This window comes from Sturnira hondurensis, unplaced genomic scaffold (assembly GCF_014824575.4).
Source record: "Sturnira hondurensis isolate 20B ecotype Veracruz unplaced genomic scaffold, ASM1482457v3 Scaffold0020903, whole genome shotgun sequence".
NCBI lineage: Eukaryota > Metazoa > Chordata > Mammalia > Chiroptera > Phyllostomidae > Sturnira > Sturnira hondurensis.
The window spans coordinates 3,038,898-3,099,246 of record NW_028093534.1 but is presented as its reverse complement, the minus strand read 5'-3'; the positions used below and the strand labels follow the sequence as shown (position 1 = coordinate 3,099,246).

The window sequence follows — 60,349 nt, the reverse complement described above, 5'->3', positions numbered from 1 at the left end:
ACTCTAATCCTCAGAGGGGTACAAAGAATGTATTTGTTATAAATACCCTATCAGGGGTGTCCCACCCATGGGCTGCATGCGGCCCAGGACGGCTATGAATGCAGCCCAACAGAAAATTGTAAATTTACTTAAAATCTTGTTTTGTTTTGTTTTTCTCATCAGTTTTTGTGTTTGTGTATTTAATGTGTGGCCCAAGACAACTCTTCTTCCATTGTGGCCCAGAGATGCCAAAAGGTTGGACACCTCAAAACTAGCCAGAGGTAGTTCCATTACAGAAAATCCTGGAACCAGAATCTGCAATCAAATATAGTAATATCGAAAAGGAGTATTAAAACTACTATAGGGAGCAACGTAAAGAACCATTGAGAATAAGGATGCAACAAGAATTCTGTTGTTAGAGGCTCTTCTGAAGGTCTTAGTTTTTAAAAAAAAGATCCTCTTGCTAAGCATAAAACAAACAAAACATTGCTATTTAGAACCACTTTATTCTAAGTCAGGAGGGACCAGGTATTATTGAGGGGTCAAGATGTTAGCAAATTTTGTGTTGTGTAGCAAAGTAGATGACCGTTTTTTAATCCACTGAACACTTTGTTAGCTGTTAAATAGGTTAAAGTGAACCTGAGTGAGGGTGTTTGTAAATAGAAGTTGGGAAAGATGAATTCTGAAGGACATAAAATTTGGAGCTTTGGGGGCTAGTTCTAGAAATTGTGTGTGTGTGCGCACGTGAGAGAGAGTGAGCAGTGGGTCGGGGAGAGGGAGAGAGAATAAATGAATGCCAGACTCTTGGCTCTTTCTGTAGTCATCCTCATGCCAGTATGACAACTCCATCCTTCCAGCTGGTCAGGCCAAACTCTGGGAGTCATCCTTGACTTCTTTTTCTTCTAACCATATAACAGATCCTACTGGCTCCAACTTCAAGATACATGTATATAACCTCTTCAGCACTCCCAACCTGGTCCAAGACACTCTTAACCTCTCTCCTTAATTATTGTGAGCCTCTTTAACCTTGACTCCTACAATCTACTTTCAACACAAGCCCAAATGAACATTTTAAAACCTAAGCTAGAGCAAGCATGTCACTTCTCTGCACAAAACTTTAAAATGGTGCCCTATTTCAGTCTTGATAATGGTTTACAAAGCCCTACAGTATCTCTAGCCTGTTCTTTCTCCTGTCACTGCATATCCTACTCCTCCCCAATAATTTATTTCCATACTAGCTACACTGGCCTTCTTGCTATGGTTACCTCACAACCTTTGTACTTGTTTCCTGAAATGATCTTAACCCAACTATTCCCATGGCCTGCTTTCTCAGCTCTTTCAGTTCTTTGCTGAAATTTCATGAGGCCTTCCTTCCTATCCATCTTATTCCCAATTTCAACAACTGCTTACCTGCACCACAACCCTATCCCATCTCCCATGCTTTACATTCTCCAAAGTACTTATTACCTAACAGTTTTACTTATTACCTAACAGTTTTACTCCCTATAACTAGAATGTAGGTTCTATGACAGGATGCTTGTTTTGTTTACTGACATTCTCATCAGTAATCAGTATAGTACTTAGTAGTTACTATTTTCTTGTGAAGAAATAAATGGAAGGCATCGGATGCCTGAAAATACTTTTCAGAAAAGATGTATCTAGTATAGCAGGCCCTCAATTGACTTATTTGCATTCAACATCGTTTCATTGTAATGCTGAAAGGAAAAAAAAGATCACTCCCCCACAGGGACCACTGTGTGTGGCATTTGCATGTTCTCCCAGTCTGCGTGGGTTTTCTCCAGGTAGTCAGTTTCTTCCAACAGCCCAAAGATGTGGTCAGTCTTATCTAAATTGGCCCATCCTGGCACTGGCTGGGTAGCTCAGTTGGTTAGAGCATCATCCTAATACACCAAGATTGTGGGTTCATTTCCCATGAGAGTATATACACGAATCAACTAATGAATGCATAAGTGGAACAACAAACCGGTGTTTCTCTCTCCCTAAAAATCAATACTTTTTAAAAATTTGATTTATTTTTAGAGAGCAAGGGAGGGAAAAAGAGAGGGAGAGGAACATGTGCCTCCCACTGGGGACCCAGCCTGCAACCCAGGTATGTGCCCTAGACTGGGAATCGAATCAGCGACCCTTTGATTCGAAGGCTGGCACTCAATGTACTGAGCCACACCAGCCAGGGCAAAATTATAAATCATGTTGACAGTGCTCACTAGATAAGCAGAACATATTGCTAGCATCTGTCTGAGCTATGTATTTTTTGTGTGCATGTGGCAGTTACTCTTCCATGTAGTCAGTCACACAATATTAAATTAGGGTTTTTTCCCCACTCTGACCACATGGTATCTTTATACTTTCAGGTTCACTGTAGTACTAAATCTTAAGTCTTTCCAATGGACTCAATTCCAACAGGGTCTTGTGCTATAAGAAGGTACATATTATCAAAACTAAAACAAAGCTATAATCATATCAATAAAATGACAGTTAAAGACTAATCTGATGACTCAGTAAGCAAAAACAGTAATAATCAGATTAAGTTTTGTAATGAACATTTATTGATGGGGTGGATAAATACAGATTGAGAAACATACTTGACAGCAATATATCAAACTGATAGCCAGACTATAAAATGTATACAACATTCTTTTTTTAATTTAAAAAATTTTTTTAAAATTTTTTACAAAGAGCCCTTACTGTTAATGGTCACTTACATCCTACCATTCACATAACAGCAGTAGAGATACCAGGGGTAGCATTCAGAACTGAGATGCCCCAAGGAGGACAGAGGCCACAGCAGAGTACTGTGCTGAGAAAAGACTCAAGAGCAATACAAAGAAAACAGACAAAAATATCACCACAAAATTGTACCTGAGTGACAGATTGGTAAAGTGTTTTGCTTTTTTTCTTTTCCTTCTTTTGCTCTTTGGTCTTATAAGAAACAGACAATTTTAGGCGTGTGGAGTAAGGTGGGGAAAATGTCAGTTTCAAATCCAGAAACCTAGGTTAACATTAAGTTAAGCTGCTGCATTCTTTTCTTTGGGTGCTTAACCCAGCCAGCACCTCCACCTTGTGCTCAACCACTAATCAGATCCTCGGCTTTCCTGTGAACACTTCCTGATCATCTGATGGATACACACTTGCTCTGGCTTCAATTAGCATGCTGTCAAGCATCCCTCTCCACACTCAACACGACAACAGAAAACCCAAGAGTCTTTCTCTTTTCATTCAACCATGAATACACACTCATAAAGGGAAAGAGTAGACACTGCTTTATAGTAAACATTCTTTTTCTTTTCCTCCCTTTTCCAATGCCGAGTTCATATTAAAATCTTTAGAAACATTAAAATGGAAGGGTCTCCCACTAAAAAATAATTCTCATTCTAGACCATTCTATCAGGTTAAGATTACAGTACCATGTTTGTTTCAAACTCACATCCAGAGGGATAAGATAAAATAAAACTTGACAGAGTGATACCACATGAACATTTAACCCATCAGAAGCAAATACTCCATTAAAAGCTAGGTGTTAACAAGCAGCAAGACGAGAAATTTGGGGAGGTATCAAAGTCACTGAAGGCCTAATGGGATTGCAGAGGGCTTATTTCTCACCCTGTAAAGGGTTGCATAGACTGCTTCAATTCTCCCAAACCCAAGAATATCTTGAAGTTGTATTCCAACTTCAAGGTTGGAGTTGTATTCCAACTTCAAGGTATTCTCAAATCTCCCTTTTCCTAATATTAATACTAGAAAATTTCCCTAGTATTAGTTATCAAAATAACTCATCAACAAAAGAACTGTTCTAAAAAAAGTAATAATTTCCCAAGTTCCCACAGTTCTTGTGTTTCTATGGGAACACAGATATGTTTAAACTCCCACTATACTGGGATAAGATCCCCTCTAATTGCCTTTCCCCAAGAAGCAACCTGTGAGGGGAATTTAGGTAGCAGAGGCTTAAAGAAATCCAGCATTAATGTTACCATGATTTTATCTCTGTATCCTAATCCATTGCAGTTTCCAACTGGAGAATTTAAAATTTTCTATCAGCACAGGTGAAGCCAATACTACAGAACTAAAAAAAAAGAATATATTAAATCAAAAACACTAAAATCATTAAAAAGAAAAAAAAGAAGCTGAGGGCCTCAGATATGGAAACACAATGATTCATAAGTGAAAAGACTAAACTAATTCCTATGTATTTTCTAAACCCCCAAAGCAAAACTGATACTTCAGAAGACCAATTCAGCTTTAGATTAATGCTTCATTAGAGTTCAGCTAAGAGCAACACAGGTATTGATTAAAAGCCCTAAGGACAGTCCACAGGTATGTTTCTGCCAACATGAGATTCAAACACAGTTTACAATCAGATTTCCAGAACTTGAGGCTTCAGGCCCACTTATCACTACTTATCCTCAATAGTTCAGGTTAAAAAGAAGAGGGGAAAAAACCAAGTTTACTAGGCTAACTTTGGATTTATAAACCCCATTTCTCACCCTTTGAAGGTATGAGGATAGAGAAGACACAGTTTAGAAACTGCACAGCCCTTCAACTAAATTTGTGCGAATTTGGACAATATACATGCTAGCTGACAGGCACACTGCTCCCCAGTGACAATGCAACAGCTTCATGCAGAGCCCATACGGTAGTTCAGAACATATACACAGATCTAAAAGCAGACATGGTAGGTATCTTAAGACAGTATCAGGAGGCATTAATATAGAAAAGTCTCAACTGCTCTATACCAGCAGTGATCTAGTAGTGTGCACAGGCCAAACTACACAGCATAAAGCAGCTCTTAGGCTCTAGGCTCTAGTAAGCACATTTTTCTAGTCCACTCCTGACAAAGTTCTAAGGAACTAACTACACTGCCATAGAGCACTGCTAATGAAGCCAAGCAGACACAAACGTCTCTGTGGTGAGGGAGTGCATGTAACTAGAAAATACGTGATGCTTGATGAGAAAAATCAAAAGCTGAAAAGACATTTTCATAATCAAATCAGTGATCAATTCCACAAAAATACAGATGCAAACTAAATAACCTTCTGGGAAGGTCAGGAAGGAAGGCAAACTCCACCAAACAAAATCTAAACAAATAGGAAGCCCGTATTTAGTAAAAATATCACACATCTACTGATCAGCACAAGACAGACTATCAGGGAGAAAGAAGAAAACGTCATCTATAAAAGTGAAAGTGACATTCCAAGTAAAAATTATACTAGTTTATAGGTTGGCAGAGATTCATTTTACTCAGCAATGGCAGGCACTCAAGACAGTTCAAATATGCAAAGATGATGGACACTAATTCACCTCTGATTAGGTTTACTATACAAATTCCTTCCTGTGTGAGGCCAGTGCATCATTAATTCCAACTGCTTCAGTGATCTCCCCAAACTGTTCCTGACAAGCAGCAGAGCACGTACAACTCCCATTTCCCTATGACTTCCAAAAAAAAATTCAATTTGTCCAGAAAGAGTATTTGGTGTAAAGTGAACAGCATTAAAAAGATACATTCAAACTGTATCATATTTCCACAGCAAAAATTGCCATGAAGACCAAAGAATATCATATCTAATGTTCTGTGGCTAGGTGGCATTCTCAGTTAAAATGGTTTGTTAGAATTCTTCTAGCCCCTTAAAAGATTTCTGTTCTCAACAAAAACGTTCACTCCTAAAATCTGGGATAATCAAGCACCCATAAGAAAAGACACCCAATCCACTTTTTTAAAGGATTCTTAGAAATTTGAAGAACCTCTGCCTATCATCTATGGCCACCAAAAATGGACAATCCAACATAATAGTATATGTGGGCTAGGACTGCTCACTCTCATGGCATCAGTACTATTAAATTCACAAGCTCTAATCTCTGAAGACATGTAGGCTGCAAAAACTGAGGACGCAGCTGTTTCTCTTCAGCTATACAGATAAAAAAACAAGTCTCACATTTATAATATAAAATACACTGTCCCAAAAATTCCAAGTCACAATTTCATTGTTTTCAGGATCCTCTAGCTCCATGGCTTCTCCCAGAACTATTCCCACACATGGTCTGGGCTTTCACAATTATGATGTGTAGCACATACCTCTTCCCATCAGAGACCCTGAGACTGCTCTCACTTGAACACTTCCCCAAGGCCCAACTTGAAAAAAGACCCCCCAATTCTGTACGGCAGAAACTAGCCTTGCTCTACAAACCTTCCTCACCCCACCTCTATTCTGAACCAAAAGAAACAGAGGATAAAAAGGAAGTTTCTATCGGAGTCCAAAATCAGGCCATTGGCTACATTTGCCCAAACTAGAATTTAGAAGGCTACCACTCAATTGCAACATAAAGGGGAAAATATCAAGATGAATACATGCTTCTTCCTTCATGTTCTAAAGGCCACACCGTATTCTCACTAGTAGACTGCTGGGGAAGCAGAAATGATGAGGGACAGGGAGGGAAAGAAAAAAACATGATATTTAAACACACACACTGAAAAACACACATACCCATACTTACATACACTTAAAGGTCTCAACACATCAAGTGGCCAGGGACTATCTCAGAACTCATGGCCAAAAGCCTACCCTCCCATCCCCCCTACGCACCCTCTGCCCTCCAATCCCACCCCTAGGACTCATTGCTGTGTATCCCACACACACAACAAAATCCTTATCCCTTCCCCAATTATATAAAAAACTAAACAGATAACTTACTTTCTTTAAATTATTTTTTAAAGTCTCTTAAAAGATGTTGATGTTTAAATACTTCCTCTCTTCTGACATACTGAACACCAAAAGGATCCACAACTGTTTGACATAACAAACCCTCCATGTTTTAGTCCTGGCAAGAAGAGGGAGGATATCAACTCTAAACAAACTAAGCAGGAGGTGGAGAGGCCAAGAATAGAGAAAGTATTCTTAATCTTTCACAGCTTCAACATTCCCAGCTCTCTAATACCATAAAATAGTTAAATTTCAGAGGCAGCAGGTACAATAACCAAGGCCCTCTACCATCCTCCCACCTATGTCTCACTATCAATTTATTCCCTAGTCCAAGAAGGGAGACATATTTCATTAGGGAAGTAATTTTCTTAGTCCAGAATCAGTAGTTTAAAAAAAAAAGTATGTTTTTAAAGAAGTTTCTTTTCTCCTCTTCTTTTTCTTTTTTACTTAGGAAGGGGTGGAAGTGGTGGAGGAGGTTCTGAAGGTAGAGGTGGTGGTCGGGGTTTGTCTGTATTGCCAGATCTGGAGGACATTCCTCCACTAGCCCGTGGATTCAGGTATTCACCGTAAGAATGAACAAATTCAAATGGAGGGGGTGGAGTGGGCTGAACACCCTGGGCAATGAGGAGGGAGTGAAGCATATTCACAGTATCTTGATGGTCTATTGTCTGGGTTGTGTTGTGACCATTAGCCCCAGTGGGGCCTTTATCCAGTTTCATATGAGGAACTCGAGTTTTACAGCTAGGCTGTGAATAATGAAGGCCACTTGTGTCTGAGCTATGCCCTGGCAACTGGGCCATTGTAGGAAGAGGAGGGAAGGAGAAATTTATGGAAGAGGATTTAGTACTTTTGGCAATCTTGGCTGGATGATCAAACACTGCCCCTCCAGTCTCTTCAGGGGGAGCCCTTTTACGAGCAGAACTGGAAGAGGAGAAAGAACTAGACAAGCCATAGGTTTTGTGTGCTAAGGAGCCTGTCTGGCTACTATGTTTTGGATCACCTGGCCGTTTGTTCCCAGTACCAGCTGGAAGCTGTGAGTGAGAGTGCTTGTGTGAGTGGTGATTATGATGATGATGATGATTAGATGGGTGAGTCTTGTGCTTTTCTTTGTGCTCTCGGCTCTTTGTGATACTGTCATCCACAGAATTGTGCTTGTCAGTTGCAGCATGGACCTTAATGCGCATTTTTATCTCCTCTGGTTTTGAAGAGGCAGCTTTATCCCCACTTGCCACTGGAATTCTCATTTTGAGAGCTGTCTTGTCAGACTTTTCCAGAAAAGGCCGCTCAGAATTTTCTGAGCCCTCTATGGGCATTTTCAGAATGACTGAAGAATGGCTATCATGTTGAGACAGGAGATTCTGGGCAGCATATGCATACTGTGACTTCACATTGGCCTCCATGTTCTCCAGTTGCCTCTTCTGGGCAGCCAACTCTTCGGCATGCTTTGCACGGTATTCTTTCAGTGATACTTTAGCTGACGGCGTACTCTTACTATTCTGCTTCTGGGAAATAAATGCATTTGAACCATCCAAGGAATGATCAACTCCTATAAGTGCTACATTCTCACTAGTCCGATGACCCTGGGCAGACTCTAGTTTAAAAGGAGGTTGGGAGGACAGCCAACGCTTGCCCTGCAACATCTCTGCACTGCTTATGTTGCTGGATGACTCTTCAGTGGCTGGAACGGAAGGCACTGCACTTGTGGTAGAAGTTGTTGACATGCTCATTAAGCCTGCAATAGTTTTGTCTGAAGAGCTTTGGGAAATCATATTGAGGATTGTCTGCTCCGATGTGTTTGCATCTGCTCCTCGGTCATCTGCTTTTGTTTTCCTGGCAGCTTCACATGCCTAGAATGAAACAAATGATATCTTTACTTCAGGCAACTTATCATACGGAAAAAACACTGAAATGAGTAGACTGTGCTTGTTGTGACACTGCAAGTTTTCCACAGTACATAAGCAGGAGGCTACTCTAACATAACATTGATAATTATTACCATCAGGAGGCATAAGATTTTAAAAACCTTCAATCAACAGAACCTCAAAGAACTACCTCCATCCCCATGTTCATTGCAGCAGTATTCACAATAACCAAGATATAAAAGCAACCCAGGTGTCCATCTATGGATGAACGGATAAAGAAAATGTGGTGTGTGTGTATCTGTGCATACACACAATAAACTACTATTTAGCATTAAAAAAGAGAAGAAAGATTCTAGGAAGATGGCAGAGTAGGAAGCTCTAGGAATCTGTCTCCCCACCTAAAAAACTACACTGGCAGAATCTGTCTGATGCTAACTCTAGAGTATGCTGAAGGCTTGCAACTTCCGGGGCAAACCTTGAACAGAAAAATGGGGTTAATTTCATTTCTCAGCATAGTAGAAACTATCCATCACCCACTGCCAGCCATACAGCAAGCTGCTGTGCACCTATTTCTGGAATAGCTTGTACACAACCTTGGGAAGGCAGGGTGAGCAAAAATTACTTTTTCCTCTAAATATTGGGAATTTGTGCTATGATCACTGATTGCTGCTTCTGATCACAGAGCACACACCCAATCACACACCAAAGGCAGGCAGCCATCCTTGTTGCAAGCCCCTCCCCCTCTTGCTGAAGCAATTGCCAGGGGATTTAAAAGACCAACACCCTTCCTCCCCATCACTTTTTTGTTTTTTCCCCTGTGGGGAGCCACACATTAAAGAGAAGCACATTCAAAAACAAACTCCATATACAGGAAAAATTAGGAAATGACTGTACATGTTCTAGAAAAGGCTCAGAAAAGACCTTAAATTATACTCCAGACTGAAAAAACACCCTACAAAATCAAGCCCTCCACCCCAATGAGTGAACAAAACAGTAAGGGAAACAGCAAATCATGGGGGAGAACAATCTGACTTCCAGAGTTACATCATTAAATTCAACTGTCCAGTGTTCAACAAAAAGAAAAATCACAAAAATTATTAAAAAATAGGAAAGTATGGCTCATTCAAATGAAAAATTTAATCGACAGAAACTGTCTCTGAAAAACACCTTATGGCAAATCTACTAGACAAAGACTTTAAAATAATTTGCTTAAGGATACTCAAGGATCTATAAAGGAAGATGAGGAGAAAGCCAACAAAATAGCTTGTAAACAAAATGTAAATATCACTTATCAATAAAGAGACAGAAAACAAAGGGGCACAGACAGTATTTGAAGAAAAAATAGTTGAAAACTTCCCAAATTTGACGAAATACATGAACACAAATATTCAAGAAACTTAATAGACTCCAACTAAAAAATTAGAGACTCACATCAAAACACATTAAAATGAAACTTTCAAGCCCTGGCTGGTGTAGCTCAGTGGATTGAGCACAGGCCTGCGAATCAGACAATCGCGGTTTGATTCCCAGTCAGGGCACATGCCTGGGTTGCAGGCCAGTTCCCGGCAGGGGCCATTTCCCAGCAGGGGATGCACGAGAAACAACCATACATTGATGTTTCTTTTCCTCTCTCCTTCCCTTCCCCTCTAAAAATAAATAAATAAATAAATATTTTTAAAAAAGAAACTTTCAAAACCCAAACACAATGAATCCTGAAAGCAGCAAGAGAAGCAAATCATCCCATACAGAATCACAAGCTCAGAGCACATGTTTTCTCATCCGATACTTTGGATGACGGAGAGAGAGGGCTAATACAGTCCAAGTGCTAAAAAGAAAAATACTGTAAAACAAGAACCTAGCAAAAATATCCTTCAGAAAAGTGAGGGAGAAATTAAGACATTTCCTGATAAACAAAGCTGAGGGAGTTTGTGGCAACTAAACAAGCCATATATGAAATGCTCACGGGAGTCCTCCAAGGTGAAATAAAAGAGACTAGACAGTAACTTGAAGCCACACAGGGGAATCTAAATAAAGATGAAAAAACATGGGCAAATATAAAAGCTAGTATTATTTTAATAATGGTTTGTAACTGCACCTTTTGTCTTCTATATGATTTAAGAGATTACCAAATTTTGCCCTGGCTATTGTAGCTCAGTGGATTGAGTATGGGCCTGTGAACCAAAGAGTGCCTAGTTCAATTCCCAGTCAGGGAACATGCCTGGGTTTCAGGCCAGGTCCCCAGTACAGGGCATGTGGAAGCCAACAACGCATTGATGTTTTTCTCCCTCTCTCCTTCCCTTCCCCTCGCTCTAAAAATAAATAAATAAAATAACATTAATTTTAAAAAGAGATCAACAAATTTTAAGTAAAAAATACAATTATTAGTATAAAGCCTAGTATTACTATAAATTAGGTTTATTATGACTTCAAATCTTATTTTCTATATACTATAAAAACCTAACAGATTTTAAAGAATTATCAGTTTATGTTTTGGGGTACACAATGTATAAAGATAAACTGTATTTTGCCATGTATAATGCACACTTTTTGCCCAAATTTTTGAGGGAAATACGAGTGCGCATTATACATCGGTAGTACTAAGTCCCCTGTATAATGCAAATTATATACAATAATTTTGTCACATCAAGCACTGAAAGGGAGCCCTGGCTGGTACAGCTCAGTGGATTGAGCGCGGGCCTGTGAACCAAACAACCACGGTGCAATTCCCAGTCAGGGCACATGCCTGGGTTGCAGGCCAGTTTCCAGCAGGGGATGCAAGAGAGGTAACCATATATCGATGTTTCTCTCCGTCTCTCTTTCCCTTCCCCTCGAGGCGGGTGGAGCATACAGTAGTTTGTATGTTGAAGTTAAACTGCTATGAATTCAAATTAAAGAGTTGTAACTTTAGGATGTTAAATGCCCATAATAACCACAAAAACAGAGCTGCAGAATACACAAAAAAGGAAATAAGACTATTTTAAATTTCACTATAAAAAAATCAACGAAACACAGGACAGTACTGCAGACAATGACGGACAAAAAAGCTAGAAGGCATACAAAAACCAAACAGCATAATGATGACAGAAGTCCCTCCTTATCTGTAATTACTTTAAGTGCAACTGGATTAAATTCTTAATGAAAAGAGACACATCAGTAGAATGAATAAAAACATATGATCCACCTATGATGTCCAAAAGCACCAAGACCCAAACACCCAAACAGGATGAAAGTAAAAGGATAAAACAGATATACCTGGCCTTCCGGTCAAGATGGCAACATAGATAAACAAGGCTCACTTACGCATGCAACCACATCAAAATTACAACCAAATCATAGAGCAACCATCACTCAGAACCATCCAAAATAGAGCTAAATGGAAGTCTGACAACTACAGAATTAAAGAAACTACATCCATCCAGACTGGTATGAGGGGTGGAGATGTACAACTGGCTGGTTCCACATTCACATGCAGTGGATGAAAATTTGGGAGGGATATCTTGGGAGTGAGGCATCCTAATTCCCATACCAGGCCCCCTAGAGAAGGGCTCCAGTGCCATATCTTCTGGCTGCAAAAACCAGCGGGGACTGAAATGGTGGAAGAAACTTTTGGAATCCCAAGCAGTTCCTCTTAAAGAACCCATACACGTACTTACTCAGACTCACTCCCTGTAAGCTCCACCACGAGGGTGGCAGCTTGAAAGGTGCCAGTGGCACACAGGGAGGAACTGAAGTATCTGGCATCAAGGTAAGAGCAGGGGAAGCTTTCTCCCACACCAAAAGGCAGGCACAGGCCATTGTCCCTTTTCTGAACCCTCTCTGAACAAAGCCACAGAGCCGGCAAATGGGTGCCATATCTGAGATTATGGACCTGGCTAACACTGTTTGCTCCATTCTGGAGATCCCTTGAGACTCTGCCCTACCCAACTTATGGACCCACCCAAGTTGTTCACAGAGACTTTTCCATATGAATGGCTGGTCTTGGCTCATGCTTCACGATCTCATAAATACTCTCAAATAAAACAACAGCTGACCTCAGTGAGCCCCCAGCCTCAGTTACCTCTTGCTAAGTGACCTCAGGCCCGGTACTAGGAGCAGCCAACCTAGATTCAAAGTTTGACTTTGCCTGGGAATCTCTAAGCCCAACACAAACAGCAGATATCTTACATTGCTTTCTAGCCAAGACAGGGTGGCTCTGGACAGAACATAGGCAGGCAGAACACAAGGGCTAAACTTGGTCTACACCACCCCAGAAACCCTAGAGCCTGCACACCCAGTGGATAGCTACAGACCACAATGGAACACCACCACCATACTCCTACATAGCTGATCATCCATGGACAGCGGAGGCTGGCGGTCAGTAGTCATGGCCAGTACTTGCAGCTGACTGGCCTGGGTAAATCCCTCCCACTGACCTACCAACAGCAATCAAGGCTCAACTACAAGAAGAGGGTGTACTCAGCCCAAATGGAGAGTGCACCTCAAGCACCCAGCTTGGGTGATAGGGAAGGCTGTACCAGTGAACCCTACAAGATACCTACTACCTTAGGCCATGCTACTGAGAGAGGGAGTCATAGCAGCTCTATTTAGTACACAGCAACAAATACCGGTAGGCTGCAAAATGAGGAGACAAAGAAACACAGCCTAAATGGAAGAACAGATCAAAACTCCAGAAAAAAGAACTAAACAAAAGGGAGATAAGCAATCTATCAGATGCAGAGTTCAAAATACTGGTTATAAGGATGCTCAAGGAACTTAGTAAGGACCTCAACACTATAAAAAAAAAGTCAGAAATGAAAGATACACTAATTGAACTAAAGAACAACTCACAGGGAAACAACAGCAGAGAGGAAGAAACTGAGAATCAAATCAATAATTTGGAACATAAGGAAGTAAAAAAATAACTAACCAGAACAACATGAAGAAAAAAATAATAATAATAAAAAAAGAGAATAGCCCTGGCTGGCGAGGCTCAGTGGATTGAGTGCAGCCTGTGAACCAAAAAGTCACCAGTTCAATTTCCAGTCAGGGTACATGCCTGGGTTGCGGGCCTAATCTCTGGTTGGAGGCATGTAAGAGGCAACTGATCAATGTCTCTTTCCCTCTTCTGTCTCCCTCCCTTTCCCTCTTTCTAAAAATAAATAAATGAAATCTTTAAAAGCAAACAAACAAACAAACAAAATAAAAAGGATACTGTAAGCAGCCTCTGGGACAACTTCGCATTCCAAAATGTGCATCAGAGCAGTGAAAAAAGGAGAAGGGAAAAAGCAAGAAACTGGAAATCTACTTGAAAAAATAATAAAAGAAAACTTCCCTAATTTGCTGAAGGAAATAGACCTGCACGTCCAAAAAGCAGAGTCCCAAACAAGATGGATGCAAAGAGACCCACTCCAAGACACATCATAATTAAAATGCCAAAGGTTAGGGATAAAGAGAGAATCTTAAAAGCAGTAAGAGAAAAGCAGTTATTTACCTACAATGGAGTTCCCATAACACCGTTTGCTGATTTTTCAAAAGAAACTTTACAGACTACAAGAAATTGTCAAGAAATATTCAAGGTCATGAACAGCAGGGACATACATCCAATACTGGTCTACCCAGCAAAGATATCAATCAGAATGGAAGGGTAGATAAAGGGCTTCCTGGACAAGAAAAAAATTAAAGTAGTTCAAAATTACCAAGCCATTATTACATGCAATATTAAAGGGACTTATTTAAGAAAAAAGAACAAAATAATAAACAATAAGAGCTTCTGGGAAGTTCCGGCCAAGGTAGGTAGATATACAGGTAGGTACACTGCCTCCTGGCACAACCAAAAGGACAACAAAAAATTTAAAAACAAAAAATAAACAGAACTGCCAGAAAATCAAACTGTATGGAAGTCTGACAGCCAAGGAGTTAAAGAAGAAACATTCACCCAAACCAGTAGAGGAGGCAGGGACAGTCAGCCAGGGCAGAGAGGACTCATGGCAAGGTGGCAGCTGGAGGAGCGGGTGGTCCCATATTTGTGTGCAAATAAACTGAGAGGAACAACTGGGGAGCGAGACAGACCACACAACCCAGGGCTCCAGCACCAGGAAATAAAAAGCCTCAAAACCTGACTGAAATTTTACTGGGGTTAAGGCAATAGGAGAAGCTCCCAGCCTCACAGAAGAGTTCGTTGGAGAGACTCACAGGGTCCTAGAACATACACAAAACCATCCCCCCGAGAATCAGCACCAGAAGGGCCCAATTTGCTTACGGATAGCAGAAGAAGCGATGACTGAAAGCCAACCGAGAACCAAGCTAGTAGCACTGTTCCATCTTGGACCCCTCCCCAACATACAGCACCATAATGCAGTGACATGGGTTGCCCAACCCTTGAAAACACCTAAGGCCCTGCTCTTTACTAAATAACAGGCATAGAGACAAAAAAAAAAAAAAAAAAAAAAAAGGNAAAAAAAAAAAAAAAAAAAAAAAAAAAGGCCCAAATGAAAGAAGAGATCAAAGCTCCAGAAAAAATACAACTAAGTAATGAAGAGATAGCCAACCTATCAGATGCAGAGTTCAAAACACTGGCAATTAGGATGCTCATAGAAAAAAAAAGTTGAGTGTGGTCACAAAATAGAGGAAAAGCTATGCAAAGTAAAATAACAGAAAATGTACAGGGAACCAATAATGAATGGAAAGAAACCGAGACTCAAATCAATGGTCTGGACCATAAGAAAGAAATAAACATTCAATTGGAATAGAATGAGGAAACTAGAGTTAAAAAAAATGAGGCGAGGCTTAGGAACCTCCAGAACAAATTTAAATGTTCCAACATCAGAATCACAGGGGTGTCAGAAGAAAAAGAAGAAGAGCAAAAAATGGAAAACTTATTTGAAAACATAATGAAGGAGAACTTCCCCATTCTGGCAAAGGACACAGACTTCCAGAAAGTCCAGGAAGCACAGAGAGTCCCCAAAAAATTTAACCCAAGGAAGCACACACCATAACACATCATAATTACATTATCCAAGATTAAAGAGGAGAGAATCTTAAAAGCAGCACGAGAAAAGGAGACAGTTATCTACAAAGGAGTTCCCATAAGACTATCAGCTGATTTTTCAAAAGAAACCTTACAGGCAAGAAGGGGCTGGAAAGAAATATTCAAAGTCATGAAAGGCAAGGACCCACATCCACAGTCACTCTATCCAGCAAAGCTATCCTTTAGAATGCAAGGGCAGATGAAGTGCTTCCAAGATAAGGTAAACTCAAAGGAGTTCATCATCACCAAGCCCTTATTATATGAAATGTTAAAGGGACTTATCTAAGAAAAAGAAGATAAGAGCCATGAACACTAACTCACAACTATCAACAACCAAACCTACAAAAACAAAAACAGAAACAAAAAAATGAACTAAGCAAACAAGTAAAAAAGGAACAGATACACAGAAATGGAGATCACATTGAGGGTTATCAGCAGGGAGAAGGAGGTGGGAGAATGGGTAACAAGGTACAGGGAATAAAAAGCATAAATGGTAGGTACCAAATAGACGGGGGAAGGTTAAGAATAATATGGGAAATGCAGAAGCCAAAGAACTTACATGTATGACCCATGGACATGAACTAAGGTGGGGGAATGATGGTGGGAGAGATGTAAAGGGCAGAGGGGAATAAAAGGGAGAAAAAAATGGGGCAACTGTAATAGCATAATCAGTAAAATATATTTTTAAAAAACTATGAACAATAAAATGGCAAAAATACATATCTATCAACAATGGAATCTAAAAAACTAAGCAAACAAGAACAGAGACAGAACAGAACCATGGATACAACTTTCATGGTTGCCAGAAATGAGGGGCATGTGGGGAAATGTGTGAAGAGATCAGGGAATTAAGACATACAAATAGGTAGTTACAGAATAGCCAGTGTTGGTGTTGATACGTATAGTATAGGAAACAGGGTAGGCACAGACATGAACAATGGTGTAGGGATTGCCTGAGGGGATGGGGGGTGTTTGGTGAAAGGGTCAAAGGAGGAAAACTTGGGACAACTGTAATAGCATAAGCAACAAAATATAATAAAAAACAACAATAACAACAAAAAAACAAGCTATACCATGCAAAACAATAACCAAATAGAGCAGGTGGCTATACTGCTATCAGACAAAATAGACTTTAAAAAGGTTTCAAGAGCCCTGGGTGGTTTGGCTCAGTGGATTGAGTGCCAGCCTGCAAACAAAAGGGTTGCCACTTCGATTCCCAGTCAGGGCACATGCCTGGGTTGCGGACCAGGTCCCTGATACAGGGGGCATGAGAGGCAACCACACATTTGTGTTTCTCTCCCTTTTTCTCTCTCCCTTGCCCTCTGTCTAAAAATAAATAAACAAATAAAATTTTTAAAAGGGTTTCAAAAGACAAAGAATGACATTCTATAGATTTTTAAAAGGCTCCATACAGCAATAAGCTGTAACAATTATAAATATTTACAAACCTAATGACAGGCCAGCAAAATACATAAAGCAAAACCTGACAAAATTGAAGGCAGAAATAGACGGTAATAGTTGGAGACTTCAACTCCCTACCCACAATGGCTAGAAAAACCAGACAGAAGATGGGGAATAGAGGATTCAACAACGAAACCACTTAGATCTAACAAATAGATACAAAACACTCTACCCTAAACAGTAGCATATACATACATTCTCCTCAAGTATATTTGGAAGGTTTTCTAGGATAGACTATGTTAAGCCACAGACAAAGTCACCACAGATTCTAAAACATTAATTTCATACAAAGTATCTTTTCTGATCCCAACAGGATAAAGTTAGAAATCGGTAACAGAAGGAAAATTGACAAAGTTTTAGAAATTAAATAGTATACTTTTAAACAACTAATATATCAAAGAAGAAATGAAAATAATAATTACAAAATACTTAGAAACAAATCCAAACAAAGACACATATCAAAACTTATGGGATACAGCAAAAGCAGTGATAAGGCAGAAATTTATAGTTAGAAACACTTTTAAAAAATACCAAAACCAGACACAGACAGTACAAAACATTAAAAAGTTACAGACCAATATCCCTGATGAACATAGATGTAAAAATTCTCAATAAAATATTAGCAAACTGAATTCAACAATACATTTAAAGAATCAGACACCATTAGCAAATGGGATTTACTTCAGGGATCCAAGCCATGGATCAATTATCTGCAAATCAATCAACATAATATATGTTACCAAAACAACAAATAAAAACTATATGATTGTAGCTCAGTGGATTGGGTACAGGCTGCAAACCAAAGGGTCGCTGATTCAATTACCAGTCAGGGCACATGCGTGGATTGCCGGCCAGGTCCGCACTGGGGGCCACATGAGAGGAAGCCACACATTAATATTTCTCTCCCTTTCTTTCTTCCACCCTTCCCCTCTCTCTAAAAATAAATAAAAATCTTTACCACTTCCACTTCACATCCTATAGCAAAAAATAAAATAACCGGTGTTGGTGAAGATGTAGAACAATTGCCCTGGCTGGTGTATCTCAGTGGATTGAGCAAGGGCCTACAAACCAACTTGACCAAAGGTCACTGGTTCAATTCCCAGTAAGGGCACATGCCTGGGTCGTGGGCCAGGTCCCCAGTAGGAGGCACGTAACAGGCAACCACACATTGATGTTTCCCTCTCTCCTTCCCTTCCTCTCTCTCTAAAAATGAATAAATAAAAATATTTTTTAAATTATATGGCCCTGGCTGGTGTAGCTCAGTGGATTGAGCACAGGCCTGCGAACCAGAGGATCACGGTTCGATTCCCAGTCAGGGCACATGCCTGGGTTGCAGGCTGGTTCCCTGCAGGCCAACTCCCAGCAGGGGATGCACAAAAGGCAACCATACATTGATGTTTCTCTCCCTCTCTCCTTCCCCTCTAAAGATACATAAATAAACAAAATCTTTTAAAAATTATATGATCATCTCAATAGATGCAGAAAGCATTTGACAACATATAACATCTTTATGATAAAAACTTTCAGCAAAGTGGGACTAAAGGGAACATATTTTAATATAATAAAGAGTATATATGACAACCCACAGCTAACATCATACTCAATGGTGAAAAGCTAAAAGCTCTTCCCCTAAGATCAGGAATAAGACATGGCTGCCCACTCTTATTCGACATAGTTTTGGAAGTCTTTGTTACAGTAATCAGACAAAAAAATGAGAATGCAACCAAACTGGAAAGAAGCAAAATTGTCACTGTTACAGATGACATGATACTATATATAAAAATACCCTAGAGAGTCTACCAAAAACAAACAAAAAACTATTAGACTAATGAATGAAAGTTACAGGATAAAAAATTAATACACAGAAACCAGTGGCATGTCTATACACTAATAACAAATTATCAGGAAAAAAGATTAAGAATACAATCCCATTTACAAAACCTGCTATACTCTGAAAACTCAAAGACATTAATAAAAGAAACTGAAGATAGCACAAATAAATAACAGTATATATACCATGCTCATGAACTAGAAGCATTAATGTTTTTTAGATTTCATACTTCCCTCATATTGCCCAAAGCAATCTACAGATTCAGTGCAATCCCTATCAAAATACCAATGGCATTCTTCATTGAATTAGAACAAATAACCCTAAAATTTAAACTCACAAAGACCCAGACAGAATTAGTCAAAGCAATCTTGAGAAAGAACAAAGTTGGATGTATTATGATCCCTGATTTCAAGGTATACTACAAAGTTATATAATCAAAACAGTATGATACTGGCACAAAAACAGACACACAGTTCAATGAAATAGCACAGGGAGTCCAGAAATTAACCCACTCATATGGTTAAGCAAGCTATGAAAAATGAGGCACGAATACACCACAGGGAAAAGATGGTCTCTTCGATAAATGGTGCTGGAGAAACTGGACAGATATGTGAAAAAAAATGAAACTAGATCACTTTCTTATAGCATATAAAAAATATTTAAATGGGCCTGGCTGAAGAGACATTTCTATAAAGGTATACACATGGCCAAAAGACATATGAAAAGATGCTCCATATCACTAAGTACCAGGGAAATGCAAATCAATACCATAAGGTACCACCTCACGCCTATCAGAATGGCTATAATCAAAAAGAAAACAAGTGTTGGCGAGGATGTGAGAAGAGGGAATCCTCCTGCACTGCTGGGGAAGTGTAAACTGGTGCAACCACTATGAAAAACAGTATAAGGGTTCCTCGAAAATTTTAAAATAGAACTACCATATGATCCATCACTTCTGGGTATATAACCAAAAGAATCAAAAGCAGGGTCTTAAAGAGAGATTTTTACAACCATGTTCATAACAGCATTTATTCACAATAACTAAAACTTAGAAGAAACCTAAGTGTCCTTTGATGGAAAAATGGATAAACAAAATGTGGTATATACACACATATTGCACAATGGGATATTACTCGGCTTTTAAAAGGAACAAAATTATACAATATGTTACAATGTGTATGAAACTTAAGGACCCTGTGCTAACCGATATAAGCCAGTCATTAAAACACAAATACTATATGACATTACTTATATGAGGTACTTAAAAGTAGTCAAAATCAGAAACACAGAAAGTGTAATAGTCATTACCAGGGCCCGGGGTCAGAGGAAATGGAGAGTTATTTGTTTAATGGAAACAAGAGTTTCAGCTTTTTTTTTTTTTTTAAAGATTTTATTTATTTATTTATCTTTAGAGGGGAAGGAGAGAAACATCAATGTATGGTTGCCTTTCGTGCGTCCCCTGCTGGGAGTTGGCCTGCAGGGAACCAGCCTGCAACCCAGGCATGTGCCCTGACTGGGAATCGAACCTCGATTCTCTGGTTCGCAGGAGTTTCAGCTTTAAAAGATGAAAAGAGTTATGAGGACAGATGGTAATGGCGGTTGCATAACAATACAAATGTATTTAATATCAATGACCTGTGTATTTAAAAACGGTTAAGATGGTAAATTTTATCTTACTTGTATTTTTCCACAGTAAAAAAAAAGGAAGGCCCTGGCTGGTGTAGCTCAGTGGATTGAGCATGAGCCTGCAAACCACACGATCGTGGTTCGATTCCCAGTCAGGGTACATGCCTGGATTGCAGGCCAGTTCCCAGCAGAGGCAACCATACATTGATATTTCTCTCCCTCTCTCTTTCCCTTCCCCTCTAAAAATAAATAAATACTTTTTTTAAAAAAAAAGAAGGAAATGCTGCCATTTGCAACAACATAGATGAACCTGCAGCCTTTGGCTAAGTGAAACAAGCCAGACACAGAAAGACAAATACTGTGTGATCTTACTTATCAAACAATCTAGAACAGTCAAACTCAGAGAGGCAGAGTAGAATAGTGGTTGCTAGGGTCTGGGGCAAAAGGGAAACAAGGATGTATTAGTTAAAGTGTATAAAATCTCAGTTATATAAGATGAGTAAATCCTAGATGTCTACACTACATACAGTATAATGTCTATAGTTAACAATACAGTAACGTATACTTAATCGCTTCTCGGTCTTTTGGGTAAGATTGAGTAGTACTGGACACTTAAAATTTACTTAGGTATTCTATCACCAAAAAAAGGTCACAGCAATCTACACCAATGCTACAAGGCAATTTAAAAAATGAAATGCATATCTAAAATTCATTCCTGAACATCTATGCCTTATGACTGCTTGTGATTGCATTTAGTCCAAAAGCAAATTCTAGAAATTTTAGTAAGGTTTTATAAGAAATTAAAAGATGACCTATGTGCTAAAGTCTCCACTCAACCTTAGGCAAACTGATTTTCTGCAACTCATTCAACTGAGAAAAAAAGTAAGCTTATCGGTCTGGATTTCTGAGAAATGCAGGAAATGTTTTTAAACAAACTTTCTGACATTGGGGAAAAAAGAGGAATGATTCCATTATTCATAAAAGACTTTGAAAAGTATCTGAAAACAATTTAGACCTCAATCTATATAAACAAAATTCTAAAATCCATTTCAAAAGTAGGTAATGTCAAACACAAAACTATGGCATCAGCTCTAACCTTGTAATTCTGTATCTTTCCTCCGCCAGAAGCCAACACTCTACGACTCAAAGAAGCCACATTTTTCCCCCAAGAGCCTCCACAGAACATACTCAACCAACATTGCTGACCAAACAACTATCATAAGAGTTGCAAAACACAAAACAAATTCTGCTATCACCTACAGCCACTCTCAGCCAGTACTCAAGACATGAAGTTGAAATCATGATTACTGTACAAGCACAAAAAGGGAAATTCCAAAGCTAGGGTACAGATCCAGTTCTGGCTTATTCACTAGTGCAATCGAAAAAGAAAATGGTTGTTCATAAGCTGACAACAATAATTCTTACCCTCCAATTCCGAATTCGTTTGAGCCTGTTGGGTGTTTTCTCCAGAATCTGCAGAAATTCATGTGTCAGTTCTACAAATGAAATATGACATTTAAGAAAAACTTACAAAGAGGCAGAAGTAATAAAACAAGAATGACCTCAACTATTTTCATCTGAATCAAGTCACCTTAGGCCAGATAGTGATGACAGATCAAGTGCTTTTCAAGGACCCTTACTCTAAAACTTACCATCTAAAAGTTCCAAGGTCACAGTGGCGTCAACATACTCCCACCAGTGCTTCCCATCAGTTGAGACTGGGATCTCCCAGTTGGACCACTTGCAAGCCAGATGAATGCAGACACAGGCCACTACAGGAGGTGTGTACTGCAGGCTAAATGTGGTCAAATGCAGGCTGACATCAGAGGAAAGGAAACAAGAGAGTATCATGAGCTCTCAATTCTGAACCCAAAGTTAAAACTCTCCATTATTTAAAAAAAGAAAAAAAAAGTGTAAAAAAACACTGGCAAGCTAGAAGGGTAAGATATATCCAGTGCTCTGATCCAGCACTGAACATTACTTTCTATTAACCCATCTGCTCAGTTAACATTTATAAATTTTCTGACTACACATCATTCAATCCACATAACTGACAAAAAAACAAAAAATTAAAAATTAAAACAAACTGGGTACTCAGTTTTTTAAAACAAGGATCAATTATTCTGAGACTAAGCTCAGAACTTAAGGAAAATGATAAAATTTTTGATATATAATCCCTAAATCAAATACTTAAGGGAAATACCCTAAAAATTATCTTATCTCTTGTCAATCATAGGTCTGAGCTTTTGAAATAATAGACAATCACTCTCAAGTGTGAATATGCCTGATTGATGGTTTATTTTAAATTTTCTATTATCAGTCTATTAAAAGGAATTTCTTTAGCTCTGATAGTCATTAGGAATATCTTTGGTTTCCTAGAACAACCAATAGATTGTAAATGAGAATGAGCAAGTTATTTGGTAATTATGTATTAATTTTTTCTTTAAAAAGGGAAGAAGAAAATTTATATGCATAAAGTTATAATATTACAACTCTTTATACATATACATGTCCATTTATCTGGGAGTATGGGAAGAACAGGAGTCTTTTAAAATATCCTATATTGCCCTCACTGGTGTGGCTCAGTGAACTGAGTGTCGGCCTGTGAACAGAAAGGTCGCTGGTTCGATTCCCAGTCAGGACACATGCCTGGGTTGCAGGCTAGGTCCCTAGATGGGGGCATGTGAGAGGGAACTGATCATCGCACATTGATGTTTCCCTCCCTTTCCTTCTCTCTCCCTTCCCCTCTCTCTATAAACAAATAAAGTATTTTAAAATACCCTAAATATTGTAGAATTCTCCAAATCAGGTTTTCAGGTTTTCATTTCAGAATTCCTGATTCTAAAAATGAATTCTGAATTGATTTCTGTCAACGAATTCCAAGTTTACCATCTTCCAGAACCATGTTTTTGGATATTTTAAAGCTAAGTAACATGCAAAATTAAGTAGGTTATCAATGGGCAGTAAAAGATTACATGATCTTAACAAAAAAGCACTATGGAAACTTAAGGCAGAACATGAAAACTGCATAAAAGTCAACATTTACCATAGAATTGTCTGTAAGATACTATATCAAAAATCCATGCCTGGGTTTTTCAGTTCTATTTTACTAAACGCCAGACATCTTTCCACAAGCCCCTCAAAAAGTGACAATCTCAACCCAAGTAAAATCCTATCCCAAAAATATAAAGAAAAATATTAAAATATAAACCTGTTGGTTGCCATGAAGTAAGAAGTCTGTGCCAAGTCCTTGCTTGCTGGAGGAAAAAAAAAAGCGAAGGGGAAGGAAAAATTATTAGTTCCATTTATTCTCAACAATAAATTAATAAGCATTTAATATGTGCAAGGTAGAGAATATAGTGATAAATGGGGCTGGCATGGTCCCTGACCATCTGAAGTTTACATTCTACCAAAGAAAGATAAGCAAATTTTAATTTTTAATAAATGGATTGCTTACAGACCTAAGGACTCAAGCTTTATCCTGTGTACCGAGTATCTGACACTTGTTTAAAATGCACCATGGGCATCCTCCTTAGAGTGTGACTCAGATTCTGTTGGGAGAAGGACGTAAGCATTTTTAACAAATAACCCAGACATTCTGATGTATGGGTTCATGGAGAAATACTAAATTATGGGACAAACTAATTTGGAGACAAGATCAGAATCCAAAAGACCTTGGTATGTTTGGAAAAAGTAATTTGTGGTTTGTTTGTTTTTTTTTAAGTTTTAAATTGAGCAACCTCTGACTTAATCCTAACATAATCAAGTAACAAAATATTTACTATATTACCAAAAGAAAAGTTCCTTCTTCCAAAACAAAACAAATGCTCTGGCTGACAGAGCAATTTTTAATCTCCCCTAGATTAAATATTAGTGTAACTCCATCTCTGTTTAAGCCTATCCTTGCTCAATGTCAACCATTTAATGCTTTCAAAATATAAAGAACTCAGAAAACTTTGGGAATTTTCAGATAAAATACACATAAGCAAAATTCAAAATAAGACCAACTATCAGTTTGTTCTACAAAAAGGCATTGAAATGCATAATGGTGTATTGATAGTCTTCATACTACTATTTAAACTGAGTGATAGAAACTAGGTTTCATGCAATTATAACTACATGCAATCGTGGGAATAAGTTTCATGCAAAACTAGCTAAAATTAAATTAAAAAGAAAGTTCTGCCAAAGAATTGCCAATCGTGGGAATAAGTTCAAATAATTTCTAAATGATCCTCTGGGTGGTCTTCAAGAATTTCTAGGACAATCAACCCTAGCATCAAATTAAAGATCACTGACTCCCAAGACATCCTTAAAATTGTTGTTAGTTATAATTTAGTGATTTTTCAAAGTCCGCCCCCAGCTTTGCCAAACATTCTCAAGAAGGTCACTCTCTTTAAATGGAGATCACCTAAACACATTAATTAGCAGCTGTGTTATGAATTTATCCACAGCAATCAAAGCCTCTAAATGGTAAAACAACTCAAGAATACCATTTCAAGCTGGGATTCCTTACCTCGAACAAGTTGTGTGCACTTTACCACATGTGTATGTGGGTGATCAATTGTTAGTTCAAAGCCTAAAAAAAAGTAACTGGTTAACAAGCTTAAGTACTCCAGGTATTTTATACATCTTTTATCTGAGCCATCATTAAAGGCCTTCCTAATTTTCATATCTCAGAATTGTTGTCCAGAGGCTGAGTCACACAAAGTATGCAGCATGCTCTTCTCTAAGAAACATTATCTCCAAAGCTGCTTGTATTTTGAGCTAGAAGGTATGACGAATAAAGCTAATGCAGTCTCAAGATCCCTGAAAACCAGTAGCCTCTAAACACTAAACAATGTACATGAATTCTCCTACCTACACTGTTGTTCTAAACTGACTACCAATTTAAAAATAAATGCTATTATCTAAATATGACGACAGACTATAAAAATCCATGGAAGGAAATGAGTTCTTTTAATAGTTTCTGCCATTAGTTATATTAAGATTAAATACTGCCAAACATTAAAAGCAAATCACAAATCCCAGGATAAAAAAAAAAAAGACTCTGCTATTTCCAAGGTCAGCTGTGCCTTCATTTTTTCTTCAGTACAGGCCACAGTAAAACTAAGCTCTATAACCTCTAAATTTGCAAACCTTTCCAAGAGATTTTCCTCCTGCTTCCTATTTTGCAAATTTTAAAAACTGAATCATATTACATGTATATTTCTTTAATATTTTAAAGGGAAAGAAACTTACCTAAAGTCTGCAGAATTATGCTTTCTAATATCACCAGATCTTGAACTTGTTGCAGGTAAGCCTGCAGGTAAGAAGACACAGAAGGAACAATATATAAAGTATAAGCAACTCTAACAACCCTTTCCAGAGAAACCAAAGCCACAAAAGGCAGGGATGGGGTTACAAAGTAGAATAGGAACTGAAATTCATCTTTTAAAAAAGATTTTACTTATTTATTTTAGAGAGATGGGGAAGGGAGAGAGAAAGAGAGGGAGTGAAGCATCAATGTATGGTTGCCTCTAGCACACCCCATACTGGGGATATGGCCTGCAACCCAGGCATGTGCCCTGACTAGGAATCAAACCAGTGATGCTTTGGCTCACAAGCCTGCACTCAATCCACTGAACTACACCAGCCAGGGCCTGAAATTAATCTTCATCCCTAATTCAGTACAGATTCTCCTTTTAAATGAGGGGGGGGAAAAGGTGGTGTACCAAGATAAAACACTTTATTCATAAATAGATACAGAAAAAGCACCTGAGATTTGGTTCATTTTCAGATTGACAGTTTAGGTTTTAAAGTTCATTTGATATAGATACAAGAAAATTAAAAAATATCTCTTCTTAAACATAATGACAGAACATTTGTAGTCTTCCTACAGGCAATGTAGGCAGTCTCAAACATTTGACTCCCATTAAAACTCCCCCTTTGGGCCCTGGCTGGTGTGGCTCAGTGAATTGAGTGCTGGCCTTCAAACCAAAGGTTGCTGGTTTGATTCCCAGTCAGGGCACATGCCTGGGTTGCAGGCCGATCCTCAGTGTGGGGCATGCAAGCAGCCACGCATTGATGTTTCTCTCCCTTTCTTTCTCCTTCCCTTCCCCTCTCTCTATAAATAAAATCTAAAAAAAAAAAACTTCCCCTTTGGGATAATGCTAGATTTCCAAAAATTTATAGGAGAGTTCAAAGAAAAAGAAACATTAACAATGTAAACTACTTCATTAATAATATTTTGATATTGATTATATGCTGAAATTATATTTATGATGAAATAAAATATATTATAGAAAATACATTAAAATTAATTTCACTTTTTTAAAGATATTAAATGAAATGAAAAATTTTTTAAATTATGTCCTGACAAGTGTTGGTCAGTGTGTTACCCAGCATCCCATGAACCTAAAGATCACTGGTTTGATTCCCGTCAGGACACATGCCTGGGATGCAGGCGAGGTCCCCAGTTGAAGGTGTGCAAGAGGCAACTGATCAATGTTTCTCTCAAACATCGATGTTTCCCTCTCTTTCTGTCTTCCTTCCCTCTCCATTCTCTGAAGATACATAAAATCTTAAAAAGAAATTTGTTTTTTAAATTCCATATGACTCCCCTTATATTTTCAATGGACAGCACTGGCCTAGAACTCTAGGAGAATGAGACTTAGGTCAGGAGTTAAGAGACTTTGTTAGTTAACATTCCACTTGACTTTATGATCTTTAGTAAGTCCAATAAGGACTTCAACTATGCTAGTTCTCTGTTCCATACAGTAAAGAAAATATCTTCCCCTGAGCACCACACAAGGAATTGAGACTCAGGTGAGAAATTATGTAAATATTCTTCAGAGAAGGAAAAAATGCAGGAAATTTTGTTTCATTTTGTTAAAATAAAATTGTTTTATTTGGCCAATTCTATAGAACGGTCATTTTTAGTAATTAGTCTCAAACCTAAATGAAAATCTAAAGCAATTATTATTTTCAAGAGCTACTGGTATAGCCCAGAGAGAAAATGAAGGAAATCAAAACAAATGCCATGCAAAACACTTAATCCACATAATTAGGGCTTATTATCAACACACACACACACACAATAAATACCTCCCCCGCCCGAGAAAAAACCCACTCTCTCCATTTGATCAGAATGCCCAATTCTATTTATCTATTTGATAAAGAATGACTCATATATACACTGTAAGAGACTTAATCTATAATTTTCTCCATGCACTTCTGAATGTCAGACCTCTTGATTTCTCACAACTTCACCACTCCCCAATCACTGACTTATACAGTCAGGAAAGATTTTCCCTTAAGAAAGTCAAGATGGAAGGGAAAAAAAGCTGTATGTATATGCATACAGATAAAGGTCTGGAAGAATATAGTATACTAGAACTATAGTCAGCAGTATTCTCCCAGAAAGAAGAGGAGAAATGCTTTAACTTTTACTTTAAGTGAATCTTAAGTGTTTGAATTTTTTTAATAATGAACATATGACTTTTGTAATTTCTTAGAAAGTTCTTAGAAACAGCGAATGGTTAAAAAATATATAAAATATAACGTATATATAGTTTACATTAGATGAAATGCAATTTCCATATTTAAAGCAAGTGGAAAATTAATATATTGGGAAAATATTTGGGATATAGTAAGTGAAAAAACACAATATATACGTGTATAGCTAATCACAGAAAAACTGGAAATAATAATGTTTCACTTATACTATATCTATGGTCCACATTATATCTAGATTATATATTCTTCTTTGTTTTTCTGCATTTTCCAATTTAACTACGAAGAATATAATTAACCTCTGCCATAAAATTTTTATGATGTTTTCATTAAGGGAAAAACAAACACTAAAAGGTTCCTTGAACAGCTCCCGTCTATAATTCAATAAATCAAAGTTGCAAAACTAAGTTACAATCAAAATAAATTAAGAAAAATAGATGTGCAATTAATCCCCTACCTCACTCCTAGTATCGGGAAGTGATTCCTGTGGATGGAGACAAGCATGTGCTACCTTGATGACGTGTTCCAATTTTTTGGGCTGCTCCTCTACTTTAGCTGCTAGAAATAAGGCCGCTGGAGCCACAGACTGGGTGGAGAGAAAATAAATCATATTTATTATTTGTTTATTTCTAGATCTAAAAGAGAACTAAGTCTCAAACCAGGTTCTTTGCTTCATTTCATCACCTCATTTATGCTTTTTCCTGTACTTAAAATGTTCCCCCCTCCTATTAACTATATCCACTTTCTTGAACAAACTCTCATTAAAAGCTACCTATTCAAGCCTTGGCCAGGTGGCTCAGTTGGTTGGAGCATTGTCCCGTACTCCAAAAGACTGACAGTTCAATTCCCAGTCAGGACACATACTTAGATTCTGGGTGTGATTCTCGGTCAGGGCACATGCAGAAAGCAACCAATTGATGCTTCTGTCTCTCTCTCTCTGGCCCCTTCCTTTCTCTCTAAAATCAATAAACATATCCTCCGGTGAGGATAAAAAAAAAAGGCTAGCTATTCAAGAAGCCACTAGATATAAATAAATAAACAGCTTTCTATAAATGAGATTCCTTACTAAGTTTGTATCAAAACTTTATATACTTTCTTTCAAGATTTCATTTATTTTTAGAGGGAGGGAATGGGGAGGAGAAAGGAAAAGAAACACTGATGTAAGAAACATCAATCAGTTGTTTGTTGTATGCTCCCCAGGGAGCAAACCCATAACCCAGACACGTGTCCTGACCAGGAATCCAACCAGTGACCCTTTGCTTTGCAGGGTGACACCCAATCAACTCAGCCACACTGGTCAAGGCTACATACTTTTTTTAAAGGAGTACATTGAAATGTCCAGGAAAGGCAAATCCATACAGACAAGTAGATTCGTGGATGCTAGGGGCTAAGAGGAGAGGGGAATGGGAGTGACTGCTTAAGTGGGAGGAGTTTCTTTTTCTGGGATGACATAAATGTTCTAGAATTAGATCATGGTGGTAGTGGCACAACTCAGTGAATATACTAAAAACCAGTGAATTGTATAATTTAAAAGGAAGAATTTTACTATATGAGAATTATCACAATTATACTTACATATAGGGGCATAAATCTTAAAAAATGAATTCAAAGTACAGTAGTATATTCATTCAAGAGGTTATACATAAAAGACAGAGTTGAAAAAATTCAAAAGCCAATACACAAGTAGATATCAAACTCAGACACTAAACAATATAAGAAAGTAGAGCATTATAAAATACAAGGTCTGTCTGGAAAAGGTCCAACCATTGTTAATATAACAAAAAGGGTTTGCACAACACTGATGTAACCTGGCAGCCAGTGAAAGTGGACTGGAATGTGCACATGTGAATAATTACGACTTCACTATACTAGTCAGTAGGGGCAGTAGATGCCAGAGCAGGACTGTCAAACTCATTTTCACCAGGGGCCACATCAACCTCATGGTTGACTTCAAAGGGCGGAATGTAATTTTAGGACTGTATAAATGTAACTACTCCTTAACTGTTAAAAAGCTGAAATTACATTCCGCCCTTTGAAGGCAATCATGAGGCTGATGTGGTCCCTGGTGAAAACGAGTGACACCCCTGTCATAGAGTGAGCATGTGCACTGCATGGCCATTGCATTCAAAGTGACTGAGCAAGTAGAGGAGCAAATCTGCATCAAATTTTGCGTTAAGCTTGAACATTCCCCGACAGAATCTATTTGGATGGGCCCCAGCTATGGGCAACTGGTGACTGGCAGGTTCATCACAACAACGCGCCCACTCACGCATCACGCTTCATGCAGTTTTTTGGTGAAACCTCAAATCACCCAGGTGACTGGTGATGAAGCCCCGCTACAGCCCAGATTTGGCGCCCTGTGACTTCTGGCTTTTCCCAAAACTAAAACTGCCTTTGAAAGGGAAGAGATTTCAGACCTTTAGTGAGATTCAGGAAAAATATGATGGGGCAGTGATGATGATTAAGAGAACAGTGTGAGACCCCAAAGTGCCTACTTTGAAGAGGACTGAGGTGTCATTGTTCTATGTACAGTGTTTCTTGTATCTTGGATCTTCTTCAATAAATATCTCTATTTTTCATATTACAGGACTGGATACTTTCTGGACAGACCTTATATATGTAGCCTGGTAATCTGGGGAACCTCAGGAAGTAGAGCTTCTCTTGAATCTTAGTATTTCAATGAATCAAAGATGGCAATGACAAAAGATTTCACCAGGAATAAAAGAAACTCTGTAGAATTAAATACCTAGTTCATTTTAGTGAATAGAACTGATATGCATTCTAATGCAGAAGTCTCCAATTATACTCCAGGGATACATTCCAAGGCCCCGACTGATGTCTGAAACTTCAAATACCACCAAACCCTACGTAGACAATGTTTTTTTTCCCTATACATACATACCTATAATAAAGTTTAACTTCTAAATTAGGCACAGTGAGAGATGAACAACAATAACATAATAAACTAGCACAATTAAAACAATATACCATAATAAAAGTTACATAAATATGGCTCAACTCCCACCTCCCCCAATTAAAATGGCTACTAAGGAGGGAGGCTGCAAAAGACCTCATCACATTACTCAAAATAGCAATCAATTTAAAACTTATAAACTGTTTATTTCAGGAATTTTCCATTTAATATTTTCAAGCATGGTTAACCACATGTGGCTGACCATGAGCAACTGAAACCGCTGAAAGCAAAAGCACAGATAAGGGGGACTACTGTTCTACTTTGATAGAACCGATTTTTCTTCACAATTCATAGTAACAATTCTCTTCCTTCATGTTTGTTGCAGTTGCACATGGAGCTTGCTGCATATACATTCCTAGAGTTTAGGAATAAGGAAAGAACCAGAGAAAAACGAGCATGAACAAATGTATGGGGAAACAAGGCAGGAAGCACATTTTCAACACTAAACTGAGTTGTTATAACTCAGTGATACAGATGTGGGACACAAAAGATTTTTAACAAGAGTAACACTAAAGATTTTAGAAAAATATGCAGAGTTTAAGAAATATTTAGGAAGATTAATCTGGTGGTAAGTAGCACTGAAAGAAGGGAAGGGATATACTTAATTTTTTACAAGGAAAACAATGTAATAATCCAGACAATGAAAATAAAATTTAGAGTAGGCACTAGCAGTAAAAATAAAGAAAAAAAGTTTTCCTGGTATTACTTGGAAAACTAATAGGTATTCATTAAATACATGTATATTTGCCTGGCTGGCGTAGCTCAGTGGATTAAGCGCAGACCTGCGAACCAAAAGATCGTGGTTCGATCCCCAGTCAGGGCACATGTTTGGGTTGCAGGCCAGTTTCTAACAGAGTACTCATGAAAGGCAACCGTACATTGGTATTTCTCTCCCTCCTTCCCTTCCCCTCTAAACGATAAATAAATAAAAATCTTAAAAAAAAGAATACATGTATATTTGAAAGCAGAGTAAAAAATTCTAACAGATATGTTCTAATATGTTAACAGGATTATCTCTGAATAGGAGATTATAGGAAAACTGTCATGTCCACCTTTATTCTGTTTTCTTTTAATTTTATGATGATGATAAATGTAAATATACATTTACAGGGGGAGAAAAATCAGTAACATTATAAAAATTAAGATAAAAGGACTTTAAAACTGATTGAACAGAGGGGAAAAGGACAACTCAAAGACAACATTGAGATTTTAAGCCTTCAAATTCACCTTTAAGGGGCTAAAAATATATTTGAAAGGAACTAAAACATGGTACACAAAAAATGGCTGACAAGTCAAAACAGTATCTCAGTCAGAGTAAGCCTGAAAAAGATAAATTTTAATCTTATTTTGTGCAAATCAGCCACACAAATACTCATTTCTCCTCAAGGAATCACTTACCAAGCTGGTTTATCAAAGCCATTTACCCACGAAAAGGCAGTTTCTCAGAGGAACTCTTACACCAGGTAGGAGTATAAGATTTTTCTCCATTTTACAAGAATTATAATGCCGGCTAGTATTTGTTTGCTATGTGCAGGCACTTCGTAAAATAATTAATTTAAATCCTATTAACTACTTACTGTACGCAGTAGGCGCTATTATTGACTCCAAAAAGATGAGAAAACTGAAGCCTATGGTAACTTGCCCAAAGCCATATAACTAGAAAGTAAGGCACCAAGGATTCAAATCTAAACAAGTCTGACCCCTGAGCCTATTCTTTTCATCACTAAGCCTGACCTCCTAAGAGTTAACTAATAAGAGTAAAATACACCCAAACTTGATAGCCATTAAAGTATAACAACACCTGCACTTTAAAATATATAAAATACAGCACACATACTAAGTTGCTCACCACTATTTTTATACTTCCCCACTTAAAAACATTTAAAAGCATACATATAGAAAATCAGGTAATGAGGTTAAATTTCTTCTCAAGAACAGAGTAAATGTTAGGCCAGAATTTAAGTGGAAGAAAAAACAGTAATTTAATCACATCCACTAAAGAAATAAAATGTATTTCAATCAAAAGGCAAGTTTTCTACCTTCATTGGAAACATACTGTATCTTGATCTGAGTATGTATATAAACTTGATATATAAAATAATGCAAAAAGTAATTCAGTTGGACACCATATCTTTGGGCTTTACTGTATGTTATGCCTTAATAAAAAAAATTTTTAAAGCAAGACATTCTAGGCTCCAAAACACTATCAATGAAGGAACCCAACAAAATGAGAAAAGTATTCATAACACATGGCATAGAGATATAATAAATAAAGTGGTCATATAAATAAGAAAATTAGAAGAATAAAATAGGAGCAAAATGAACCGACAAACAATTTTTAAGTTAATTCTTCAATTTCATGAGAGGAGCAATAACCAACAGGCATAAACAGCTCAACTTCACTAATTAAGAAACATAAATTAAGAAAATAAGTTAGGACTTCCTCTATCTTGTTCACCACTGTAACCCTAGGGCTTGTTGACAAGCAGTTATATAACTTAGTATTTCCCAAAGTAACAAATACTTGTTAGTGAGGATGTAGAGAAAAGGACCCTCTCCTACAGTGCTGGAAACAAGGTCTATTGATGTAATCTTTAAGTAGGGCAAATTGATACAGCGAAAAGTTTTTAAATGCATGCCCTTTAACACAGCAATTTCACCTACTGGAATTTATATCAAACTAGAGCCCTAGCTGGTATGGCTCAGCGGACTGAGTGCCAGCCTGCAAACCAATGGGTCGCCAGTTTGATTCCCAGTCAGAGCACATGCCTGGGTTGCAGGCCAGGTCCCCAGTAGGGGGTACATGAGAGGCAACCACACATTGATGTTTCTCTCCCCCTCTTTATCCCTCCTTCCCCCTCTCTCTAAAAATAAATTAATAAAATCTTTTAAAAAAAGAAGAAGAAAAGTCACCTCCAGCCCTCACCAGCATGACTCAGTTGGTTGGGCATTGTCCTGCAAAGCAAAAGGTTACCAGTTCGATTCCTTGTAGGGGGACATGCCCAGGTTGGAGTTTCAGTCCCTGGTTGAGGTGCATATGAGAGGCAACCAATCTGTTTCTCTCCCTCCCTTCCCTTCTCTCTAAAAACAAACAAAAACTTTTTAAAAAAAGCCATCCCCAGTTATCACATAATGTACCTCTACCTTCCCCCTCCAATCTGTCATTGATTAGAATTTTATCAAAGGCTCTTACATCTAAATAACTTATATTCATTTGTTTTCCTGTGGCCATATTATTTACCACTTCAAAAATCATACTTAAAATTAAGTACAGTTTCCCCTCAAAACCAAATATTAAGTTTAAGTGTTCAATAATCTATTTTTTTTATCAACAACTCCACCTACTCTAAGGATGCACTCAATTGACCAAACTAAAAACATCATAGGAAAATTGGAAGGCTGGATTCAGAATAGCAATGTGAACATAATGAAAGTGACCAATCCTAAATTCTAAACCTTAAATCGCAGCTCAGCAGCAAAGAACAACAACAAAAGAAATATAAAATTTGAATCAATCACAAAACGAGTACACCATATAAAAAATTTATACTTACATTTCGATGGAACTGTGTAAAGGACTGAATCATGTAGAATCGATGCATGTATACTATAGCAGTGTTAATAGTCAACTGTGAGCTAAAACGTTCCAAGTTAAGGCCCCAAAACAGGCAGGCAGTACAATTCCCCAAAATATAACCTCTACACCCTCCCATAATGACCATGCAAGCTGAGCACAGTAGATGCTCTCAAATGAAAATCATACTTACCTCTCCACCAAATTATTAACTACCAGTTGACACTGAGCATACCTTAAACATAACGGGTATTTAATATAAATCTGCTGAATAAACAAGCAAGCTTAGCAGCACATGCAAATCAAGGAATACAAACAAAACTATGTAAGGCCTAAACTTGTCACTTGCCTACTGAAAATCACACAACAGTGATTCATTAGCTCAGGATATCTCTTCACATGACTGACAACGTCCTCCCTGACCTGGCCCCAGAGATATGTCACCTCACCTTGTAATCTCCAGCAATTAACTTTTCAGTTCCACTTCTCTCTGGCAACCAAGCCTTCTCATACAGCGATCCCTGGGATCGCTGAGGGAAACACCCTCAGTGTTTCCCTCAGAAACACTGAGGAATGATTTGATATTCATTCACTAAGAAAAACTTTTAAATGCCTTATTTCTAAAGACCTCAGAAGACAATGTCGGGCACACAGAGATGAGGCAGTCCCATAATGGCAACAACCTTAATAACAAAAAACACAAAAAAGAAAGGGCTAGGATGCACTAAAACAGAATTTCAGACAAAAAGCTTCACTCTACACGGACTGGATACTTAGGAAACAAATTGGACAGTGACAATAAAGAGAACACCTCTTGAGGTGAGTACTTAAAATACAAACATTATACAGTCAGCAACACATTTAAACAGAAGCTACATCCAAGGGTAATTTTTCACTTCCATAGTGAAAAGAACTTGAAAACTATTTTAGCCTTTTCTGCTACAAAATGAGTATTTTTTCTGACAAAAAGGATTGAATGCTTAAATTCTTTTCGGCCCCATCCATAGACCAGACAGCCATGACAAGGGTGGGCCATGGTGACTAGTGCCAGCATAGGCACCCTGGTGGCTGCAGTGGTGCTGACCCAGAACATATTCACCTTGAAGAGGAAGACAGGGCAGAAGACCAAGACCACTGAGATGCCTACATCCAGGCCCTGCATCTCTAGGTACTGTTTACTACCAATACTATTGTTCTAGGATGCATTCAAGGAAAGAACTCAAGAGTACCTTATGGAAGACTAGACAATCAATGACTAAGATTGTGCTATACATGTGAAAATGATGCCATAATTCCAGAAACGTTTAGCTCACATGAAGATCCCTACAAGAGTAGAAATTATCTGTGGTCTTATCAAAGGTGGAGTGGTCAAACTTCACGTAAAAGACTTTGATTTGACAGAGATTCTCCAACAAAGGAAAAGATGTCCTCATCATGTCATTGACAACTAACTGTAAGCTGGTTTCAGATGAAATGTCGAAAAAGGTTACTGTAACTGAAGGAAAAAATATTATGCTATTTAAATTGATCCTATTCTTACTATGGAAGAGTAGTACCCTTATATGATAGAAAGGTAAATCACATGGTTTGCTTGTTGAACAAGTTTTACCAAAACCTCAAGAAATTGTAACAGAATCTGTCATTATGCCCAAGGAAGAATATGAGAATTTCTCTGATAAGCTCTCATGTAGCATCTCTATGTTCATATTTTCATTGGTATCGGTGATGTACTAGAGATTATTCATCAAGCTGGTGTTTATTTTCCAAATGTGAAAGTAGTGTCCGACTTCATAGATTTTGATGACAGTGGGGTATTCAAAGGACTTAACAGAGAACTAATTCATGTATTTAATAAGCATGATGATTCAACTAAAAGACAACAACATAACTCTGCTTGAGACTCCCAGGGAGACTTAGGGCAGATGGAGTAGACAATGTTGAGCACATTCTGAAAATAGGATATCTAAATGACAGAGTGGGTAAGCTTTTAGAAAAGTATATTGACCTTCATGATATTGTTCCAGTAAAAAACAAATCATTGAGGGTAGCCAACTCTAACTTACAAAAGATTTTGTAAACAAGCAATCTTCAAGAACACCTCTGTCCTATGGGTGAAACTGATACAAGAACCGTTAATTTGTTCACCTTGCTGCAAGACTCTTATTTACATTCTTGCTCTGCAAGTTTTTCTTTATATTACTCAAGTATTGGGTTGGCCAAAAAGTCCAATGTTTTTTTCCAAAAAAGAAAAGACACATTTTCCATTTTCACCAGTAACTTTATTGATTTGAATATTTTGAGTATGTCGGCCATCTCCCATGTGGTATAATCTTGACTGTTCTCAGTGAATGTCTCAATTTGATCACTATTAATTTCAACTGGTCTACTGGACCATGGAGCACTGTCCAGCAAGAAATCTCCATCATGAAACTTCCCAAACCTCATTTGACACATCTAATCAGTCACAGCACCTTCTCCACTGTACAAATCTAGTTTTACATTTTGGTTGCATTTTCACCTTTCTTGAAATAATAAATGCCAAAAATATGCCAAAAATATAGCTAATCTTCTTCCATCTTCAATATTAAAATGGCTACACAAAAATTCACCTATATGGTAAGGTTTTTTTAATGCAAACTGGTATGACAGCTACCACAACACAATCTATCAAAATTGTTTTGAATGACGTTAAAGACACCTAAGTGCTAACTAGAGCCATCTTAAGGAAAAAAAACAAATGAACTTTTTGGCCAACCCAGTATTTTCAGACATATTGAATCCATCAACTGGAAACTCCTTTTTCACCTCTCTCAACAGACTCCTCCCCACATCTTTTAACATTAATACAAGTCTTCCTTTTTGTCTGACATCTTAGCAAGGCTGCAGTGATAGCTGCTCTCCAAGTTTCAATATGCTGCATGAGAACAATATATGCTGGAAAATCAGTAAAGAAATTCAAAGACCCAGTATAAACAAATGTGGGGGCAAGGCCAAAAGTGGTCCAAAGGCAAAACTCAGGACAAGCTCAATAACCCAGAACTGCTTGACAAAGCAACACATGACAAACTCTGTAAGAAGTTCCCAACTATAAGCTTATAACCCCAGCTGTTGCCTCAGAGACAGAAAATCCACGGTTCCTTAGCCAAGGCAGCCCTTCAGGAGCTCCTTAGCAAAGATCTTACTAGTTTCAAAGCACAGAGCTCAAGTAACTTACACCAGGCACATCAAGGGTGGGGATGTCCCAGCTGCTGGTACAGATGAATGAACAGGACCCACCAGCTGTATATTTTTAAAAATAAAACTTTATTAAGTTTAAAAAAACTTAAAGTTAAAATTTGAAAAATAACTCCATTTCCAGAGTGTACTTTGTAGCTAATGTTAGGATGTTTTTGAAGTCTTTTTACAATGAGAAATTTTGTAGTCTACAGCCATACCACCCTGAATGCGCCCGATCTCGTCTGATCCCAGAAGCTAAGCAGTGTCAGGTCTGGTTAATACCTGGATGGGAGAAAGTTTGTAGAAGTTTAGAAAGGAGTTTTATGAAATGGTGAAGCGATGTGCATGACTTTAAGCACTGCCTTTTGTGTAGTCTGTATTACTTATGCTGATGATATCACCTGAAATTGTGTAATGTTGATTAATTTGTTTCAGGAAAACTGATATTTACCAGAAAGTATTGGCACTTGATGTTTGAAAAACTGCTGGTATACATAGGTTGAAGTAACGATGATAAACATAAAAAGCCAAAAAATGCTTGGAGGAAAAAAAATCACTAAATTACCTCATCTTTGAGGTATAAGATGAACGAATATACATCAGCACTCTGAGTATGTTAAAAATCCAGTATTATTTTTTTTATCTGTGGAGAATTTTTATGAAAAATTTATTTAAGCCTAACAGAGGATATGCCGGAAAGTAAGATGTTAATAGACTGAGAAAAATGCTTCCAAAAACCTTACCACTTTTCAATAGTTTTTTTAAGCTGTTAGATCTGTAGGTCTACAACCCTACAAATCTTAACTGACATTCCCCCTTCCTCTGAAATTCTATGAAACTCTTAACAGTAGCTATTTGAACTTGAGTGCCACCCACTGTGTTGGCCATACTAACTAAATGCAAGAGATACCACCTCATTTTACAGACGAGAAAACCAAGAACTTGACAGGTTTCTTTAACAGCTGGTAAGTGGAGAAAAACGGACTTTGAACCAAAACTAGGCATTAATTCTAAGCCACCCTTTGTAAGACCTTCAGGTACTGAATTTCTAAATTCAAGAAGCAGTCATCAACCGTAAAACCTTTACCAAACCTTCTAGGACATAGCAGAAAAGCAGAATCTCAAAGTTACCACAACAGTAGATCAGAACACACCGAAAAGGGCATAGGAAGGGTGGGTTAAAACACAAAGCCGGGAAGCACACGAATTCCCGACAAGGTTGGTGGCACTGGGGAGCGAGCGGGAAATTAACTCCGCCTCGCCTCCCTCGCGCGAACCACTTAACTTCAGCCTGCCCCATCATAGTCTCTCCTTCCTAAACATCCAGCCCCTGCCCATCTTCTTCCCCCTTCCGTCCCTGACAGAGCCTGAGGCCTGGACGCGAGAACAAGGTGGGAAAGACTCCAAGGCCGAAGGCCTAGGCCGCAAGGATACACGTTAAGACGTTGCCCCATGTCCTGGAGCAGATTGGCCGCCTGCTGACGATAAGAAAGTTCTTTATCTGGGTCCAGACCAAAACGACGGGATGGGCTGTTTTCCAGCTGTTCTCGAGTAAAATACCACCGTTTGTTGTTGCTCTTCCTCTCTCCCTCCATAGTGCTTCAACCAGAAGGCAGCGGCGAAGGCTGCAAGCGCTTCCTAGCGTCACTTCAGCGGCGACACACATCCGCTAAGCGGGGGCAACTGCGCCGTGACGAACTTCCGCTAAGGGTAGACGGCTAGGTTGTGACACGCTTCCGGCGAGAAGTATAGTTGAAATGCCTACTTCCGGAGTGGACCTCGCAAAAAACCTGGAGCCGAGTAAACAGCCAGCCAGTAGGCGACCAGGAAAGACCTGGGGTCGAGGAAGCAATCGCCAGTCGTATGACTCCAGGGGTGGGGCGAAATTATAAATTTTCATTTAAAAAAAAAAACACAAAAACACGTCTCCTCTCGCGATAACTAGCTTGAGCTTTCGCGCCCTGCGCAAGAGGGTGAGGCAGTGTTTGTGGCGGGATGAAGTGCCCGCCCACGCGCCGCTGTGCGGTTTCTCGGAGAATTTCTTTTTGGGCTGAGGTGGCGATAAAAAATGGGGCAGATGGAGAGAATTTGATGCAAAAAATAGGTGAGGCTGTCAAAAGCTGAAAAAACTGGCCCTATTGTATGTCGTAACGTAAAGCAACTACACGGCTCTCGCGTTGTTGACAACAATGTAATGACGCATTTAAAAAGCCGGTACGCAGTGTGTAGCAGAAGGCTTACAAGCATTCCTAGCTTCAACACAGTGGTCCCACTTAAAGGAATAAAATGGAATTAATAGCATTAATTTAGTGCTTAAAATCAGGGCACATGCCTGGGTCGCAGGCAAGTTCCCAGCAGGGGATACAGGAGAGGAAACGATACATTGATATTTCCCTCTTCCCTTCCCCCTCTAAAGATAAATAAATAAAATAATTTTTTAAAAAATTAGTGTTTACTGTGTCCCAAGCACTGAGCATAATCTTAAATATACTCTTTAATGGGCACAACCTCAACAGGTAGTAATAATTAAATTCCTGTTTTGCGAATGGGTGAACTAAAACTGCTTCAGTGTGGAAAGCTTGGACCACCTTGCACACGTACAAATTTGCAGTGCTTGCCCTCTGTCAGGAGTTAGTCCAGCTCCAACATTTAATCGCTCTTTGATCCTGAGCAGGATACTTAACCTCTCTATACCTCTTGTACAAATGTAAATGATAGTAATAATACCTTCGTTTTAGGTTGTAAGAATTTTAAGTGAAGATGTAATGAGTTAAAAGCATTTGTGAGTAGCTGGCACATAGAAGACATGCAGTAGGTATTATAGTGGTTATCACATACTGATATTGAAGGCAAGGACAGTGCCTTCATTCTTTTATCCTTAGCACCTACCTAATACAGTCCTGGCCCTAGTAGTCAATAAATGTGAAATAAATGTTCACAATACCCTACAATAAAGAACCTGAGGCTCAGGGAGATTAAGTGGCTTGCCTTACACTATATCACTTATATGTGTAGATTTTAGGATTTATTTGTTTTTAGAGAGAAGGGAAGGGAGGGAGAGAAATCAATGTGATTGCCTCTAGGATCCCACAACTGGGGGCCTGGCTGGCAACCCAGGCATGTGCTGTGACTGGGAATTGAGCCAGTAACCTTTTGGTTCACAGGCCAGCACTCAATCCACTGAGCCACATCAGCCATGGCTGTATGTGTAGACTTTAAACAGTTTAATTTCGTTGTTCTTCCCATTCTAGCAAACTATATCCTTGCATTTTTGGAACACTCAATTTATCTTGATAAATCTGAGCAAGAGTAGAATCATTTGTCTTTTATAATTTAGTAGAATAATAAATCAATGACAACAAATTCACAACTATCAACAACCAAACCTAGAAAAACAAAAACAAACTAAGAAGACAACTGGAACAGGAACTGAATCACAGAAATGGAGATCACATGGAGGGTTATCAGTGTGGAGGGGGAGGGGAGAAAATGGGGATAAAGGTACAGGGAATAAGAAGCATAGATGGTAGGTAGAAAATAGACGGGGAGGTTAAGAATAAATAGCATAGGAAATGGAGAAACCAAAGAACTTATATGTATGACCCATGGACATGAACTAAGTGGGGGGTAATGATGGGACATGGGGTACAGGGCAGAGGGGAATAAAGGGGAAAATGGGACAACTGTAAGGGAGGGAGCTAGAGAAAAACATTGATTAGTTACCTTCCATGTTCCCAGACTGAGAGTCAAACCCATAACCTAGGTATGCTCCCTGACCAAGGATGGAACCTGCAACCTTTTGGTGTACCTCCAACCAGCTGAGCCACCTAGCCAGGGCTTTTCGACTCCATGTTTCTCACACCAGATATGTCATTTAGCTACTTCTGCTTTGTTCTGCAGATAGATGATGCTTATCATTAAAGGAACCTTACCTATAACCAAGAAATTACTGAAGCAACCTCCCTGCTTGAAACTACCTTCCCAAGGAGATAAGTACAAGGCAAGTACAAAAATAATGATATAGGAACCATGTGACTGAATTTGAAACCCCTCTCTCATGAGTTGACATAAAAGAAGCACATCCTCCCTTCTGACACAAAAGAAGCATATGTTCTGTACTTTCTCAGGGTGGTTCTTTATAACACTAGTCCACTGTCTTCTCAGCTTGCGGCTTTCCAAACAGTCACTTGGCTTGCTTCAACTCCTCTCACTTGACTTAGTAGCTGTTGTGCAGCAAGCAGAATAAACTTTGAGTCAATTACAATAATATTTTGAGTTGTGTTCTTTCTAGACACGGCTGTTCCCACACAGTTTAATTTTAATTTATTCTCAATAGTATTTCCATTTCAGACCCTGCGTTGCCATTTACTGCCTACAGTTAGCCTTAACTCTATTTTACTCTGGAAAAAATTGACATTAAGGAAGATTTAAATTACCCACATCAGGTTATAACATTGAAAAAACTAATGCCTTCACACTTCTTTCATCACAGACTTTTTAATAGACTAAGCACTTTTCAATCATGTATATTGATTTCAAAAGTCAAATTTATTTCTCCCAAGTCCCCTTTGCCTATTTCTCTGGCCTGTGTTTGTTTCTCCACTTAATCTCTTAGATCAGTGATTTTCAACTGATGTGCCCTTGAAATACCTGACTGTTTAGTCATGGGCACTGACCTTTTTCCCCTTAGATTGTCAAATTAAAAAATGACAGCAACCAGCACAATAATAGTCACCCATGTAGAATCAAAATTATACCTGTTTTTTGTCAGATCAGCAAAAAACAATTTTTGTGTGTACTGCAGAATTTTAGTAATTAGTTTATGCCATGAGATAAAAAAGGTTGATAATCCCTGTTTTGGATTGAGGACTTCATTTTGAATTTACTATTCTGGCTGAGTATGCCAGTCTTCCAAGAAAAAGTTCTGGTGTCTGTATGGCTTCAGGCACTGCACCTGCTAACCAATGGCTTACTACCCTGAATACAGAGGAGGAAGGCCTGTGTAAATCAGAGAAAGGAAATATTCTTTGACTGAAAATGAAATTACTGCAAAGTAGGCAGTAATGAGAACATAACTTTAGAGTTTTTGAGTCAGGTCTGACTTTAAATCCCAGCTCTTCTTTTTTATTTTAAACCATCTTAACCATTTTTAAGTGTACACATCAATAGCATCAACTACATTCACATTATCATGCATTAGGTCTCTACAACTTTTTCATTTTGCAAAACTGAATTTCTGTACCCTCTGAACAAGTCCCCATTTCTTCCCTCCCCGAGCCCTGACAACCTCCATTCTGGTTACTGTTCTATGAGTTTGACTACTATAGATACCTCATATAAGTGGGATCATATAGTATTTATCTTTCTGTGACTAGTTTACTTCATTTAGTATGTTCTCAAAATTCCAAAAATTGTATTCTTTTAACTATGTGGTTATAAATGTCATCTCTGTGTCCTTCTGGCACACAGTAGTTCAATACATGTTTATTATCAAAATAATGTTAAACCCCAGCCAGTGTGGCTCGGTTGGGCGTCCTCCTGCAAACTGAAAGGGTTCAATTCCCTGGTCAGGGCACATACCTGGGTTACAGGTTCAGTCCCCAGTTGGGGAGCACGCAGAAGGCAGCCAGTTGATGTTCCTCTCTCATGTCAATGTTTGTCTCCCTCTCCTCCCTCCCCTCCCCTCTCTAATATAAAAATAATAATAATAATGTTAACCTTCTGCCTTTAAAAACAATTGACAAAATCTTAAACCAAAGGAATTTTGTTGTTGTTAATTTAAATAGGACTTCGTTTTCTGTAAATTACACCTATAAGGCTACTCTTCTTATTCACTAGACTAATCTAGTACAGGATTGTACCATATTTCATGGTTTAATCTTATTTTGCATTGTGCTTATGAATGTCATTTCAATCTTGTCAGACATTACCATTTACTACTGTTAAAACAATTTTTCCCAACATTCAATAGTCTCCAAATTAAAATGTGAAAAGACATGCTCTTCCAAATTATCCCTAATTCCACATTCAGTGATGTGACATGATAGTTTGTGAAATTGGCCATGGTGAATGTGTGTTCGTAAATTATTAACAACCAGCTATCCAGAAAAATAATTGTATGTGCATGCATATAATTATTTTGTAATTGTATGCATAAACAAAACACAAAAGTTTATGTACAATTGTACTTTTTGTAAAGTTTATTTTAAAATTTACAGATATAAAGGATGTACAGCACACAATTTATAAAAAGTGAAATATGCAATTTATTGTCACTTTTTATAGGCAACTTATTCTCACAGAATGTTTTCACTGAGTTTTACCAAACTATTAAGTCAAGATCAAAACTTATGAATGCACTTGACAGGTAAGTATAGCTTTGATTGTAGGTTGACATTTTCATTTGCATCATTCAATAAGATGAAAATGAAACAATGAGACTTATGTTGGAACTTATCAGTGGCTTGAGCAATATTTTTGCTAAACTGGATAATAGTTTTTGAATACTGGAAGAATATTTCAATTTTTTGTGATATTTTTAATGTAATGGATACAGACATGATACACTTTTTAAAAATATATATTGTATTATGCCATTACAGTTGTCCCATTTCCCCCCTTCATTCCCCACCACCCTTCACATCCCCTCCCCCACCATTCCCCCCCTTTAGTTCATGTCCATGTGTCTTGAGTTCTTTAGATTCTATATTTCCCACACTATTCTTCCTCTCCTCTGTCTATTTTCTACCTACCATCTATGCTACTTATTCTCTGTACCTTCTACCCCCTTCTCCTCCTCCCACTGCCCTCTTGCTAACCCTCCATGTGATCTTCATTTCTGTGGTTCCACTCCTGATCTAGCTATCCTCTTAGTTTGCTTTTGTTTTAGGTGTGATTGTTAATAATTGTGAGTTTGCTGTCCTTTCACTGTTCATATTTTTATCTTCTTTTTCTTAGATAAATCCCTTTAATATTTCATATAATAAGGGCTTGGTGGTGATGAACTCCTTGAATCTGACCTTATCTGAGAAGCACTTTACCTGCCCTTCCATTCTAAATGAAAGCTTTGCTGGATAGAGCAATCTTGGATGTAGGTCTTTGGGTTTCATGACTTGGAATACTTCTTTCCAGCCCCTTCTTGCCTGTAAGGTCTCTTTTGAGAAATCAGCTGGCAGTCCAATGGGAAGTCCTTTGTAAGTGACTGTCCCCTTATCTCTTGCTGCTTCTAGAATTATCTCCTTCATTTTAGTCTTGGCTAATGTAATTATGATGTGCCTTGGTGTGTTCCTTCTTGGGTCCAACTTCTTTGGGACTCTCTGAACTTCCTGGATTTCCTGGAAATCTATTTCCTTTACCAGATTGGGGAGGTTCTCCTTTATTATTTGTTTCAAACAAGTTTTCCACTTGTTGCTGTTCCTCTTCCCCTTCTGGTACCCCTATAATTCAGATGTTGGGACATTTAAAGATGTCCTGGAGGTTCCTAAGCCTCTCCTCATTTTTTTGGATTCTTGTTTCTTCCTTCTTTTCTGTTTGGTCATTTTTTTCTTCCTTCTGGTCCACTCCCTTGATTTGAGCCCCAGTTTCCTTTCCATCACTATTGGTTTCCTGTGCATTTCCCTTCATTTCAATCAGTTTAGCCTTCATATGTTCCTCTAATTCATGACTAAAATCAACCAGTTCTGTGAGCATCCTGATCACCAGTATTTTGAACTGTGCATCTGATAAGTTGGCTATCTCTTGATCACTTAGAAGTATTGGCTCTGGGGCTTTGAGCTGTTCTTCTTAAGCCATAATGTTTTAGTCTGTTTGTGCCTGTTATGTATGAGGTGCAAAGCCTTAGGTGTTCACCAGGGTCGGGTGACCGAGTCGCTGATTGTGATGCTGTATGTGGGGGTGGGGTCAGAGAGGGGCAATGGCCCTTGTTCCATGCTCTCTCTCAGATTTCGGTCCCCTCTGCTGCTTCCCAAAAGCAAACTGGGCCCCCCTGGTGCTGGCTCCCAGGTGTGTGGGCCTGTGCACCCTCCAGGACCCTGAGGGTCTCTCCAACAAACTCTCTGTGAGCCTGAGAACTTCTCCAAGCACCTCGACCCCGAAAGTTTTTCCATTTGGTGCTTTTAGGCTTTAATTCCCGTTGTTGGGGCCCTAGCCTGCACAGTCTGTCTCACTGCTAGCTCCTTTGCCTGATTTATCTGCACTCGAATGTGTGATCACGGTCAACCAGCCGCCTTGCACCCTCACTGGGTCTGTCTGTTGCCACCCCACACCTGGGATCTGCCAACCAGTGCCTGCATGCCCTGGTTAGGCAGCCACCTTTTCCTGACTCTGCCCCTCTTACCGATCTGGATGAATGGTTTGTTGTTGTTGGACTTCTGTACAATTCAATTTTCTGTGTTTTGGTTGTGTTTTTGTTTCTAAAACTTTGTCGTCTTTAAACTTGGTTGTGCAAGGAGGCACAGTGTTTCCACCTACGCCTCCATCTTGGCCGAAAGTCTCAACCTGATACATTTTTAAACTTAATCTACATAATTAAAATTTTCTCTATTTCTTAACTCTAGACAATCAACAAAACAAACCAAGCCTTTGTTTGTAGCATTTGTCAATTTCTGTAATGTTATCTCCCACCATGACCAATTTTAAGCTAACAATGTGACATCACTGACCATGAAATTGAGAAGAGATGAACACACAATTATATAATATACCCAAAGAGTCTGGTTTGCAGTCTGCCATGTAAAGAGTATGAAGTTATCACTCCTGTTCCCAAAATCATAAAAAGGCTGAACTCAAAATCTACAACCCTTCTTAAATGCATCAAAAAATTGAGATGACAGCTCAATCTCTACCACAAAAAGAGGAGAGACAGGAAGAATCACAACAGAAAATCATGGCCACTGGAAGCAAAAACTACTACTGGAACCAGCAACTGTAGGAATATTTAAAGGGCAATTGACTAATTGCTGATAACTTGAAATTGGACTACACCAAAAGATTAAAAAAACTCCTGGGGGCTCAGCCTTAAAGAAGTCCCCCGCATTTTTGTTTTACCTCCAGAAACCCCACAGGTATTACTATCATTATAGTTAAGATACTTTTGGAAAGGAATTTGGGGAAAAAATTTTTCATCGTTCCCACAAGGAAAGAGGGAAAGTAACCATTCTGAAGTACACCCAGAGCATTCAGTTCTTAACAAATGCCTGCCCTCAAGGAAAACTACTTAACAGAGCTTAACCAATGTGGGAAAAGGAAAACAACCAACTCCAGACTCCTGTAGCTTTCACTTAAAGGGAGAAAAAAGACAAGGAACATTTGTGAAGGTCACAGTCCAAGAACACAAGCTCACTGAAAGACTGAGGCCTAATAAGATTAGAGAACATTTCTTCCCCCATTTTACCAATACATCAGTACAGTTCCTATGTAGTAACAGGACATCCCAGCTGGAAGAACTAACTATAAGTTCAGACTGTTTAAGGGTCTCTAGGAAAACCCAAAGACAAAGAAATTTTAGCTTCTGACACCTACAGCTGTAACAAACAGGAAACAGCCTAACTCTCAGCCAGATAACCAGTTTATAATGCCTGACTTTCTACCAAAAAATTACAAGACATGCTAAAAGACAAAAAATACAATCTAAAGAGACAAGGCAAACATCAGACCCAGGTTCATATATGGCAGAAATTTTCAAATTATCAAATGAGGAATTTAAAATACTAAGATTAATATGCTAAAGGCTCCAATGAGAAAAGTGCACAACATGCAAGAACAGAGGAGTAAAGTAAGAAATGAAAATTCTAAAAATTAAAAGAAAATGCTACAAATCAAAAACTATCACAAATGAAGAATGCCTTTGATAGGATTAGTAGACGTAACCAGGGAATCAGTGAGTTTGAAGATATGCCTGTGGAAACTTCCCAAACTGAGAAGCAAAGAGAAAAGAGGAATTAAAAAACCCCAGAATATCCACATACAGTAGCTGTAAGTAACCTCACGAGCATAGATAATAATAAAATGTAAAATAGAGTTTTTAGTATTTGCTACTTTTATTTTAATGTAATTTATTCAATTCTAATTTTTAGAATAATGGTTGTTTAAAAACCAGCTCAGAAAAATTCCTACAAGTTTAGCAAGTGGCTCTGAAAAGTAAATAAGAACTGGCTCAGCACTTGAAATAACTTAGAGACTTATTGGAAGTACCATATTCAGATTTAAATACTGTTTGCTCAGGTTCTATTATATGCTGAGCAAATTTACGTACATTATCTCATTTAATTTTCATACCTCCATGAAATAGATACATCTCCATTTTTTTAAATTAAAAAAATGAGGATTACTCTATTGAAAGTCAGGCATCTAGAATATGGGGAAACTAAGATTTGAACCCAGGTCAGTGCTCTTTCTACTCACTGCCTTCTGGAGCTTACAGTATAATAAAACTGGGGGCAAGTAAAAAGATAGCTAGCACTTGATCACTCCATTTTCCTGAAGTTATTTAGCATATTCCCACTCCAGCTCCATCGTGAACCCATAAATCATGAGCCTTTTTAGACAATGGGAGTGTCAATTATTGTAATTCTTCAGAACATTACCATAGTTACCAAACACAGTTCTCCAACCTGAACATTCCAGAAGAGGACAGGGAGAAGCTGAGATGGCCTTCTTCAACTTATATCTACTAGGATATCAAAATTCCTTTCAGCAAAAGAAAAGGGACCCAACTGAAAAAACAAGTAAGGGGAATATAGAGTAAAGGATTAGAAGGCCCACTTCTTAGCCATTTCTTTTCCTACCTTGGGTTAAAGATTTATCTCCCAAGATTAACAACTACACTAGTTAAAATTGTGGAGTAGGAAGAGTATCCATTCAGGCTCCTCCTATCACTTAATTCCCTTGTTAAGACACCCAATTTGTTCAACCAAATAAATGTATTCCTTTGCTCATTTAGCCAACATTTATTAAGCACCAAGTTTGTGCCAGGCTTTATGTTGGTGACTAGGGTTACAAAGATGGATAGGATAATGCCTTTGTCATAAATTGTCTGACTATCAAATGAAAATAAGTATGCAACGAGAAAATTTGCATTATTGCGTGAGATTAAATGAAGTATGGAATGCTATGGAGATACAAAAGAGGAAATACCTGATCCTGTTGGATTTGAAGTGAGAATAGGGAGATCCTTTAGAGAAGACTTCATACATAAATGCTTCCAGAACTGAGTGTTAAAGGATGACTGGAGTTCCCCAAGTAGACAAGAAAGGAGGATAGCACAGACAAAGGAACAGAAACTTGAGAGTTATATTATGTAAACATTCAATTCCTTGGGTATAGATAAATGGTGAAGTAAAGAGATGCTGTAGACAAGCCTTGAAAACTAGGCAGGGCCACCCCTAACAGGTGTGGCTCCGTTGGGCATCATCCCCCAAAGCAAAAGTTCACCAGTTCGATTCCCATTCAAGGTATGTGCCTGGTTTGCCAGTTCAGTCCCTGGGTCAGGGTGCATACAAGAGGCAACCAATCATGTTTCTCGCTCACATTGATGTTTTCTCTGCTTCCCTCCCCCTCTCTAAAAACAAAATAAATAAAATATTAAAAAAGAAACTAGGCAGGGCCAGATAAGTGAAGATGCTGTTAGTCATGCTAAGCATTTTAACTTTATAGGGAGCCGTTGATGGATTTTTAGTTGGCAGTGAGTAAGTATCATATTTGTGTTACATCCACAATGACTAGCAGTGCCTCATACATAATAGAGATTTTAAAAATACAGGATTGGGCAAAAGTAGGTTTACAGTTGTTAGTATGGAAAAATGTATAATACAAGAATAAACTAGCCCTGGCTAGTGAGGCTCAGTGGATTGAGCTTGGGCCTGCGAACCACATGATTGCGGTTCAATTCCCAGTCAGGGCACATGCCTGGGTTGCAGGCTAGGTCCCCAGCAGAGGACGCGTGTGAGGCAACCATACATTGATATTTCTCTCCCTATCTCCTTCCCTTCCCCTCTAAAGATAAATAAATAAAATCTTTTTTAAAAGATAGGAATTTTTTAAAAAGAATAAACTGTGTTGCACATACTTACAACTATAAACTTTTGCCCATTCCATACAGTGAATGAATGAGTGAATTATATAGAATGACTAACCAAAACAAGTTAGGGAAGGATTTGCAGGAGATTTGACAATTGATTAAGGTCTCAGAAGACGACTTTGAAAGCGCAGAAATGGAGAAAATGGTTTTCTGTACATAATAGCATGTGAAGGAAATTAAGAATAGGCGGGTACTAAAGCAAAAATTATATTGGGGTGAGGGATGGGGGTTACTGGAAAAGTATAAAGGACAAAAGTTAAGATTGTGAAGGACTAGCCCTGGCTGGTGTAGCTCAGTGGATTGAGTGCGGGCCTGTGAAGCAAAGGATCGCAGTTCGATTCCCAGTCAGGGCACACGCCTGGGTTGCAAGCCAGTTCCCAGTGAGGGACACATGAGAGGCAACCACACATTAATACTTCTCTCCCTCTCTCCTTCCCTTCCCATCTCTCTGAAAATAAATAAATGTATCTTTAAAAAACGATTGTGAAGGACTAATCTTGTATAGGCCTCCACTGGGCATTCTCTGTCCTCTTTCTAATTCCATTATAGAAGTTCTATTTTACATACTCAGCTTCCAGGTAAGATTTGTGAAAGGGGTCCCACTGGTGGGCCCTAGGAATCCCTTAACTAGCCCTACACCAGCCCTCCTCACTTGCCCTCACTTATCTGGGTCACAGCATTATGCCATAGGGCTACTATTGTCTCCAAATAAGGAGCTCTTCATCCTCAGAGAAACACACTTGGCCTAACCTACAAATTTCCCTTGTTTCAGGCTAAGAGTAGGCCTCTCCTGACTGCTCCAACCCTACTTACCACGTACTAGATGGGGCTTCTCACCATGAGAGAACTAAGAATCAAGTCTTGGATTTTCCTACCCAGTTAGTTAAACACTGGTGGACAAGACTTGGTACCAACCCAAAAGGCCTGGGTCTCCTTTCCAATTAATTTCTTTTAGGGTAAGCAGAAAGACTTCTCTTCATAAAAACTGGGGTCCTCTGTGGGATGATAGGAACATATCCTGATATCATCTGCTTACCCAAGTTTTTTCATTCAAATATCAGAAGCTAGAGTCTAGGCTAAACTGCTGGCCTAAAACACCAGGTTAGAGGGAAGACTGGACATCAGATTTGCCTCCACTAATCTCCTGCTTGCTTCCTCCACCCGCTTCTATTTTACACCCTCCGGTTACCTCTCGAGATGTGAAAAGAGGAGATCCACTTGCTAAATTCTAATTACTCCCTAATTCTGTTGATTCAGGCATTTAATAATAACTACCTATTTAGCATGTACTGTGCTGTACCAGCATGAACCAGGCATTGTGCTTAGAACTCTACATGCATGATTTCTTTTAATCCTCTCAACATTCCTGTGAGGTAGATACTACTATTCCCTTTTACCAATAAGCAAACAGGCTCAAAGAGGTTCATTTATTTACCCAAGGTCTCAGTGACAGAGCCAGAATTTTATTCCAAATTATTCAATGCCTATGTCTGTTCATTTTTAAACACTTAGTTATTTATAGAGATGAATGAAACAGGTTTTTTGCTGTGAACAGATCACTATACAAATGACTGATGGTCAGCCCTTATAGGAAAATCTATCAATCTCCAAACCCTGAAGTTTGAATGTCAGGTGGGCTTTACCTAGAGTTATTTAATTCACTGTTCCCCAACAGATGGTTCCCAAGATTGTCAGGAGCCCACCATTCACTGGAGCTGAATGGTAACTTTTTGCTCAGCTAATGCCCAAAACTGTTGACTTGGAGACTTGTTTATTAGAGTCAACATCTTGGAACCTTCTCCCAGAGCCCCTGAGCAACTTCCCAAGTAGTGTTCTGCAAGAACAGAAAAGAGTAACTAATCCACAAGGTGGATTCCTTCTGATCTTTTTTAAAAAACGTATTTTATTAATTGTGCTATTACAGTTGTCCCATTTCCCCCTTCATTTCTCTCCACTCTGCACACTCCCTCCCACCCACATCCCCCCCTTTAGTTCATGTCCATGTGTCATAAGTTCTTTAGCTTCTACATTTCCCCTACTATTCTTGCCCTCCCCCTGTCTATTTTCTCCCTACCATCTATGCTACTCATTCTCTGTACCTCTTCCTTCTCTCTCCTCCTTCCACTCCCCTGTTGCTAACCCTCCATGTGATCTCCATTTCTGTGGTTCTGTTCCTGTTCTAGTTTGCTTGGTTTGTTTTTGTTTTAGGTGTGGTTGTTAGTAACTGTGAGTTTGCTGTCTTTTTACTGTTCACAACCCAGGTCGCTGGGTTGTGATGCTGTATGTGGGGGCGGGGTCAGAGGCAATGGTGTTTGTTCTGCTCTCTCTTGGATTTCGGTCCTCTCTGCTGCTTCCCAAAAGCAAACCGGGCCCCCCTGGTGCTGGCTCCCAGGTGTGTGGGCCTGTGCACCCTCCAGGACCCTGTGGGTCTCTCCAACAAACTCTCTGTGAGCCTGGGAGCTTCTCCAGGCACCTGGACCCCAAAAGTTTTCCCAATTGGTGCTTTTAGGCTTTAATTCCTGTCTCTGGAGCCCTAGCCTGCTCAGTCTATCTCACTGCTGGCTCCTTCACCTGGTTTATCTGCGCACGAATGTGTGACCGAAGTCAGTCAGCCACCTTACGCCCTCATTGGGTTTGCCATTGCCACCCCTCACCTGGGATCTGCCAACTGTCGCCTGTACACCTGGGTTGGTCCAGCTGCGTTTTCCTGCACGACCCACTGACTCCACCCCTTTCACTAGTCTGGATCAATGGTTCATTGTTGCCGGACTTCCCTACAGTTCAATTTTCTGTGTTTTGGTTGTGTTTTTGTTACTAAAATTTTGTTGTCTTTAAACTTGGTTGTGCGAGGAGGCACAGTGTTTCCACCTATACCTCCATCTTGGCCAGAAGTCCAGTTAATTCCATTCTTTTTTTTTTAGATTTTTTTTTTTAGACTTTATTTTTTGTTTTTTTAAAGATTTTATTTATTTATTTATTTTTAGAGGGGAAGGAGAGAGGGAGAGAAACATCAATGTATGGTTGCCTTTTTGTGCCTCCCCTGCTGGTAGTTAGCCTGCAAGGAACCGGTTTGCAACCTAGGCATGTGCCCTGACTGGGAATCGAACCGCGATCGTCTGGTTCGCAGGCCCGGGCTCAATCCACTGAGCTACGCCAGCCAGGGCTTTTTTTTTTTTAGATTTTTTTATGTATTTACCTTTAGAGAAGAAGGGAAGGAGAGAAGGAGAGAAATATCAATGTGTGGTTGCCTCTCATGAGTTCCCTGCTGGGAACTGGCCTGCAACCCAGGCATGTGCCCTGACTGGAAATTGAACCATAATCATGTGGTTCGCAGGCCCACGCTCAATCCATTGAGCTACACCAGCCAGGGCCTAATTCCATTCTTAAAAGCACAAAAACAGCCCTGGCTGGTGTGGCTCACTTGGTTGGAGTGTAATACCACATACCATGAGTTGCAAGTTCAATTCAAGGTCAGGGCACATACCTAGATTACAGGTTTGTCCAAGGCAGCCAACTGATGTTTCTCTGTTGCATAAATCTTTATCTTTCTTTCTCTCTCTCCCCCTTTCCCTCCTTCCCTCCCTCCCTCCTTTCTTCTCTATCTAAAAGCAATGAAAAAATGTCCTTGGGTGAGGATTAAAAAAGGCACAGAAAACAACGAAAATAATTAATTTTATAGAACTAACATGAAACTGAGTCAATAGTAAAACATGATACAGCCCTGGCTGGTGTAGCTCAGTGGATTAAGCATGGGCCTGCGAACCAAAGGATCGAAGTTCAATTCCCAGTCAGGGTACATGCCTGGGTTGCAGGCCACTTCCCAGGAGAGGATGCACAAGAGGCAATCACACATTGATGTTCCTCTCCCTCTCTCCTTCCCTTCCCCTCTAAAGATAAATTTTTAAAAAAACATGATACAGAACATAGTATAAGACCAATTAAATATAATTACCAATTATATTTATTATATTTTAAATATAATTACTATAGACCAATGTAAATATAAATGGAAAAATCCTACTAACAGGTCAGATTCAAGAATGCATTTAAAACCCTAGCCAAGATAAAGCTAATGCAGTTCATCACTAGTATTACCAGAAATATTCAAATGTTCAAACCAGTATTACCAGAAATATTTTTGAAGATTTTATTTATTTATTTTTAGAGAAAGAATAAGGGAGGGAGAAAGAGAGGGAGAGAAACATCGATTGATTGCCTGTTCCATGGACCCAAATGGGGACCTGGACTGCAACCCAGTTATTTGCCCTGACCAGGAACCAAACCAGCAACCTTTTGGTTCACAGGCCAGTGCTCAATCCTCTGAGCCACACTAGCCAGGGCAAGTATTGCCAGAAATATTGAAGGAACAGGAGTAGGAGGAGGAAGTGGAGGATGTAGAAAAAATATGAATAAAAATGTCAATAACTACATACCTATCAATAATTACCTTAAATATGAGTGGGTTAAAAGCTCCAATCAAAAGACATAAATTGGCTGAATAGACAAAAAAGCAAGACCCAAGTATTCATTGATAGATAGATGTTTGGATAAAGAAGATGTGCATATATGCAGTGGAATGTTGGACTATTACTTGGCCATGGAAAAGTATGAAATCTGGCCATTTGCAACAACATAGATAGACCTAGAGGATATTATGCTAACTGAATAGATAGCATAATAGTCAAAGATAAGTCAAGGAAAAACACCATATATTTCACTTATATGTGGAATCTAAAAAATAAAATAAAACAGAAAACAAACTCATAGATACAGAGAACAAACTGATGGTTGTCAGGTGGAAAGGTGTTTGGAGGACTAAGTGAAAGGATATAGGAATTAAGAACTACAAATTGATAGTTATAAAATAGTCACAGGGAGATAAAACAGAGCATAGGGAATACGAGGGGAAACCCCCAAAATGGAATTTGTTTATAAAAAATTGTATATTCTTACATGTTTAAACTTCGGTCACCTTCAAAGTACTCTCCATTTGATGCAAAACACCTATCGAGATGTTTTTTCCACTCCTCAAAACAGTTTTTGACCTTGTCAATTTTGATGCCTTTTTGAGCTTCTGCCATTTTTTGTTTCACGTCTTCCATACCAGCAAAATATTTCCCTTTGAGGACTTTTATATCCGGGGAAACAAAAAAGTTGCTCAGGGTGAGATCAGGAGACTAGGGAGGGTAGGGCATGGGGGTCATGACATTTTTGACCCAAAACTGCTGTACACTCAGCACAGTGTGGGCAGGTGTGCTCTAAATCATCCATCATGAAATGGGCAAATATGTTGAGTCTTCAAAAAAATTCACTGAAGCCAAACACAGCCTCTCACAACAAGGCCAGCAGGTACACTGAAACAGATGGGTTCCTAGAACACTCACCCAGCGAGAGAAGCCATACTGCAAGGTGCCAGCCTTCCAGAAGGTAATCCAGGGGGTTCTCCCTTGTATGACTGTGTAGCAACTATGTGTGGCGTCAAGGAGGTAGTATACTTACGAAGGGAAATCACTTCCTACATTATACAAATGTCTAATCACTATGTTGTACTCCTAAAACATATCATATCGACTGTCAACTGTAATTAAAAAGTAAAAAAAGGCCCTGACTGGTGTGGCTTAGTGGATTGAGCACTGGCCTGTAAACTGAACAGTCACTGGCTCAACTCCGAGTCAGGGCACAGGCCTGGGTTGTGGGCCAGGTCCCTGGTTGGGGGCATGTGAGTGGCAGCCAACTGATGTTTATCTCTCACATCGATGTTTCTCTCCCCTGCTTCCTCCCTCTCTTCTCCTCTCTCTGAAAGTAAATAAAGGAAACAAAAAACTTTTAAAAAATTAAAGAATATATTAAAGACAATCATCTACCATCATATAGATTTATTCCCAAAAGACAATGGTGGCTTACTATTAGAGAATGATTAATATAATACATCAATTCTATATGTCAAATTAAAAAGATATATGCAAGTACCTCACTAAAAATTAAAGTCATTTGATATTTTTAAAAATACTTTGTAAACTAAAAATAAAAAGGTATTCCTTAGCATAATTAAGACCTCCCAACCTTATACACAGAAATAAATTCCAGCTAGATTAAATATAAACATATAAAACAAAACTATAGAAATATTACAGGACTACATAGAATGTTTTTACAACCTTAGGGTAGTTTTGGAAAATCTTTCCTTTAAAACATAAAGCCCAGAAGCCTAATAGAAAAGATGGATAATTTTTACTAAGTAAAAAAATTATAAATTGTGTATCAGAAGATATTATAAAGTTAAAAGGCAAGAGACTAAGATAAAATATTTGTTATATATAGATGTGTGTATATATAAACACATGTATATAAATGCATATATATGCATATGTATAATTCATATATATAATATTCAGAATATACCAAAAGCTTGTAAGTAAGGCACCAATCCATATTCTTCTCCTCCTACAACATCAGATATTTATTTATTGAGAACTAATTGTGACAGGCACATGTTAGGCACTGTAAATACAAAAGTGACTAACACAGAAAATGAATAAATAAATGAGGTACAGATTGTAACAAGTGCTGGGAAAGAAATAAGGGGGCAAAGCAATAAATCCAAAGTTATAAATTGCTGGCCAGATAACCAGACACAGCCTGCAGAGTACTTTTTAAAAAAATGGAGCAACATTTAACAATCAGGAGATTCTATGTAAAGGCTCCATTTCTAACTTCTCTTTAAAAAATTAGAACTAGCCACACTGGCCCTAAATTCCCACATGACCACAAACAGCCAGAGCAAAGTAGCAGCTGCTCCTTCAGGTGGGACAGGTTTCTTACTCAATTTGCTTTACTCATGAACATTATCTTCCTGGCTCTTACAGGCAACTGTATTTGCAGATAACCATGATGGAGAGTAACTTGGAAGGCCCACTTTATAATAGTGATCAAAGAGGTAATATTTGAGCAACACCCTCAAGAATGAGAACAAGTCAGCCATGCATAGAGCTTAGACTAGAGTTTCATCTTTAGGAGAACAAATTTCAAAACCTAGAGCAGTTCAAGGCCAAAACCACAGCAAAGCACCTCCACCTCCCACTTTGATGCACCGCTTTCACTGCATCCCAGATAGATGCCTGTTACTCATGTACCACTTCTGACATGCCATTTTATTGCACACACCTGAAATATATATATGCTCTCCCCATCATCCAGACCTCATAACAAAAAGAACCTTATTTCTGATCATACTATCCTATCCACAAAGAAATTCAGGCAACCTGGCTACCCTCTGCCAACTTTGGTTTCAACCATGTGGTTCAGACTTCTTCCTGAAAATTCCATTCAATAGGAATGAGGAACACTGTAATGGGAGACTTGTCTCACATCTTTCTGTGACTTCAGAACTGGTTTGGGAAATTCACAAAGAGGGAAGGGAGATTATGAGTAAAAGACAGCATTCTGTTTGGCTCCTAGCAAGGCCACATCCACCTTACTTACTCATCTTTCTAGTTCCAATTTCTACATTAATTCAAGAAACCCAGAGTTCCTGACTCTATGCTCACCCTTAGCTCCACAACCCTAATGATCTTGCAAGAGTCTAATTTTTAATCCCCACTTATCTTCAGAATGATTCTCTGGCCCCACTCTCTTTGGAACTGATTTCACCTTGTTAATATATTCAGTCAAGTGGTTTGATTCTTGCTCTTCAACCTGTTCTCTGTGCTCAAATCAACCACACTCTTACCTGGCCCCTCAACTAGAGCTTTAATAGCAACCATAAAATGAACCTGTTCATATTGACACTTTTCATTGATACTTTGAGGTCATTCACATTTTTCTTTAAAGATAGGTGTGTTTTTTTTTCTTCTAGTAGATGTGAGTGTATTAACATTCAACTCAAAGAGCCCACTCAAGCTTTCCTTATTATAATCATAATGGAAACTCAGAGGTGAGTCACCCCATATAACTAAATATTCTGCCAGGCCCTGCCTCTTTTTCTCCTCATGCCAATAAAGAACCAAAACAGAAAAACCAAAGAAGAACAGAGTGTGGGAAGCGTACTTTGGTCTATCCCCAACTTCAGAAACTCCGTATTATTATTTGGGAACTCAGGTTCCCAAAATTTTTCAGATTCAGAGGCTAAGTCACACTAAGCAAATTCAGAGTGCTTCAATTTCCTCACTTGTAAGTAGAGGTAATAATGCCTTTCTCACAGGTTTAAACCTGGGAAGGAACATTTACACATAAACCTGGGAGGGAACATTTTTAACTGTAAGATTCCTTGAGAAGAAAAATATGCTGGGTGGCTTCAAAGGATATTTCATCCAGGCTCTTAAAGAGCCTACTGCCCACAGAAGAGCACACCTGACCAGTGACTGGAACTCTCATGTCTACCAATCAGTGGATTCCTGCCCCTCCCAGACTCACCCTTCCTGAGCCTAATACTGGTTGCCCCTGCAAGTTCAGCCTAGTTTCCAGAGTTCACTCACCCAATGCCCAAGTCTCTTAAGCACCGAAGCTTTCCTTCCCCGTCTTGCCCAGGGGAGCATGGCCCTGTATCTGTCCTTTCCTTTGCTGAATGACTCTACCTGTTTTGAACCCTGCTCTCCTATACACTCTTTATCATCTCACCTGGACACTTCTCTTGGTCCAGGAGGGTCTCCATCTTGATTTTAGACAAATTAACTCTTATCTGGCCCTTTGCTGAGACAACTTCCTTGCCTTATTATATGAAAACCATTGGTCAAGCTAGACCTTATCAAAACACAAATATATACTCATTGCTCACTCACAGAAGTTTCAGAGGCAAATTGATAGGAGTAGGTGGTAGAAGAGATTATGCTTGTTCTTGTCTGGGGACAAATGACCTCTCCCTGCCAGATTCTCCAGGGACAGCTCTCTTGCCACAGACACAATGACATCTGAGCTATGAGCATCCGACAGGCCTCACTCCATCTTCTTCCACTGCTGCTTTTATTATTCCTCTTCCCAGAGGAATTCACTAACTAGTCTTCACAGTTGCTCTTAATTCCAGTTCGAAATGAATCTCTTCAAAGAATGACTAAGCCTCAAGTCTCTGGTAAAAACTGAGCACATCTAACTTGCATTATCATTTTCTAGATCCTGTCAGAGGATGTAATTGGTGATGTTCCCCACCTTGTCTGGGGTGTCCTCAGCTCAATCTCCTAGGTCTCCTGGCCTCTCCAGCTGCATGTTCAGTGACTCACCTGTTAGGAGCGAACGGGGTGGGTGGGGGGCGGGGTTGGGGGTGGGGGTGGGGTGGGAAGGTGCCATTCTTAGATTCCAGCAGAGGGCACTGCAGTTCTGGCTTTTCCAACACAAGCAGGAAATGAGCCAAAAATGAATTGGCCAAAGCCTCTGAGACCCTCTGCCTTTCCAAATGGATATACCTACTATAGTTATAGGAGTGTATCTTTGAAACAACCCATACGTCTCGTAGCTGCTACAGACCACCAACCTCTATCTGCCTCGAACTGGAGGGGAGAGGGTACTCAAGCTACTCATAATTACACTCCCCAAAGCCTAGAGAATGGCACCTCCTGGGTGGGTGATTGTCTGCACTGCTGCAGACAGGCCACGTTTTTCACACTAGCTCAGCCTTGCCCCACTGATCTTCCCCACTGGAACTGATCCAGTCCACTGTAGAGTGGCCACCAGATTCCTGTCCTCTCTAGTCCCCAATGCTGGCCATTGGAAGTGATATTACACATCTCAGTGGAGTTCAGGAAGCCAGAGTTCTGCCTCTGGATCAAAGTAACAATATCATGTCCCCCCACCCAATTCAAGGCTGCTCTGGGGTGAGCAAGATACCCTTGACAGCACCCACACTGAGCTGTACAAAAGAGAGCTCATTGGGAAGCTACTTCTTTCAGTCCATGTTTTTTCTATAGTGCTTGATCTTTACTGGATGCTCTGATTAGGTTATTTCAAGAGTCAGTTTGGAGCAGCGGTTAAGAGTATGGGCTCTGGAACCAAACTGCTTGGGTTAAACTCATGTCTCTGCCACGTGCTAGTTATGTGACCTTGGGGAAATTACTAGATTTCTCTGGGCCTCTGTTTCCCTGTTTGTAAAATAGGATAATAATAGTACCTACCTTCTATAGTTGTGGCAGCACAGTTACTGAATATTAGCTTTTTTATTGTGACCTCTAGATTCAGGGGTGTCTAACCTGTGGCCCAAGGGCTGCAGGTGACCCAAGATGGCTATGAAAGCAGCCCAACACAAAATCATAAATTTACTTAAAACTTTTTTTCACTCATCAGCTTTCATTAGTGTTTGTATATTTAATGTGTGGCACAAGAGGACTCTTCTTTCAGTGTGGCCCAGAGACACCAAAAAGTTTGGACACCCCTGTGAGTCTGAGCACGTGTACCACTTTGAGGAAGATATTTTTGGACATGGAAGCAAAGGAACTTCTCCAAAGGTGAAATGTGCCCTGAGGATTTGTCTAATTCCATGGTCTCACACTCCTGTCCACTTCCTCCCAAAGCACTGGCAATTTCCTTATATCAGGAAAGAAAGTAAGTGCAAGAC

General features: G+C 38.9%; 1 protein-coding gene and 1 pseudogene across 1 annotated transcript; one reads left to right on the top strand and one right to left on the bottom strand.

Annotated features, from left to right (window-relative positions):
• Window positions 1–4,823: 4,823 nt before the first annotated feature.
• Window positions 4,824–39,419, bottom strand: CCNT1 (cyclin T1). The gene is made up of 9 exons (XM_037030886.1): window positions 39,168–39,419; window positions 34,498–34,579; window positions 28,427–28,555; window positions 25,717–25,777; window positions 24,992–25,054; window positions 23,690–23,735; window positions 22,131–22,294; window positions 21,904–21,974; window positions 4,824–8,539 (listed from the first exon to the last, which is right to left on the bottom strand). Exons 1-9 carry the CDS (start codon window positions 39,326–39,328, stop codon window positions 7,136–7,138), a joined length of 2,181 nt encoding a protein of 726 aa, XP_036886781.1. The 5' UTR covers window positions 39,329–39,419; the 3' UTR covers window positions 4,824–7,135.
• LOC118976409 (cytosolic 5'-nucleotidase 3A-like) lies at window positions 35,518–36,594 on the top strand (annotated as a pseudogene).
• Window positions 39,420–60,349: the final 20,930 nt, after the last annotated feature.

Bases quoted from the DNA above. Each gene is read 5' to 3' on its own strand.
- CCNT1 (XM_037030886.1), bottom strand. From the start codon at position 39,328: ATGGAGGGAGAGAGGAAGAGCAACAACAAACGGTGGTATTTTACTCGA. The intron at 23,736-24,991 runs GTAAGGAATCCC...TTTTTCCTCCAG, and splicing joins GTGCACACAACTTGTTCGAG to CAAGCAAGGACTTGGCACAG. The intron at 21,975-22,130 runs GTAAGTTTTAGA...TTTCATTTGTAG, and splicing joins GACCTTGGAACTTTTAGATG to AACTGACACATGAATTTCTG.